Consider the following 60230-nt stretch of genomic DNA (forward strand, 5'->3'; position numbering starts at 1 on the left):
CAAATAAAGATAATCTAATTGAAGACCTTTATCCCTTGTTAGAGGGTTGAAAACTATTATAAGGGGAGGGATGAAATAGATTTAACCCCTAAAATGAGGATTTTTTTTTACACTTTCTACATACCTTTTGTCAATGTTCTTGTAATCATTTTAGGGAAAAGCATATGCTGCAACCAAAAAGAATTGAGTTATCTATTGAGTAAAAGAATCTTAGTGGGATATTGAGGAATAAGCATAACTTTTCTCTAATTTTCCATCTTGCAACCAAATCAGAGCCTAAGAAGATGGAGAAAAGACAATGTTTTGTGGGATCCCTTTTATTCCATAACATAATGCACTTTCACTTCTTCCTAATTATGATATTTGCCATTTTTTCCGGGGATTAAAATTGGCTCTAATAATTTGGATGCTAAATCATTTTGACTATTCATTACAAAATGAATATTTAGTTTTTATAAGATAATATATTAAATGGATTCTATGGAATCACAATAATAAAAGTCAAAAAGGTGCCCAGATTCTCTCGTATTAACTAAATTGCTTTACTTTTAAGAATAAAGAGAAATATAATACCCTTCAATATTGGTCACTGACTCTAAATTTTCATCCATCCTTGAGGCTTAAGCAATGTACCACTATTATCATCCAAAAAACTAAAACTTTAAAAATATATTGTAGATACACTCTTGTTCTCTTACGAGATAGAGATGGAGACACTTGGACACTCTTCACCTATCACTAATGTTAAACTTTTGAACTTGGACCATCAGTTCATGTAATTATATAAAAAGTAAGGACTCGAAGGTAGAGATAAGTGATAGGCTTTTCTATAACTTTTTCTTTTCTTTTTTTAGGGCATGAAGGGAGACTTGGAGAGGCAATGGAACAGTGGAATACGGATTTGCTCAAGGTAAAAAAAGAAGTAATATGCAATTCCAATCATCCCAATTAGTTGTTCTTTGGAAGAGGAACTCTACAGTCGAGAATTGACAACTATAGCAATTTCAAATTATTGCTTCTTTGTTTAAAATTATATAACAAATGTGTTTCAAAGGTGAAAGTCGGTCAAACTATTGAAGTCTATAATATATATTATCCATCCACTCAAAATATTAAAACTTAAAAGTAATTCATAATACATGCTAGATAAAATATTTCATTTGAGTTTTCAATTAATGAAAACTAAAGTTTGACCTCCTCGACCTTATTTGAGTTCTAGGCAGCGACCCTTAAATTGCACATTTATTTGCGTCCCTAAACTTACACATCAAATGATATGTGATTCCTTTGTCCGTCTCTATTAACTAGATGTTAACGGCTTGCATTACATGAACGCTATGTGTTAACTTAAACCTATTTTATAACTAAAATATGCTAGTAAAATTTAAATGACTTAGTGGATTGCAACCAATTTATATGAAACTTCAAGATATATAGGTTAGGAGAGACAATATAGAGACCCAAACTATAAAATAGATGCCACCAAAAAATTTAGGTCGAGCCTATTTCTATCTCTACTATTTTAATGGCAACTTTAGGGAAAACAAACCAATTTGAAAATTAGTTTCTAAGACAAAATTTACAAATGATTGAATATCTTACTATTTATAATGAGAAAGCCTTGGAGGTTGGTTTGATGCACTAGTCTCCGAGGCCTGAAATCAGGAAAAAAATCATACTTATTCACTCCTAAAAAAAGAGAGTGCAATTGTACTTTTTTTGAAACGAAATATGTTGCTTTTTATAGACACTTTGAATCCTAATTGAATTCTTTCTTGGTATGCTATCAATAGAAAATGCTAGCAAGGCAATTGTTACTTTTTTTAGCTTTTAAATAGCCTTTTATGTTTGATGGAAAGAAAAGATGAGAAATTCTAGCACATAATATTTCGGCTCAAAATTAAGTCCAAATGCTTTTAACTACTATCATGAAAATCATTTTTTGTAAAAATGTACATAAATTTAAAATCAATTTGAAAATCTAATTTAAAATTTATATTTCATTGATAATAGAACTTTTTTTATTAAACTGATTTTTTTTCTAGATTCAAGTTGATCTAATTTGATTCATTTTTTCTTCCACATAATTTTTTGTTTTCGATCAAAAAAGGAGAAAGAAAAATGCTAAGACCCGAGGATTGAACTCAAAATTTATTTTGGATACTTTTCAACATTAGTGTAAAATGTTGTTTGAAAAGTATAATTTAGTTCTAGAAACGGACATATATATATATATATATATATATATATATATATATATATATATATATATATATATATATATATATATATATATATATATATATATATATATATATATATATATATATGATGTTAAACCTCAGGATAAGCCCAAGATCACCCTTTGAATGCTAGCAAATAGAAATATTTCTTTTGAGGAACTATGGACTAGTTTTGTAGATAAAATTCTCCATGAAATATGTGTTGAGAATGGGTTTGAAGTATTTGAAGCTAATCTTTTAAATGCTAGCATAAAAAGACCTTCTTTAAAAATCTATATTTTAATTTGAAAAATGTAACTGTTGAGAGTGGGATTTGAACCCACGCCCTTTCGGACCAGAACCTTAATCTGGCGCCTTAGACCAACTCGGCCATCCCAACGTTTGTGGCAAGTTTTCAAATTTACATTATTTAATGTATAAGCTAATGCATAATCCAATTTACTACTCATCAATTATAATCAAGGCCCCAATAAATTACCAACAAAAGTTCCATAAAGTTCATGTGCAACTCATCTAAGGCTCCGGCCCAAAGAAGGCCCACTTTAGTAAGTTTGCTTTAGGCCGGCTCACTGCAGAAAATATCTCAATGACAAAACAGAAAGAAAAAAGATCTCTCTTAGTGAGTTCGCCTTAGGCCCCCCAAATGGATTGGGCTGCTCCTGCAATAAATTTTGGCAGGAACAAAGAAACAACATCAACTAGAACATGAAAAAGAAAAATTCTTAATGGATTCATGAAATGCCATAACATGAAAAGTAAGGCTTGGATGCACGAAACCATAGACTTTCTTAATGGAAAGTAATTCCATTGCATTCCCAATAGAACACATCAAAAGCAAGTATAGGAAAGAATGGAAAACATTTCAACAATAAGTGGCATCAGTGACTAAAAAATGAGACATTTTTATCAGGTTTAATATTATGCATCGGTTGAAAGGGTAATCACTTTGATTTACTCTTAGCGAAACAAAAAATGTCGGGGGAGTGGGATGGGTTGAGGCCGGTGTTTGGGGTGCATCTGGCTGAGTCGGTGCGACTCATTCCGGTGCCGGGGTGCGCTGGACCAAATGTCCGAGTTTGACGGTTCTCCTGTAGGACCAGGGTCAGCGTAGGGGACGCCGCCTAGGTCTTGGAGTTGGATCACGATACCGACCCAGATTGTGTTTGGGTTTGGCGGTTTGGGCTACACCTGAGATTGACCTTATTTCTTTGGAAGGTGGTTTACAACAGACTACCCACAAGAGTTATCCTGAGTAGAAGGGGGGAAGCATACCCCCACATTGTGCTTGGTGTGGGATGATGAGATTGTCGATCACGTGCTCTTTCGGTGTGGGTGGGCGAGGAAAATTAGCAGTTATCCGGGTTCCCACAAGAGGTCTGGGGCGAGAGGGACCAGTTCGTGCAGGCCATCCGGCGAGAGTCTAGTAGTCCCCAGTTGCATCATATGGCTTTCGGAGCGATCTGCATCGCCACCAGATTTGGTTGGCTAGAAATGCTCGGACCTTCGGTGAATGCAGCTTGTCTCCGCAGCTTGAGGTGGAGCAGGGCCGAGTACTGGCTGCGGAATTCTTTCGAGTTATCCCGGTAGGCGGGCCTTTGATAGCTCGGGATATCTGAAACTCTCATCATGCTCAGATAGCGCCACGGATGGTGTTTTTCACCTGGGAGCCCTCACCTCCGAGTTTTCTCAAAGTCAACTTCGATGGATCGGTACTGGACGGAGGGTACAGAGGGGGCGCAAGTTTTGTGGTTAGGGACTCGCGCTCGAGGGTGGTTGAGATAGGCAGTTGTCAGCCGTTGGATACCACGGTTCCTGGAGCTGATCTGTGTGCGGCTTGGGTGGGCATTCGCTTTGCTCATCGGGTATTGCAGGCCAGCTCCATCATTTTGAAGGGTGACTCAGTCACAGTGATAGGTTGGATCTAAAGGGTCCGAGTGGCCGGGATGGCGATCACCCCCTACTTCGGGACATTTGGTCGATGAGCGGGAAGGGGATGACCTTTTAGGCTAAGCATGTTTTCGGGAGGCCAACAGTGTTGCGGATTGGGTGGCTGCTTTTATGGCCAATCACTCTAGTAGTACCCTATGGACCCGGGAAGAGGAATTGCCTAGGGCATTTCATGATATTCTATTTTTTTATTTTATTGGGTGTGTTTGGACTTGGATAGTCTGACTTGCCCATCTTAGCAAAAAAAAAAAACGTGTCCAATCGAAAATCATGTAGCATCAAACTGAAATCATGAAACCTACCAAGAAAAAAGAGCAAGACATAGAAGTAGACAAGAGTTAATGATATTGGACATTTCATGAAGTCTAACATGATGGATCCATCACTAATAGCATTTAGGTATTATTTCAATAATAAAACATCAAGTATATAAGAAGGGAAAATGACAAAAGCCACAAAATATCATGTAGGATGGGTAACAAAATCATGAGACCTAACTTCAAATCATAGAATATCCAGTAGCAAGAAGAACATTAAGGCATCAAGTAGCTGGTGTACCAAAATATTAAGAGATGTGTAAATTCAAATCAAGGAATACCAATAAATTTCCATAAAAAAGAGTTTTTTTTTGAATGAATACCCTTCTAAATATCAAATTTTGCATGAATACCCTCCCAAAATTGATATTTGCATGTATACCTTCGTAAAAAACTTGTTTTGCTACTCTGCCCTTTTTTATCCTTATTTTTGTATATATATATATATATATATATATATATATATCCATGCTATCTAACACTATTAAAAAATTTAACGGTTTTAAATTAAAATGACTAAAATATTCTTATTTTTCAGCATGTAAAGTTTAGAGTAAGACGAAATAGCTTGGATTTGGTGTTTACTTTGGAGTAGGAGATGTGAGAGTTTTAAAGGAGAGAGGAAGTGCATCTAAGACATGCAAGTCTTTGGGTATTCTCACTTGGAGACAGCCTTTGGATTTGTGAGGAGGGCTCTAAACCTGGCATCTTTGAGCATGTGAGGGAAAGAGAATTTGTGGCGAGAAAGTTGAGTATCTTGGTCATGAAGAAGAGAGAATTGGGTTAGTTTCTAGCTATGAGTTTTGTTACTATTTATTAATAAAATATTATTTTCTCTCACAATTCTCTCTTCAATATTATTTTCTTCTCACAATTCTTTATTACAAATATATTATTGTATTTGGTGTTTGTTTTGGATTCTTGGCCAGTGCATTTGATTTATTCCAGGCATCAAAGCTCGGTTGAAATAAAGACAAGTAGTATGCAGCTTCAATTAGATTTGTTGGGAGTGCAATTTTCAGAGCAACCATTTGAATGTTCAACATGGTTCTAGAGATTCTAGTAATTTATTGTGCATGTGTGCAAATGTGGAGGAATGTGATTCAATATTCCCGTGGTTGTCCACTCAAGATGAGATATCTCAAACGAAAGTTATCTAAAACGTGGATTTTTGTTTTAGGCTTTCCGAAAGTCGAAAAGAAGAGCAGAATTGATTTAAAAATAAAGGTTTAAAGAAGGGAGACCTTAATCAGTTAGAGGATGGATCGAGTTTAGAAGATTCCAAGTATGACAAATTGATCAGCTCAAGAATCGATAAAGTTGGGAAGAAGATTCGGAACAAAAGAAGCTTGATTAGAATGGATGTTGTATCAAGTTCAGAAAAGATCGTGATTAAAGAACTAGTTGATTCTAAAATTGCTCAAGAAGAGCCAAAGAATACTACAATTGATTCAGTCATAGGAAATCCATATTGAGAAGTCAAATGATGTAAAAGAGTTTCATATGGAAGTTATCCAAGATGTGGACATTCCTTATAGAGATTTAGTCAGCAACGAGCAAGGATGCAAATGGGTTGGGTCTGATCGGGTTATGAGTGACCTCGATTCAACCTAGTTTTTCTTTTAGGTTCTAATGTTAGACCAAGACCTAACTCAATAGAAGATCAGCTTGGATTGGGTCGATGGCTAAAATTTCTGATCTAACAACTTATTCGAGTCAGATCACCATGTATAAATCTGATCCTAACCAAAAAAATTTAGGTCCGGATCAGCATTGGGTCGGATCCCTGTCAAAATATTATACACTCAACAGATTTATGAAAAGGAGCACTGCTTAAGCTCCCTATCAGATTATAAATCATCAAACTTCTCTTTGAAAAAAACAAAAAAAAGTTCGTACTGCTTATGACTTTACATGCTGTTGACAATTTATCCCAATCATCAGGCTTTAGGGCATCTGGGTCTGGAATCTTAGGCCTCTCTTAATTCCCAGTCCTCAGGCTTCTTATCATCTGGATTATGAAGAGTCTTTGCAGGGATAAGTGCCGGGTCAAAATCATCAGCAGACAAGAAGTCTGCTTTTTTTTTTTTTCCTTTTCTCACCATCAATCAAAATCCTTAACTTACTTTAAGGTTTCAAAATAGTAGTACAGACATGGGAGAGCTTGTCGGATGGGACAGATGGGGGATACCTGAGATGGTGCTCTTGGGATTCTTATGCTTAAGGATGAAAGGCACCCTTATTAATTTGTGGACCCACATTTGTGTGGTTCAAACAAAATGGTACAGAAAAATCTCATCGTCGAACTTGTGGATGAGGCAGAATTGCCTAGTGCTTTCCAAAATATTTTAGTTTTTAAATTTTTTTTGATATATTCGTACACGATTGGTATGATATTTTTGTTTTTAGCCAAAAAAAAAAAAAAAAGAAGATGTAGGTACTTCAGATACGCAGCAACACATTCAAGCACATTTTAAAGTTGAGTTACTTTCGAACAATGGTTCCATCCTTAAGTGTGATTGTTTCATCAAGTTCTTCAACTATTGCATACTTCCTGGCCTTCTCACTCACAAGAAGCGTCGTAGACTTCATGTCCCTTGCTCTTGGAATGTTTCCATACACCTGAAACCAGAAAACATCAATCATTGTAATGTAGAGGAGCTCGAGTACCACCAGATTGCCTTAGAAACATGACGGTCGGGCAGAAAAAAAAAGAGGTTAGGAAGATACATAGAGCAATATTCTACATACAATATTGGTTTCTTTTGCAACGAATAAAAACTACATAAAGCAGATTATATATGACTATATAAGTAAAAGTGCCTGAGCATTAAATATTGGTGTCACTACAAAATAATTTAATAAAGATAGGATCAATCTTGTTAATTACAAGAAATTTTTTTTGCTCATGTATGCAATACCTTTTTTAAAAAAGTAGAAAAAAATTACATCGATGCTAATTCCTTTTACTTAGTAGTGATATTTTTTGAATTTATTAGAATGCATCTATTATTATTTTTTCTAAATATACTACTAGAAAAGCATGCATGGGCCATGATGAGGAATCTAGTTTTGATAATGTCAAGTTCAACAACTGTAAAGAACTTATAGCAGAGTTTGCTCATCAGCATATGCAAAGGCAATATCCCAAAATCAACTGCATTTTTGTGGATGCATTATTCCTTGCCATATATGATGCAAAAGTCTGAGCATATCCTAAGGAGAAAAATGCCAAATTTAGAAAAGCAAAATAGTAGAATGATGATATTATTAATCTAAAAAGATCTACTAAGAATAATATTTTGATAATTTATAAATTGTCTTTACATTGTGCTCTAAATCAACTTTGTCTCAAAAATGGACCTCCTAGGTTGGAGCTTGTCCTCCAAACTCTGCAGAACAACCAAAAAAAAAATCAAGTTGCTCTCATTAAAGTACTCTGACAACTAACAAAACAAATTTAAAGGTCCCACAGATGCAAATATTATGACTGTATCATGCTGTAACAAATCCTAAATACAGAGACGACCAAAAAATGCTGCACATATATAATATAAGTTTTATAACTTAACCTATTATGATAATTATTGGACGCTTGACCAAGCCATCACACTAAATCATTACACTACATAAGAATACCTATGCCCATATCTTGTATCGTATCCCAAATCCAATAGAAGCATACAAATCAATCTCTATGAAGTCCATCTCAATCCTCGCATTGTAGGTCCTCAGAATTAGAGACAAATTCCTGCTATGCTATGTATACTTTCTAGAATTGGTTATGTCAAAATTCATTGATACCAGGATATATAAAGGATTAACACATAGTAGAACTATATAAACTACATACAGATCTCAAAATATCACTTGTTGCAGCATATATCTAATCCAGTTTTTGTTTTGATGATATATTTATGTAATATTTATTTCAAATTGGAACAAGTGTTGAAATTAGAAAACCAAGTGCCAAAAACTAGCTTACTCTTAATTCCTCCTGCATATTAGAAATCTCAGCATATTCTATCATGGATAACTGCTCTTGGCACTTCAATTTCTTGTTTTATCTTCTTAAGCTCTTCTTTGGCAGCAAAAATAACACTATTACCTACATAATTTTCAGAACTTTGCTCCACCAGTTTCCTAGCTTCTTTTAAAGTTCGCTCAAAATGTAAAGCTTTCATGACATCTGGTTCTTCTGGTTTACGAGTGAGTTTTACACCCTGTGAAAAGGAGAACAACACATTACATGCATAAAAGCATGAAGAATCAGTATACTTGTAGCAGGAAAATATAGATATTATCCATACAGCAATGAGATTCAAAACCACTCCATAGGAAGCGGTAAATTGTGAGACAAGAGGTTCAACCCTTGCAAAGAGAAGATCACAGTACTCTTCAGCTCCTCCATATGAAAAAGGGATGTTCATAATATGTTACATGAGCATTTTACTGCAATTGGCAGCAGATAAGGATTATCACCTTAGCAACTGATTTTTGCAAACAAAAAATGTAATATCATTCATATCCCTTTCACTTTACCAAAGAAACAACTATTATGTTACTGATTCACCTTCAAGTACCTAACAAAAGAACCTCCAGCCAACTAGTTACACTACCAAGAACTTTTAAGATAAAGTTACAAAAGAAAATAGCTCTAGATCAAAATTCAAAACAACCTTTAACAAAAGTAACTAATAAATCAGTCCCTAAATAAGCATATAACAATAAGGTCTACAGACGATCAAAATAATCATCAAGCATATATTGCAAGTCTTCAAAGTCTCAAAATTAGCAAAGTCGCACCACAACCCTGACTGCACTTGATAGAAAAATAGCTACAAAATAAAATTCCTTTTTTCACTTAGATATATAGTTAACTATGCATAAAAATTACAATATTCTTAGTAATGTAAACATAATAATGAAGATGATTGTTACCAGCATAAGCTAATCATCAGTATTATAAGGACGTTGGCCATCTACAAATGAAAAAAATTGAGAAATTAAAAATTGAAAAGTTTCAATACACAGTATATGATAAAGTTTATGGAAGTTATAGAAATTGAACTTATAAGATGAGGCAAGGTGCCTCAAACCCAATCTTGTGTGCATATCAATATCTCAACTGTATCTAGAGATAGGCTACTACAAAATCATCTAAACTCCTACTAGTAGCGCCAAAGGCAGACTCAGATGCAATGGTAGAAATATGAATTGCCAAGATACACGAACCATCCTAGACAATATTGGATATTTTGCTTCATTAAATCTCCAATAGTTTAAAATGCCAAAATTTTGATCCCTTAGTGGATGAACTTACTCAAAAAAAGTTCATTGCAAGACAACGATTTCACATGGTTGTTTGCATTATGGTTCAATTGCAATCACTCTCCCTCCGTTAACTTGGAAGGAAAAAAGGAAAAAAATATTCAAAATCTTGGCATTATGTAGCATCAAAATGAATTGATGAAACATATCCATAAAAGATAAAGAGTATGATAGAGAAGAGGAAAAGAGTTAACAATATTAGATATTTCATCAGGTCTAACATGATGCATCAATCAATAATAATAGTTAGGTATCACATATAATATTTTTCTTTGCTGGCATGATTATATATCAACCTATATTATTTTTCTTATATAACCCTGAAATGTATCTTATGATGGAACAGAGAAATAAAATCACTTTTCTCTCTCTTTTTCTTTCATTTTTTCTTCTTCTACAAATATTTTAACATGGTATCAAAGCCACTGATCATCTAACCTGCCGCCAGTATCTCGTCCATTTTTATTGTGGCCGTCGTTGTTATGTTTAGAAGCTTTAAAGAGCTCCATTGTCGATCTATTGATATTTGTTCTTGGGTGAATTAATACCTGAAGATTCTCTATATTTCGATGGATCCGCAGATCCTTTGTTTTTTCTGTATATCCTATATTTCTGCTAAATTAATATCCGAAGATCCTTTATTTTCTAAGAGATCTGTAGCTCATCTCTGCCACTTTTCTTCTCAGTTTCAGATCTTCGATCATTTCTCCTCACTATGGCTCGGTCCCTTTCTCTCCATCTCCGATTTTATTTATGGCTTTCAGATCCTTTACCCTCCGGTTCGAAGTCTCTTGCTCCTCTTCCAAGGTGCCTCCATCTATGAGAATTATCGACCTTCGATTATCTTCTCTCTAAGCTCTATCCTCACAGCAACTGTTATCATTTATGTATCTTCTCGCTGCTACATAATCAGACAAGTTAATCAACCAATGCTCCTCTTCCATGGTACCTCCGTCTACAAGGATCGTTGACCTTTGGTTGTCTTCTCTCTAAGCTTTGTCCTTGCTGCAACTGTCATCTTTTATATGTCTTCTCACTGCCACATCATCAGACAAGTCAATCAGCCACTTCGACAAACATGTCAGTTTGTCCCGTCAGTCAAACACATCAGTTTGCCATATCAGCTTCTGAGTTGTTAATTGTTATGCTAACTTTTAGTCAGTTACATTAGCTTCTGAGTTGCTATAACAGCCCGTGTTTTGCCACATCAGGTTCTATGCTACCATATCAGCTCTTAACATACCACTATGTCAATTTCTAAGCTGCTGCTTCAGCTCTTGATCTAGTATATCAGTTTCTGGATACATTTATGATCTAGTTTTCCAATTTATGTTGGCACCTATAGTACCATCTTGAGTTTAAGAAAGAATTTTAGTATAATTTTAAGGATCACATAACAACCCACATCACCTATAATATTTTTTTATTAGCATGATTCTATATCAACCTATATATATATTTTTTTGTAAGCATGATCTTATTAGAGCGATTTTAGGAATCACATTGCTACCTATAATATTTTTCTTTGTTAGCGTGATTATATATTAGCTTATATTATTTTTCTTATATGAAGTCTGTACATGAGTATATATAACTCTTGAGATGTACCGAATATGATGGAACAGAGAAATAAAATTACTTTCTCTCTCTTTTTCTCTTATTTCCCTCTTTTTCTACAAATATTTTAACAACAATCAAATATGCACTAGACGAATTGGAGGTTATTGTTATACATTAAACTAAAAGGGGAACCCCACCCTTTAAAGTTTTGAATTTTCCCTTAAATCTTGGGATCTAGACTTTGGCATAGTATTAAATGTCTAAAGCAATCTCTCAAATAAACTCTCTCAAAAATTCTAAATAGTTCAGAAAAATATATAATCTAGAAAGTTTGCTCTTTTTATCTAGAGGTGTAGATTACATGAACCATTACAAAAGTGCTAATCATTAAAAATATTATCAAAATAGTAAAGATTTAGATAGGGTTAATCAGTAAAAATATTATCAAAATAGTAAAGATTTAGATGGGGTCATTAATTGGCTGAGAAGATATAGTTTAGAAGATACTTTGAGAAGGACATATTCTATAATAAAGAGGTAACATAAAGGAGATGTATGATGGATGCCCAACCCTTATAGAAAAAATTCCCATGGACTTTCTAACAAAAGAACTTTTGGATTTATCTAAAAGGTTTTACGGAGATCATGCCAAACTTGCTGATCTGATAGAGATGGCAACTCTCTCTAGAATTGTAGTTCTTTGTTTTCATACACTCACACACAAATACGAAAAGAACTAAATTTTACATCGAAGTAGAGAGGAACCCACTCTTTAAAATTTTGAGCCTGTCTCATGAGGCTTGGGATCTAGTGTTCGATATAATATGAAATACCATAGTAATCTCTCAAAAGTATTCCCTTAAAAATTTTCAAAAAGCTTGAAAAATCTAGATATTCCAAAAAAAGTTTCTTGTTTTCTTATCTTGAAGTATAAATTACATAGTTCATACATCTACCATGTCATTGCAAAAGTGTTAATCCTTAAAATTGTCGTCGAAATAATAAAGGTTGGGATATAGCTATTACTTGGTTGAGAAAAAACTAGGTTAGATGATGGCTGTCATAAGGTAATAGTCCATAACAAAGAGGTAACATTAAACAAGATGTGTGATGTATATTTTATCCATGGAGAGAAAAAGTAATGAAAGACTGTCCGGCAAAATGATTTGGATTACTATGGATGCCAAACTTGTTGAGCTAATAGATGGCATCTCTCTTGTATAGTTTTTATTTAGTTTTTAAAACACACGCAAAGAGAACTAAGTTATATATACCACCAGAGAGGAACTTCTTCTCTTTAAAATTTTGAATCTTTCCATTGAGACTCTAGAATCGAGTATTTGGCATAAGATGAAAGCAAAATAATCTCTTAACTAAATTTTCTAAAAAAATAAAAAATTTCAGAAAAATATAAGCTTGAAAAAGTCTGCTCTTTTTATATTTAACATTTAATATATATATATACACACACACACATTGTGTAAACTGCTAATATGTCATTTCAAAAGTGCTACTACTTAAAATTGTTATCAAAATAATAAACAAGTAGATATGGTTACTAATTTGTTAACAAAGGATTAGTTTAAAGGATGGCTATCACATTGTGAGGACCCATACAAATATGTATTTAATTCCACATCAGCAATACAATAGGTAGTTTCTGGATATTTATACAGGATCAAGAGTCACAAATTATATCTTTTAATTATTTTTTTTTTATGATGTTATAGGTTGTTGCAAATGGTATCAAAACAAACCCCGTTTATGAATATATACACTAGTGGACACTACATAGATCCATTTATACTGACCATGCATCGATTATTATGTTCATGATTAGATTTATGGAATACTTATAATTGGATTTCAATGGATTTGGACCTATGCCAGATACTAGTACTTTTGGATGAGGTACTAAATTGTCACGTATAAGATGATATTTAAAAATAGGGAGATAAAATAAACAAGAGCCCAACACATATCTTGCAAATATAGAAACAGGTTTGAATAAACCATCCCGGTCTCTCTAGCAAAAACGAAGTTTTGGATTTATCTAAAAACTTTCCACGAAGATCATGTGCTAAAAGCGATGATATCTCTCTCGAGTTGCAATATAATTTTTCTCAGTTGTTACGTGCACGCATAAATAGCTTTAGATGAACAGTTTCCGTTAGCAGGTGGTTGAGACGATGATAATGAGATTTGGTTGGAGGGACGACGCGGCATCGCATAACGCGGTTGTACCATGGGAATATCCCTCCCCCATTCTATTTCATCCTCCGGGGGTCCGTACCAAAAACCTCGCCTCCTTCTCTCTCGTGATACACGCACGGTTCTCCTCTCCCTCTCTCTCTCTCTCTCTCTTCTCTTCTTCGTGCGGGGGATGTTACGATCGGGTACTACCGGTGCCCCAGAACGCACGCCCGTCCCGATTGCTCACCGCCAAACCTCCCACAACAGAACGGCTCACCGCTGTCCCTTGTCCTTATCACTCCTTCCGCCCCCCGTTCCATCGGTGCTCCCTCCTTTTTCCAACCCCCCACCCTTTACTCCCCCTGACCTTTAACTGACTGTCGTCTTCCCCTCCCCGCCTTCTTCCTTCCCTCCCTCCCTAAGAAAACCAACGCACACCATCCTCCATCCTGCCTCTCTTCCTCCGCCGTGCTTCCGCTCCTCTTCCTTTGATTGCTGCCTCTCCGCTGTGCTATTGCCTATCGATATTGGAAATCGGCGCAGGAATAGATTGAGGGGGGAGGAGAAAGAGACGTTGCGGGCTGGATTTCGGACTAGATTGAGACAGAGACCGATGGAGACGTCGTCGAACGCACCGCCATCCGCCGCGGCGGGCGCTACTGCCGCTTCGTTCGAGCCGGAGCACGTGATGAACTACAGGGGAGGGTCGGTTCTTGGCAAGAAAACCATCCTCAAGAGCGATCATTTTCCCGGCTGCCAGAACAAGCGTCTGACTCCCCAAATTGACGGTGCTCCCAATTATCGGCAGGTCCGACCCCTTCTCTCTCCTTCTTGTCACGGAAAATTGTCGGTATTTTGGGTACCTGCTGCCTCATTTTTCTTTTTTCCTTTCAATTTTCTCCTTTTATTTTTATTTTTGTTTTTGTTCAATTTGAATCTTTTGATGAAGCAAACTGCAACTAATGGGGATATCGAGCGGCATTTGCATTAGATGCACCGATTGCTAAGATAGTGCGCGCATCTTCGGTAGATCCGTCGCATTCTTGGGGACTGATTAGAGACCGATGCACAAGCTTCTTACAATGTTGTCATGCTTTTCTTTTAAGCGAGAGTACAACAGTTGCACCGATACACTGTGCATGTACATGACTTTTAATACTATGACAGCAAGCATCCGATTAGAGACTTGAGTAGCAGTCCTAAATGGTTCGGGTGAACAGGACATTTTAACCAACAAATATGTACCTCGCTTCATGCTTTGCATGAGCTCAAAAATTGTGAAATCGAATCTTGCTACTTCATTGATTTGTTAGTTATTTGTCTTAAGTGCACCGGCGAGATCAGGCTTTTTAGTAGTCAAATTTCATTATTCAAGAATGCGATGAAAGCATTACACTGGAAAGGACCTCAGGGATTTGAATCTTTTATGCTATCATTTTAATGGTCGGTAGTGATAATCTTTCCTTTTGGTCTCTTACTCTAGGGCATATTGTGTCTTGTAAGATATGCACTGGAATCATGCACGGCAACTTGTTGCGACCCATGTCATGGTTCTTGATCAGGATATTCAGGCATGTCGCACGAGTTCTCTTGTTTCGTAGCAGCAGCATAAACAAAGCCATCAACATATCATGTGCATCTTAAAATTACTTTCCTCACCTATTAGCACAGTTTATGGTCCATCAAAGTTATACAGAATAAATAGACTCACATAAGAAGTTTCTGTCTGGTTAAATGCAAGATTTCCGCATAGAGCATAAGCTATAACTTTAAGTACTTCCATGAATATCATTGCAGGTTTTTTGTTAAAATTTTATTTACTTTCTAGTATATCACTTGCTGTTTTCTTTATAGATAAGAAATATCATCTGGTAAACACATGGTACAATAAAACCTTTCCTGAATGAGACACATTATATCATGTCAACAACTCTATATAACAAACAGATACCAGTATAACAATTTTACGTATTGAAAAATCTTTAGATAAATGCACCTTAAAAAGTTTTGGCCTAATCAGTACATATTTTTATCAGTTGGTTTGTAAGATACTGTACCTGTACTGCAGATGGCATTGGCACAGCACAGTCAAAAACTTGTCAACAGGACACATGCCATCATTCTACCAATTAAAAAATGTATCAACAATTAATAGTTTGATACATCTAAATATATAGCTCTTCCTCATTATTTCCAATACTGTACAAAGTTTTGAATTCATGGCTGTACCTCCAAAAGTTGATATGTACTATCTCAAATTCCCAACCTTCCTCCCAAAATGTAAGTATCATCTTCGTGCCTGTAAGTCCAAAGAGAACTATATAACACAATATGGTATCCTAACTGTCAATACCTTATCATGATTCATCAATATCATGTTACTCGCAGTACTCCTAATCAACAAAGGAGTTAGTATAGTTTTCAATGGACTAGTCTATTAAAAGTTAAAACTTTCAAGTCTTCTGCATTTTATCTGTAATATTGGTTTGATTAATGAAAGCAAGATCCAAAGCATTCATTAGCTTTTGAATTTTACATTATTCTTCTTCTGCTTCTTCTTTGATTAATGAAATTAGTATCCAGCACATTCATTAGCTTTTTATATATAATTTTTTGAGGAGATACAAATATATTCCCACCTTTTTAGATGGGATTAAGCTCGCTGGTTTAGTTAAAGGTTCAAACCCAAGGTCTATAATCTTGGTACTGGATATCGTATCGGTACCTTGTCGATATGGTATGGTATAGTACGATACACACCTGTTTCAAAATAGTTTTCCAATGAATTTTCTTAATTTTTATCTTAGTACACCTTGATACAGGTCGGTACATCTCGGTACGGACCGCTACGCACCTCGGTACGTCTCACGTCTCGGTATAGGTCGATACTGCCGGTACGGGGCAATATGCCTCGATACTGACGGTACGGGGCTTGTACTGACTTGAAGTTAAGTTTCGTACTAGTTTTATTGCGGACAGTACGACACGCCCCATATCGGGCAGTGTGAGGCAGTACGACAAACCATGTTCAAACTATTATGTTATACAGCTAGATGTGTAAGTTTTTTGTATTTTCTTCCAGCTTGGAAATCATGATATAGTGCATAAACCAAGATTCATTTTACTTGAAGCCAAAAATCTGATTTAGGTCATCTAGAGAAAGAGAAGGTCTAGAGAATGATAGGGGTTTTGATAGAGTCCACATGTTAAAAGAAGAAAATCATTTCATGGATCCCACCACGTCTATCAACAAAATGAAAATAGAACTTGTTTTAAATACTTGGTATCTGAAAATTGCAAGAAAGTTATCAGGGTTAACCAACACCTTCAAGAAAGATCTATCTGTAAGCAGTGTTATTCGACTCGTAAATAGATATAAAATTAAAGAAAGGGGAAAATGAAGGCAAGCTTAAAGAGTTCAGACAAATTGAGAGAATGAAGACTTAGATGGTTTGGACATTTACGACATAGGTCGAGGAGTTTGCACATGTACAATGTAGGCTGAGGAATGCAACAGTATGAAAGAGTATTTTGATACATGTAAAACGAAAGAGACGTAGAGGTAGATTGAAAATCTCTTGGGATGAAGTAGTAAAGAAGAACTTAATATCTCTACATCATTTAGAATGTGACCCTAAATAGAGGAAAATGGAGGAAAAGGATTCATGTAGCCGACCCCACCTAGTTTGGGACTTAGTTGAGTTGAGTACAAATAGCCTTTTGAGCTTTTAATTTATGCTTAAACAACTAGTTTGTCTCTTTAGAACTTCATTGTAGATAACCTTAATTATAACTTTGAAAAAGTGAGTAACATCAAGCAACTAACTCTAGTACCTCCTACATTTAGTTAATCATTGTACCTCTATTTAGCATGCTTTGACCTTGGAATTGTTTAAAGCCATGGAGATGTTCTTTAGTACAAGGCAGAAGGATGACATGTTTAATATGTTGCTGCAAATCGAAAAAATAATTACAATTATGTTGCACCATGAAAATATTAAAGAATAAGTTATGTTGTACATGAGGAGGTATTATATCATATGCATCAATGCAGATAACGTCATGCATTCTAACAAAAGAAATATTAGGAAGCAATGTTTCACCTTTTTCTTTTTTGAATGTATATTAAGGCAACATATTCTACCTTTAGCCTTATAACCTTCTCTGTTATTTGACTTGTACAACATGACATTGCGTGCTATACATCTCTGCCTAATTGAGAAGTAACATTTTTATTTCGAGGCTTACTACTTTTTCATGCACATTTGTCCTATATGCTTTATTACTTATGATAAAGCACATTCTATATGCTTTATTTTATTACTTATGATTATTCAATTAGTTGTTTAAGGTCATCTCCACTTTGTTTAGGCTGGCTCCTTGCATGTTCATGGTGTCGCGATACCTACCATTGATGGTATAAGGAATGTACTAAATCACATTGGGGCAAAAAGGAATGGGAAGCAAAAAAGAGTGCTATGGCACAACCTCCGAGAAGAACCTGTAAGATTATTTTGTTATTGAAAACTAGTTATGTATGAAACAAAGAACATATATCTTTGGATCGAATAAATTGTACTTAGTCTGCTCGATTTTAGGAATGCTACCCAATCTTTATGTGTTCACACTAGTGGATAACTATTTGCTTTTTTTAAATTGTTGAATGCAGGTAGTTTACATCAACGGCCGTCCTTTTGTTCTACGAGATGTTGAAAGGCCCTTTTCCAATCTAGAGTATACGGTCTGTTGAGAGTAGATCTCATTTTAGCATCAACATAATTTTCATCTTTTGTAATGACTTCTTGTTTGTTATTATTATACTTCATTCAAGTAACTACCTGTTTGACTATTTTTCATGTACAATTAATGTTCTGCTTGTTCCATCAGCAGCTTGTGTAAGTAAATATTAAAAGAAAGCTAAGAATACATGCTTCTGGCGTTATACATCTGCCTTTTAGACTTATACTATCGGATGTTTCTTATACAAAGGTAGTGGAGTGAGTTAGTTATAGAAACTTGATATCTTGACAGTCTTGTTCAAATAATATTAAACCATATGGCAGTTTTAAAATTGCAATTCATTTTATAAATTGAGGATTACATCATGATATGAGAGCTAGGACTAATCCATATTTGTGGATAGTTGAAAATCTTAACGCTTTTTCTTTCTGAAATTATGTGTCACAATCTGCTTCCAGTATGTAAATAGACAACAAAGCAACACCATGCAAAGCTTCATTTGTTTCGTACTTTCGTCTAGAAACTTTGTATCTAGTTTGATTTTTTTTAGAGTGTACCAATAGTGATCCATCCATCCTTGAGTCATGTCAAGTAATAATTAAAAAAAATCATAGAGAGAAGGTAGAAAGAGACAGATGCAAAAATAGTATAAAGTGCAGAAGACCCTACATGGGCTCTGGTTCTTGCAATGCTCCATAATGAGTTAATATAGCCAACTAATATGCTACTAGAAGCTCACAATTGTCAGGATGAATCATATTAATGCAAAAAATAAGGTGTTATCCACCATATCAAGTTTACTGTAAACTATATTGTGAAGGCTGTAGGCATAATTTGAATTCTAGCTGGCCTTGGGGCATCAGTTAATATGATGTCAGGAAATACATGTCACTTTAACTATTCCAGGGCTTGGACTCAGCTGAAGCTAAAGCCATGAAAAGGTCTTGGACTTGTTTGAGATCATTTGACTTGACAAGGTAGTGAGTTGAGATAATCTTGCTAAACTTGTTGTAATCCCCTCTGTAGCCCATCTTAAACACAATGGAAGACATTAAAGCTTGGAAACAGAAATTCCATCGTCAGAGGATGGAGTTCATACCAAGAGCCTTCAACCAGACCCAGATGGGTTGGTTGGCTTCCCCTGGTCATTTCCAATAGAATGTGGTCTCTTGACCATGTTTTAAGGAATCACCCCTTCCCCAAAGGGATATGCTTAGGGATGATCATTTGTGTGTTTATGATAGAATGGTGAAATTAGCCTACAGGATTAATTCTACAGAATACATTTGAACATCTATGGTGAAAGATGATAAAGCATATGCGAGGGAACATGTTCCTTTAAATTGATGTCCCATCAAGTACATCAAGAAATTTAAGACACGAGCTAATAGGCACTAAGAATTGCTTTGTAACTCTGAGGAACATTTCTTATTAACATTAGCATCCTGAAATTTTGTACCAGGATATGGTGCTTTTGTATAGCTACACCATTCTTTTGTTGACAAGAGGGAAGAATGATCTGGCAAATCAGCGTATGCCGAACCGGCCCGTACCGGCCGGTACAAACCGGTCCGGCCAGCTACCGGTACGGCGGAGCCGTGGAAACCGGTACAGGCCGGTTTCTTGCCGGAGACGAAGAAGACGAGGAGAAAAAGAGGGAGCGCGGGGAAGAGAGGGAGGGAACCCACCTTCGGCCGCCATCGGACAACCGCGGAGGGGCGTCGGAGGCCGGTGGGGGGCGGCGGAGGCCGGCGGGGGGCGGGGGAGCCCGTGGGGGCGCTGCGGAGGCCGCGGCCGCGGCCGCATCCACTGTTTCGAAAGAAACAGGGGACGCGGCCGCGTTTTTTAATTTGGGGATTTTAAGTGAAGTCGGCAAATCGGAACAGTGACGCGGCCGCGGCCGCGGCCCCTGTTTCTTTCGAAACAGTGACGCGGCCGCGGCCGCGGCCTCCGCAGCGCCCCCGCGGGCTCCCCCGCCCCCCGCCGGCCTCCGCCGCCCCCCACCGGCCTCCGACGCCCCTCCGCGGCTCTCTGATGGCGGCCAAAGGTGGGCTCGCTCCCTCTCTTCCCCGCGCTCCCTCTGGTTCTCTTCTTCTTCCCCGGTTCCGGCGGGGAAGAGCTTCCCGGTTCGTACCGCCCGGAGCACGGTACGAACCGGCCCGTACCGGTCCGGTAGGCAACCGGTACGCCTACCGGACCCGGTACGGTGGACCTTGTGGCAAATAATACCAGAATATTTAAACATGGTTAAAAAGTAGAAGACATGTACTTTAGCACATTACTAGAGTTGAATTTTCATACTTTCAAGTTAAGTTAATGAAGGGAAAAAGGGTCTCAAAAAATAACTATCTTACAATAATTTCTCATACAAAATTATGTTAGCCTAGAAATTCACTAACAAAATATTTCATAATATATACCCAGGTCTTTGGAAGTTGGAACTCTAAGAGTTCCTTGTATATTAGAATGAAATAATAAAAAATGAGCATTACCAGGAATTTTCTAAGAGAAGATCTAGATCTATCATTCTTTTTGAATTGACAACCCTCTAGAATGACTAGGCTATTGAAGATGGAATTGATACAGAAGCATCAAGTTTCTAAACAATGGACTTTTTTATTTGAGAATGCCATGGTACTATACGATCACTGAATGGTTTCTTAAATATTTGCATAACGATAATCGGATAATATAACCTTTAAATTACATGCCCTCCATCAGCCATCTACACCTTTAAATGTTGTAAGAAAGAATTGGTAAAAGTTCTAAAGAGACTGGAAAGAGTTGTTTGCCTATTTACAGACTGGACTCCGAAGACTTGAGAATTGAGTGCATGTAAAGTGACGAGGACGAAGTTCTACAAGGAATAGAATTAGTAAGTGTTGCTCGGAGCAACAAATGTATCTACAAAATTAAGTATATGAAATAGAATATGTTGTTTCGAGGAAAATGCATGATACTGTTCATATATGATGCTTTAAAGTTAATAACTATCAGGATTGACCAATTGATAGATGACATAAAGAGTTAAGTTGAAGATGAATGGGCTTCAGCATGCCAAATACGAGATGAAGGTTTTTGGCCAGATGCATGATGAATGACAAGTGTTAGAAATGATCTAACATCAGGCAAAGCTATTTTGCGATCATATTTAACAACCCCAGGCATTCAATAATGTGTTTGCACAAATGAAAGTCTGAAAATATTGCAACCGAGGACACAATAGTCTCCTCAGTTTGGTATTGCAAAGATTCCATCCTCGGTGTGGCCATAAATAAATAAAAAAGAAAAATGAAAATAAATAAATATGAGCGGCAATCCTTCAGATCAAGAGATTGTAATGGAAGATGCATCAGATTTGGAGAAACCAGTTGAGAAGAGTGAATAATTTAAAGATGCAATGTTAAAACAATTTCCAATTGATGAATATTCCTTGGCAAACACTATTAACCAAGTTATCAAAAGCTTAATGGTTATTGGTTGGAGGCACCAGAACAACCAACTAGTGACAATATGAAAAATCCTACATGTGCCTCTGTCATCAGATCTTGAAGACTCAATTGTGGACCAAACTTCTTGGAGGAATCTAGATGATCTTGAGAATGAGATTTTTGCAATATAAGCGAATGATACGTCGGCATCCTTTGGGTTGATGTCCATGTCTTATGGCTGTATTTGAATACAATTTGGACTTGGAGGTCAATTTATCAACAAAAATCAAGCAGTCCAAACTTCTAGCCATTTTATTGGTTGAAGAAACATGGAGAAGAATCTTCTGCTCAGATATCAAATGCTGCTGACATTGGAGACATTGGCCTCTCAGAGTATTTTTTGAATTAGCAAAACCTGTTTGAGTGTGGTAATCGGGATGCAGCTTGTGGATATGTGGTGATTGATGAAGCGGTAAGGGACCAATATAAATAGTGCTATGGTGAGAAATTAATAGCTGAGACAGAAATTCTTGAGGTTGGCAGAAGAGATTTTGAGCATGCATTTCCTAGAAGACTACGTGGAGTTGCTGTTGGCATTAGTATGCTTAAAAACTTTTTGGGTTAGATGGTGAAATATGGAAAGTCTTTTCATTGAGACTTGTCTGAAGGGGTTTACCTGTTCATGGTTCAGAGGAAGAAAAAAACTCTTGATGGTGTTAAGTAAGACAACCATGTGCAATGGAAGTAGATGCACTCTCTGATACATATGACTGAAGGTCTGAGAGTACGAAACTTTTAATCCAAAAACAACTGACTTCAAGATAGCTCCAGTTTGGATAAGAATGTCGGTTCTTGATTCAAAGTAGTATAAGTGAAAATCCTTGTGGAGCTCTCCTCTTTTATGGGAAATCTTTGGATATTGATCCGTATAAGAGTTTCTAGGAGTATTGATTTCCATTTTGTGTTGAGGTGGCCAGCGCTATAAATTTGTTGCTGGTGAGGGACCAGGTTTCTTTCATCCCTTTGTTTCTCATTCTATTATTACCTACTTTTTATTTCATGGAATCCTTGTCAGTCCAAGAGTTGGTCTTAAAATATTTTCTAACTTTGTGAGATTATACCTTGATTCATGTAACTGACACAAATAAATCTAAGTAGGCTTGTTGGGTGAGTTTTATTATGCTTTACTTTCATGGGCATAACTTGTGGAAATTTCATCTTCATGCTATTCTTTTTTCTAATATTGATTTGTTTCCCTGTTTCAATTTGTCCAGGTGAAGAAAGTGACATTTTCTTAATTAAATTATAAGAAGCTTACAAATTTAAAACAACTCATCATGTATTGATGTCTTACCTGTATTCTTCATATTACTACGAGTTCCTTAATTTTTCATTTGATTCATATTTTTGAAATTACTTCTCCATGTCAATTTAGGGAATCAACAGGGCTAGAGTTGAACAAATGGAATTTCGCCTAAAAGAAGACATCCTACTGGAATCCACGCGGTATAATTACATATGTAACATTTATCTTTAACTGGCTATTAGAAAATGGTTGTAAGAGGCATTTCTTATTTGCTAATTTGACTTAGCAGGTATGGAAATAAAATCCTTGTAACTGATGAACTGCCAGATGGTCAGATGGTGGACCAGTGGGAACCTGTGATGCATGATTCTGTTAAAACACCACTGGAGGTATAACTGTTGATGCCAGTCCTTTTACCTGGAAGATGGCTATTAGAATGAGTCGTCACCTGCATATTTCTGAATACTCTAAGTTTACTGATCAGTATAAGTTCTGTTAGGTTTATGAAGAACTACAGGAAGAAGGATACCTTGTTGACTATGAGCGGGTTCCTATTACAGATGAGAAATCCCCGAAAGAAGGGGATTTTGATGATTTGGTTAGTTTGTTCATCTTTTTTTTTGGATATTTATTTTTTAACCCTCCAATTTGTGTTATAGAAATACGCAATTGTACAAGCTTGCGCACAATCAGAAAGAAAAGGATAGAGCGAAACTGTTGATGAACAGTTTAGTGACTTAGTCTCAGCTCAGCACCGCGCTCGTTTGAGTTTTTTCAACTAGGAAACTAGTCAAAATTTTAAACAGCTTTTAGAGCTTGGCTCAAAAGTTAGCTGAACCTGAACACCTTGGGTTTGCAAAAATAGATAGAGGCCTGGCTCAGCTTGATGAAAGTTTGTTGAAGCTTGTTTTCTTTAAACCTTATCTAAGTATATGTTCTCAACCTAGGCTCGAGTTTGATTACCACCTAATACAAGGACTTGAGAGCTGCTCAGTATTCAACTCAGCTTGGTTCATTTTGCAACCTTCTTTCTAATGGCATAAGTATGTTATACCACTCTAGAACACTCGAAAGAAGTCCAAATTAAAAGATGGACAAAACATGATCTCTTACTGATGTGTAAGGTCCAGGCCCATAATAGTAGTTCAAGACATGAAAATGATTCATTGTCCTTTATGATCATCTTATAGCTTTTAATGAAAACTCGAATGTTGGGATTTTATACTTCAGAAATTTGGTTAACTGGCATTAATCATCCAGCTTACAAGGTCTTGTCTTGCCAAACACTCGAAGACCCATACCCCTAATTTTTCAAATCTCTTGTATTTTATTGTACTTTTACATATTGTTAAAATCAAGGTCCGCCGTATCGGTACCGGTCGGCGTACCGGTGGCGGCTCGGATCGGTACGTACCGGTCCCGTACCGATCCATACCGCTCCTGTGCAGTCGTACCGGCCGGTTTTCCAATGAAAAGCTTCCGGTATCAGATCCCACGCTGATCTGGTACCGGTCCCAACCCGGACCGGTTCGTATCGGCCCGTACCGGCTGGTACGGGCCGGTATGGCATACTATGGTTAAAATTTTTTCTGTTTGTTTGTACGTCTCCTACTCTCTTTTTTTTTTTAACGATCATAAATATCTGTGGTTTATGTTTGTTTGAGTTGACATGAAACTTGCTCGCCTATGTCATGCCTTTGGTGATTTTGCAGTTTGCAATATGAACATGCTTATACAACTTGTTTATATGTTGATACTGCATATTGTATATATTTTAGTATAAGGAAAAAGTAAACAGGTTTTGGTTATATATTGTTGCTAGTGTTGATATCTTAGGATGGTTGAATGAGTGCCCAAAAGAATGCTCATAGATTGGATCAAGGTTCGCCGTACTAGCCCAAACCAGGCAGTACGGGATGTACCGTATCGGTTCGGTACCGGTATGGATGGCATACTGACATTCGGTACACCAAAAAATTTCGTACTGTACCGTACCGACACTGTGCTAATGTGGCATCGGTACGGGGTCTGGTATGGAGACGGCAAATGTTGGATTGAATTAAGTGAACATGTACCTGGTTGTTGTATGGTTGTTATATGTTAATGAGATAGAGGAGGCAATTTCCTATGGTTGTTGCATGTTAATGAGATAGAAGAGGCAATTTCCTAACATGAGTAGGGCCATTCAGTATTGGGCAGAGCATCAGGCTGTAGGAATTATAGCATGATAGGAATGTTGATGACTTGATAGACTGATTAAAACACCTCAATTACAGAAACTATCTCCTGTTTCTGGAGGCATACCATGATCTTGGACCCACTTTTTGTCCCTCTTCATATCCATATATTCTTTTCATCCTCCACACATTGCTTCCATATATCAATCTGTAGTTACATATATTTAGAAACTTTACATTTTTATCTTCATTGCCCATTTGATCGAAAGATTGTACCAATTTATTGTTTTGGTCAACTTTACAATGACTAGACCTGTAATATATATAACTTAAGAAATGCTGTTGTTTTGAATCACCACATCCACATATAAAAGCTCTATTTAGGAGCCAACTTGTGTCACCTTTGCCTGATTTTGCCAGATTTGTCAATGAACTCTTGTTCTCAACAATCATACTTGATCTGCAGCTTATAGCCTACAATAGTCAAAAAGTCTAAAAGGAAGCTTTCAAAAATGCCAGATAATAGTGATCAGATCACAACTCAAGTTCTTTGTAGATCTTGGAATTGAACTTCTTGGACTTATCTTAGTGATGTTGTTGCTTGTTATGACCGTTTACAATGGCATGAAGATAAATGTGTCCACTTTAATCATAAACTATCAAAGCTCGATTAGAACTTAGAATATCTGCTGTAGGGAGGTTAGAAGTAGAACTGACAAAAACATAAAAATTTCAGACGGTCTTGTGATGTGCAATGAAAGCTAGTCATTGCCTCATTAGAGAAAGTCTCAGTCTAGGACGAAGAATTGGTAAAGTGAAGTGAGAGCGAAGAAGACTCACATGAAAGTAAGAAAAAATATTGAAGGCACTATCCAATTCAGAGGGCTTGTCCTTGGACTAGATCTGGGCATAATGCAGGATCTAGAAAGCTTTCCCCATATTGATTTGATAAGGCATGGATCCTTAAGATTCCACAGAAAAGGAAGTGGAAAGAATAAAAGAATTATTCATAAAAGCATTCTCCAAATCATGGGGTTCTCCTAGGATATGAATTAGGGGAAAATTTGAACTCAAAAATCTTGCAATTAACATATGGGACAAGATTGTTTTTTATGTCCATGTTAGCTTTAATTCTGCACATGCAACATGTGGGAACACAGAAAAAAAGGATCACCAAACATTCATATCAATGCAAGCTTTTTAGGCCATTAGGCCTTGGTGATGCACATGAAAGTAAGCATGTATGGTTGGGACAACTGTCCGGCCTTTTTTCCAATATTTACTCGATACATACAACCTCTTTTGTTTCTCATAGAGAAAAAACAAAACCAAAAGATGGAAATGAATGATGCAGAGACTGACTTTAATATCAAAAATTAAAAATAGGTTTGCAGCAAGGCTGGCTGTATCGGATCTGTACCAGTTGCCCAGTGGAATGGTCTAGTACAGGTACCGGTACCATTTCGTTTTGGTCCATTTCAGACATTTTTTATTATTTTCAAATTTTGAAATGAAGCCGGCATATGTTTGCTGACTTCAATTTAAAATTCGAAAATAAAAAAAAAGGGGAGAGAGTTGGGGATTGGTTCGAAACAAAGATGTGCCAAGAACACCGCACTGTGAAAAGGGAGGGGTTTAGAGAGAGGGGGGGAGATGAAGGAGAGGGAGGTAGGGAGGGAGAGAGAGAGAGAGGAATTGGACGGCTGTAAGCTCTCACAGGTTGTAATGGATGGCCACAGTGGGTTATCGGAGCTTGAGCAGCAACATGTGGGTCTTCTCTTTTAAAGTCGTGGTGGTCTTGGCTGGCGTCCTAGTGATGTGATGCTCCGTCTCTTGGGACAATCAAGTTCCCTTAAAGTAGGGGTTAAAGAAAGAGGGAGAGGGAGGGAGATGGTCGGTGTACTAGGACGGTCATCAGTCGGCGAGATGGGGGAGGGCGATGGGAGCATGAGTGAATGGGTGAGGAAAGGAAGAAATGAAGCCCTAAACCTTAAACTGGTGCCCATTTTGAATTTGTAGCATGAACCATGCCAATAATTGACTGGTTCGATTTTGTATCAAGGAATGCTGAACCGACCCGTACCGGCTGATTCAGCTCGTACCGAACCGGTACTAGATCTGACCGGTATGGTTTGGTATTAAAAATCGGTACTGACCCGAACCGGCCAACCGTACTGGCTCGTACCGGTTCCAAATTTTTTTGGAGCTTTTGGATGTGTGGATCAAGCCGAATCTGTGATACCGATTCGGTACCGGTTCAAATTGGTACCGACATCCACCGGTACGTTGGTACGGTCGGTACGGCGGACCTTGGGGGAGGGCGATGGGAGCATGAGTGAATGGGTGCTCCGAACCAGCCTGCTCGGCATGGTTCAATATTCCTTGGTTTGTAGTTATGTTATATATTTTTAATTACTGATTTGAAGTATAGCACTCCTTAAGGTCTTGCTTATTAAAAGATTTCTTATATAAAGCACATACGTATATTTGTACTATGTGCATGCATACTCATTGTTGTGTTTATAACACACTATGCTTATCAAGGTTTTCCATCCCCTTACTTGGCTATGTCATAGGGATCAAGGTTTGCCATACCACCTCGAATTGTTTGATTCGGGGCATAATGAATCAAATCGACAGAAAACTAAAACAGTTCGTTTTGTTAAGAGGTTGAACCCATTAAAAGGCCCCCCACCCTCTTGTTTGAGATCTGCTTGATCCGCTCATGATCGCCTATGCTGCCCCTCCTCCCTCCCCCCCCCCCCCCTTCGGGTTGCAATTGCAGATTCCTCTTCCTTTGGCCCCTTTGCCTCCTGCAACGCTCAATTTGCTTGCGATTGCACCCCCCTTGCGTCCTTCGAAACCCTTCGAACCCCACATTATGGATCCTTCTTCCTCCAACCCCTTCTCCTCCAACCCCCCTCTCTTTCTCTCGCTGTCGATAAGAAATCGAGGATTTCTTCACCAAGAATCAATGGTTCTCCCTCCTCTTCTCTCCCTCAAGCCCTAGTCGAGAGTGCCAAGAATCCGAGGCTTTTGAACCCTCGCCTCTCTCCCTCCTCCAGTTGCTACCGTCGATGCTTGCTCCTCCCAGTTTTTTTTTTGATCCCCGTCCTTTCTGGTTATGATCTCCGTACTTGGGAGATACATTTATGAATCGATTCATACCTCCAGGCAAGGTTTGCCATATCGGTCGGTACTGTTTCATATGGGCATACCGTACCATATCGGTATCAAACTATTATGCACTCTCGTATCGTACTGACACTCGGTATGCCCCACCATCTCGTACCATACCGTGTACCAACACTGTAATAGGATGGTACTAGTATGGAGTCCGATACCGAGATGGCAAATCTTGTCTCTAGGTGAGGCGTCCCCTCTCTCTCCTTCCTCTTCAGCCCTCTTCCTCTCCTTCCTCTTCAGCCCTCTTCCTCTCCTTCATAGTGGTCCTGGTACACTACAGTTCGATATGGCACGGACTAGTAGTATATTGTATTGATTGTTGGCCAGCACAACTGTCGGTACTAGTTTTGCTATCCTTCATACTGATAACAGGAAAGACTTGAGGTCATATTTCCCTAGATTAGTAAAGAAAAGCAAAGCAATTGAGAACCAATTGGAATTTAGATTCCCTGCTAGCAAAGATTCAATATTGAGGAATATGGTATCAAAAAGTACAATTTCATTACAACCTCTTTTGGCTCTAAATTTGTTTAGTTTTTGAGCTTCTCTCTTTTGTATTATTTCAATGCTATATTTTAGTATAAATATGGTAGGTGTATTGATTTAAACACCATAACCATCTTAAACTATATGCTATTGTTTTTTGTTGCTAGTTTAATATATGGTTTCACATAACTCACAATTAAAACTCTATTGAAAAACTATAGTTGTGCGTTAACAATTGAAATGTAATTACTAGAAATGAGTAAATTTGATGTATGATACTAGATATGATCAACATTTTAGATGAAATAATCTACCATTAGCACTTGTTTTGACAAATGAATAAATAACAAATATATTTACCCCACTATTAAGGAGCAAGAACCATATTTTTGAGATTAGGAAGGTAGCCCCTCACCATATTGCCACATCAAGGACCTAATGGGTCAAATATATCTTCATCAGGTACTATCCTAATGTTGTGGACTTGGTAGAGGTGGTACTGTTGGAGTGTCGTACTTGTGGTATCACTTGTTATTGTCTCATTTGCTCCATATACTGCAGTAGGTCCTGGGCATGAGTGAGTTATAAATTCCACATGTCACGAACAATGGGTTTGAGTACTGCCTCATTTTGGTAGCATGTGCACATAGCTAGTGCAAACATGCTACTATATTTTCTTGAAAACTTAGCCATTTAAATTTCTAAAAAAGGTATGTCGTCTCGGTACTGGACTCTATATCTGTACCAATCTATTATTGTAGGTATGCTTGGTACAAAGGCCGATTGAGTGTACCGACACTTAGTATGCCCCTTATACTACATACCAGTTTAGTACTGGTACGCTACGGTCGGTATGCACAGGTACCGACCGATACGGCATTCCTTGTTCAAAATTATTATATACAAATATTAACTTTAAAAAAAGATCAAATTAAAAAAATTCTGCTAGGGTTGTAGATGGCATCTACTTGACAACATATTCGGTGATAAAACAAATAAACACAATTTGCTGGGGTTATTTTTTGATGTGCATGAAGTTTGGGGAAGATTTTGGTGCTCAACCCAGAACTCCCAATTTCTTTGCTTTTAATCTGGGATTCATGCTAAAGGGCATGAATCTGGTGCTCATACACTATCTATATAATATAATTCCTACCTAATTTCTTCAATTTTCCCTTTATTTATGGTTTTGTTTAAAAGAAAATGGAAAAAGGGGAGTGAGGCCACTTTCTAACTGGAAGCTTGTTTGTAGTCCAAAATCCTGCAATTAAAGCTCCAAATGTGTGATTTTTCATTTTTCTCACCTCCAATCCCTGTTGTTGTTTCCACCTCCAGTTGGTGGGAAAAAAGGCCCCTCTGAAGTGTCCAGCTGGGTACTGGTTGGTACCAACTGATTTGGGCTTAATTTGCAACAGACCTGTGCTGATCTGCTGCAGTTAGGGATGTTTGGGCCTTGTTTTCCCCATTTGGGGTGTGCTGGTACCTTTTTGACATGGAGCCAGCATGGCCTATCTCTTAAACCTTGCTTGATAGGCCATGTGACAAGTTGTATGCAATGAAAGCTAGAGAGGTCCTTTATAGACTAGACTTAAGCAGGCCTGGTACAAATAGCTGACCTGTACCATGTGGAAAAGATTTTACTTGGTTAGGATTGTGTCTTATGTTTCTTATCATTCTGATGTTATGTGCACTTATTGGATGATAAGCTGGCATTCAATCAGTTTTAGAAAAGATGTTATACACCCAAGGTCTTGTTTGGATGACATAATACTTTATTTGTTACAGGTACATAGAATCTCTCAGGTTGACCTAGATATCGAAATAGTTTTTAACTGTCAGATGGGTCGGGGAAGGACAACTACTGGAATGGTGATAGCTACTTTGGTTTATCTCAATCGCATAGGAGCTTCAGGTAATGCTTTTCACTTTCTAAATGACTTGTCAGCATTTCTGCTCCATGGGCACCTTAGCAGGTCATATGACCTTTGAGAGTTTATCATAACAGCCTAATGTTAAAACAAGTCACATGGCCAGATGTAAATCTGTGTCAAAGAGTTTTAACAGAAATTAATTATTATATGACCTTTTTTGAATCTCGGTGGATCAGAAATGATCCAGTTATTAGGGTAACTTGCTAAATATCCTATCTGATCATGGAAACCAATATTGTTTTTCTTTGATGCATGTTTTTTTTTTCAAAAGTTCTTATCTTGTTGGTGCAGAAATTAAACTTATATTATACTTGGGCCAAATAGGTATTCCAAGGACAAATTCAATTGGGAAGGTCTTTGGGGCTGGAAATGACGTTACTGATAATATACCAAACTCTGAGGAGGCAGTACGTAGGGGTGAATATGCTGTCATAAGAAGCTTAATTCGTGTCTTAGAGGTAAAACATCGTATTTATCTTCCTTTAGCTTCTCGAGCTTATCACTCAAGAATACAGAATTTAATATTTTTAGGCATCTTTCTTGCAGGGTGGAGTAGAGGGTAAAAAGCAAGTCGATAAAGTCATCGATCAATGTGACTCTATGCAGGTACCTGCTTGCCTATAATTTGCATTCACAAATAATTGTCTAATTTTTATTTAGTGCTTGTATCTGTAAATGGTCCCTAGGTTAGCATCTTCAATCTTGAGCTCTGATCGCAGCTTATTTACATAAAGAAGAATAAGAAATCTTCTGAAAAGCTTACTTTACATTCTGTTCAACAGAACTTGCGTGAAGCTATAGCTACTTATCGCAGTAGTATCCTTCGCCAACCAGATGAGATGAAGAGAGAGGCATCACTTTCGTTCTTTGTTGAGTATTTGGAACGTTACTACTTTCTCATCTGCTTTGCTGTTTATGTTCACTCTGAGAGAGCTGCTCTTCGCAACACGTCGTCGGACCGAATAAGTTTTTCTGATTGGATGAGAGCAAGGCCTGAACTTTATAGCATACTTCGCAGGTAAAATTCAGAGATATGTTTATAAGTTTCTTTTTAGGCTGCAAATTGCAAAACCTTCAAAACTAGAATAGTATATGCACATGATCCAACCTTACTAAATGGCCTCATTTAGTTTGCTCAGGCCTATTAAGTTCTGAAGTTTAAATCTGAAAGCAAAAGTGCTACAAAATGGCATGCTTGCAGATAGGGTATTTACTTTTTTCTAGTCCATTACAAATTTAATGTGTTGTATTATGTAACTACTTTTTCTTGGAACCCTTATTCTATCAATTGCATTTGGGTAGACCAGTTACGAGAATCATGTTTACACTTTCCAGTTCAGCTTGCGTTATATTCAATTTTCATCCGCCTATACCAGCGATTTATTTCTTCTATGATGGGACATTTTGTGTTTTGACTATGTAATGCTCATAATCTTCATCTAGGTTGCTGAGGAGAGACCCAATGGGTGCGCTTGGCTATTCAAGCTTGAAACCTTCTTTAATGAAAATTGCTGAATCTGCTGATGGCCGTCCATACGAAATGGGTGTGGTTGCTGCTATGAGGAATGGAGAAGTTCTTGGAAGTCAGACCGTCTTAAAAAGTGATCATTGTCCTGGCTGTCAGAATCTTAGTTTGCCAGAGAGAGTGGAGGGTGCTCCTAATTTTCGAGAAGTTCCTGGATTTCCAGTTTATGGTGTTGCAAACCCCACAATTGATGGTATTCGAGCTGTCATTCAGAATATAAGTCGTAAGAAGGGTCGACGTCCGGTTTTGTGGCACAATATGAGAGAAGAGCCAGTTATCTATATAAATGGTAAGCCGTTCGTACTGCGTGAGGTGGAAAGGCCATACAAGAACATGCTAGAGTATACGGTAATTTTTCTTAAACTCATTTCATGTTGTTTTATGTAAATTTCAATCTTTTTTTGCTTGTTTTATAGAAGAATACAAATTATATCCTTGAGCTTAAGGTTTGAGACAGCCTGATTTCTAGAATTGGAGAGGGCATCTGTCATATATTTTTTGATTTTCCCCTTTGAAAACCATCATCTCGTCATTCTGCAATTCTACTGCAATTATATGATATTATGTTTTGCTGAGACATGTATGCATTTGGTGATCTTCATCCATCAACAAACTATAAAGGGAAACTGATGATATGAAGGCATTGAGTGTTCAGGGAATTGATCGTGAGAGAGTGGAGAGAATGGAAGCTCGGTTAAAGGAGGACATTTTACGGGAGGCAGAGCGTTATAGTGGTGCCATCATGGTGATTCATGAAACTAATGATGGCCAAATATTTGATGCATGGGAACATGTGAATGCTGAATCTATCCAAACTCCTTTGGAGGTCTACAAATGTTTGGAGGCTGAAGGCCTCCCTGTTAAATATGCACGTGTGCCAATTACTGATGGTAAAGCTCCCAAAAGTTCAGATTTTGACACAATAGCACTAAAGATTGCCTTTGCTTCCAAGGATACAGCTTTTGTATTCAATTGCCAGGTATAATTCCTGTTATTATAGTTACTTGGATTTCTTTTGACGCTTGATGTAGGCACAGGACTATTAGTTGATTAAGTAAATGTATCACAATTAATATTGATTTTGATCATTTTATTCTTTTCAGATGGGTCGAGGCAGAACGACGACGGGCACTGTGATAGCCTGCCTCCTAAAGCTTAGAATTGATTATGGGAGACCTATCAGAATGCAGTTGGATGATGTTAGTAGTTACCATGAAGAGTTGGATATTGGCTCCTCAAGTGGTGAAGAAGCTGTATGCGATAATGGTTCCCCAAATTTAAATGTAGTTAAATCTGGAAGCTCTAAGGAGCCACAACATACTTTTGGAATCAATGACATCCTTCTGTTACGGAAGATAACGAGACTATTTGATAATGGGATTGAGTGCAGAGAGGTCCTGGATGCTATTATTAATAGATGTTCAGCTTTGCAGAACATACGTCAAGCAGTGCTGCATTACAGGAAGGTAATTAATCAGCAACATGTAGAACCGAGGGTGAGGAGGGTTGCCTTAAACCGTGGTGCTGAATACTTGGAGCGTTACTTCAAGTTAATTGCTTTCTCAGCATATCTTGGAAGCGAAGCATTTGATGGTTTCTGTGGTCAAGGTGAAACTAAGATCTCTTTTAAGACTTGGCTGCATAGGAGGCCAGAGATTCAGACAATGAAATGGAGCATAAGATTACGTCCTGGAAAATTTTTTACAATACCTGTAAGTTTCTTTCTCTGCTTTTGTAGTGTCTTTTATGTGTATGTTCATGTGATGGCATTGTTGGGTAATGAATTTCGAAAAATCTTGTTTCAAATCTTTGTCGTGTCTGATATTAATTTTTTTCTGTGGATATGAATATGGTTCTATTGTCTCCAGGAGGAACCTAAGTTATTATATGAATCTAAGCATGGCGATGTGGTAATGGAAGCAATAATCAAAGCCCGCCATGGTTCTGTTCTAGGAAAAGGATCTATACTTAAAATGTACTTCTTTCCTGGACAGCGAACCTCAAGCCGCATACGGTTCCAGGGTACGCCCCATGTTTACAAGGTATGTTTTATTGGTTGAATCTAATATGAGTATCATTATACAAGCTTAATATAATCACTACACCTCATAATTTACAATAACACATTTTGATTATCCTTTAAGGATTAAACATTCTAGAAATTGATCCAACACACATCTTGACAGCTTTAAAGCCTTTGAATTTACATGGTCATTTCTGCCAAAGTGGATTTATAGCTACATGAAACAAAATGAAGAAGCTGATGAATTTTTATTTGAAAGATCATCTAAATCATATGGAAAGAGAATTGCAGTAAATGTTGGTTCATTGAGATAAAGGAGTAAAGGACCATCAACACAAATGGGTTTTGTAAGGTTAAATATTATGGCCCTTAAATCAAGGCTTATCAGGCTTAAAAGAAGGGCGGCCTAGTGCATGAGGCTTCCGCCATTAGGGGTCCGGGGAGGGTCAAATGTACGCAGCCTTCCACTTACGTGCAAAGAGGCGAGGCTTTATCAAGCTTGGCTTGTATTAATCTCAACCTAATGTCAAATTTTCAAGATATGAAAACATGACCATGCCACCCTATATTGCATGCTTACCACCTTGTATCAACCCCGGGTATCATCTATGCTGGCTAACCATGAGTAGATGCAAGGTTGCACGGCATTGCTATGTGACAAATACAATATGCCTTTGTACCATTGTTTTTCAAAACCTTGGATCTTTTTCCTAACCTTTCAAATCCCAACCGTTACTAGCCTTTTCCCCTCCAGAAGCCCCCCTCCTTGCTCCTTCGTTGTTATTGTACCTTAACAAGGGCATATGGGGCCTCAATGTGGTAGCAGTTGTGGAAAACAAGTGTCATGGAATTAACTTGACCAATTAGTAATCTCTCTCACTCTTTCCCAATCCTCTCTTCCTCTCTTCCTAACTCTGCGGCTATCTAAGAGGCTTGAAGTTGTCAATTTGGCTCAAGCTTAGGTTAATTGCTGTCATATGTCAAATGCAGGATCCTTCAATTATCTAAGAGTTTCTTATGATAGCTTATACTAAAGTTTTATACCAACGTGCATGCTTTAGGTGTTGGTACTTAAGACTAAATGTGGACTGGGGTAAGATTGGGTCAACAAATGCTCAATTCTATCCTAACCTGTCTTGGATTTGAGAAGGTCAATAATATAAACCCATAGCCAACCTGGTCAAGCTTGGGTCAACCTAGTTAAATTTTAACAACTAGAAGACATCGATCTTCTGTTTATATATGAAAAGAAAGCAACTAATAAATAACAAGTAACAAGATAAAAATACGATACATTTGTATTCAAATAAATTTTATAATCTATTTCTATCTCGTTCTTTTTTTTTTTTGGCAAATCTCCTTTTCTTTTAGTTGATAGAATGCTTCTTTTGGTAGTTGGGAGCTGGAGAAAAGATATAATTCCTGTTTGTATATCAAAAGAAAGCAACTAATAAATAACAAATAACAAGATAAAATAAAGCAGCCATGAATAATACCTAAAATTATTATCTATTCAAAATTTCAAATGAAGTTGTCTTCATTTCTTTTCCTTTTCCTTTTTTGGGCAAATATCCTTTTATTTAGTTGAGAGTGCTTCTTTTTGGAGTTGGGAGCTGGACATGGGAGTTGCAATTGGAGAAAAGGGAGATGAGGACTCACAACATGGTTGTGGTATGAATCCCTCCCTTATTTTATTTTTAGGTCTCTTAGGTTTTTTGGCCATGAGATCAAAATAAAAAGCTTTCCTTTTGGTTGGTCATTTCGCTTATTGATTGTTGGACCATGCTAGTGGGTTTTGAAAAATTATGGGATAATGATGTCCAGATCGATAGACTTTGAAGACCTTTTCCTATATTTTTTGTACTATTTGGTTTGTTGGATGTGAGATTCTAGTACGCAATGAGTTCAAAATTTTCATATCCTGTTTCTCTTCCTTCAGGCAGTTGGCCAACATATTACCAAGTTCAGGTGCTCGATCCAAACCCAATCCATCGTTTCGCTAGGTCAAGTTAGCTAACCTCAATTTGATGGGGTCAATAATAGGTCAATTGTCTCAAACTCTCAATCAAGTATTCCTGACTTTCTATGATCAATTTTGAGCAAGGGTGGATTGTAGTGAATTTTCACTAGCTTGGTCCACAAGCTCCACATATTTTTGCTAGTACTGTGCTGGTAGAATGTTGATGGTCATTTCCTAGTATTGATGCTCAGTATATCTGCCATGGAGTGTCGGTTCCTTATGGCATCATATGGTGCACTTATTATTAGGCAATATGGTGTATGTGGCAAACCAATATATAACCTCCAGGAAGGGAAAAGTGGTCATTAAAGGCTAGGTAACAAAATTGCTCCTAAATTCTAATAATTTGACAAAACAATGTTGCAGCAACAAGATTTGAATTTGTGACCTCAAGTTTATAAGCCTTACGAGCTACCAAACTACGGTATTTCACACTGAAGAATTGAGATCTAATGGACAAGAAAAATTAGATGCACATGTCTATCATGTCTATACAAATAGAACATTCTATGTATATAGAACGGTAAAGAGGGCCCTTGTATGATCATAGATCATGGATATCAAAACAAATATCAAATGATATTTTTTCCCTCACCTACTTGAACCAGTTGCAACTAGTGGAAAACATGCATGAACTATTTCTTGAAGTGTGTGTCTAGATAGCCTAAAGTCTTGATAGCAAGTTTGAAGACCGACCTAACCCACCCGGTTTGGAACATACTGCACTGAACCGAGGTCGGAGAAACTGGTACTGGGCACCGTACCGGTTTCTTGGCAGCACGAGTTGGTACGGGCCGTGCCGAGCCTATACCGACGAGGGCATGGTTTTGTGGGAGAGAGAAAGAGAGAGAGAGAAGGGGGAGAGGGGGAGAGCCTGGTGGAGGGTGGCGGACGCCAGTGAAGGGCCGCGGGAGGCAAGGTCGCAGCCGGTTCTTCTGTTTCGAATGAAACAGGGGTCCGGCCGCGACTTTAAAAATTTTAAATTTTTTAAGTAAAGCCGGCCTCCGCCGGCCCTCCCTCTCCCTCCCTCCCCCGCTCGCTCTCCTTTTTCCTTCAATGATAAGCATTCTGAAATGAGTGAAATCCTTAGATTACCGAATCGGTATGGTACGGTACGCCTCGTACGACCCGATTCGGCCGATACGGTGTACCTTGCCCCCAACACTTGCTCACTCCCTGCCCCTCTTACGTGCACTCTCTCCATTGCTCTCTCTCATGATCGCTTGCTCGCTCCATCCATGGATGATCTTTGCCTTCGGCTTTGAAGCTCCTGTAGCCAACCGATGCGCTCCTTTATATGGGTTGCCGGTAGGATGTCGGCCTTCTCTTCCACTATGTTCACCATCACCATCTTCTCCGTCGCTTCGCTAGCTACCAGTAGGGCCTTTCTCCACTCTAAACCCTACTCAAAATCTAGGCCAAATCCTCCCTCTCTCTCTCTCTCGCTCTCCAAAATCTAGGGTTTAGACAACAAGGCCATACTGTACCGACTTAGTACCTAATTAGTAGATCACTGGTACTGCTTTACAAACCTTGCTTGATAGTTAGCTCTAGGTCTTCTAGTAAAAAAAAATTATTGATGAAGAGCCATAGATGCACTATTACGTGGTGTGAGTATTGCTTTCTCTCTCTATATATATGGCCTTCTTGTATGCATGCCCTGATAAATTATTTTTTTTGCATGTATACTCGTATAAAAATCTAAAATTTAATGTATAACCCTTCAAATTTATTACTTGCGTGTATACTCTTATAAACTATTTCTTTTTGCATGTATACCTTTGTAAATTTTTTTTTTACGTGTATACCCTTATAAATTGCTTCTTTTTGCATGCATATCCTTCTAAATTATTTTTTTTTGCTTGCACACATGCAAATAAAAGGGTAATTTATAAGGGTGTACATGCAAATAGTAGTTTTGTGAGGATATATACACAAAAAGGAATAATTTATAATGGTAAGTGTGTACAGTCTATAGTAAATTGTAAGGGTATGCATGATATTTCAAATTTATAAGGTTATACATGTAAAAAGAATATTTTATAAGAGTATATACACAAATTGTAATTTTTTGAGGGTATACTTGCAATTTCAGATATTTATAAAGTCATACATGCAAAAAATCCTGTATAAAATAAATCTAAATAATTTTCAGCCTAGTTAATTATATCAACAAGGAAAATGAGAATTAAATTTTAAAATATCAATTCATAGAAAAAATTTTAAATGTTCAAGTGAAATGTTGTGATTTTGGAATAGTATTAAGAAAAGATGCTAAATTGAGGGTTCGATCTTCTTTTAGATGATAAGTAATATGTTTGCTTTCAGCCACATAATATAAGGGGAAGGGGGTATACCATAAGGATCCCTAGGTATCTAACAAAGCCTAATATTTAGTTTGCATGAGTTACATGTGTCGCATAAGAACTTGATTTGGTATTCTACGAACTTGCAGTTTTATAGTTTCCATATTTAAGTATTTGATTTTAGGAATCTTGACTTTACTTTTGGATTCTGATTTTTTGATTCAATGCAAATAATGATGAAGTCCGGTTGGGTCTAAGTACCTGCAAAGTCTAAGTCCAATTTGATTTTGGTAATATGATGAAAATGTTTAGTTTCTACATTAGACCTGTTTTCCAGGCTTTAATGTGATGTTTGCTGATAGCCTGATTGGAATTGGTATTGGCATTGCTATTCCCTTGTTTGATATGAAATGGAGTGCAAGAAAAGAAAATGGTGATTCCAAGCCAGTTATATTCTGGAAATGGATCAATTTTATATTAGTTTTGGAGGATGTATCTTTGGCCAATAAATAGTTACAATGTTTAGTAATATTTTTTAATTTCAACTTAATCAAATCATTATTCGCATTTTATACAATAAATGCCGTTAGTATTTTTACAAAAGATATCATTTATTTCTTTTTAGATCATCAGTGCTGCTATTTGGTGCATTCCAACAGTATCAAATCACTCCCGAATGATTGGAAATGACCTTCCTTCCGTGTTGGAATGAAATTGCCATTCCTCTATCTGAGGAAATATTAATTCCAATAGGGATGCGATTTCTTTTGTGTGAACAAAATGACAGAATGGAGTGAAAAATGAAATTTTCATTCCGTCCCAGCCCTAATTCTGCAAGTGGATGCAATTTAAAGGTTAAATCAAATTAAGTTATAGAAATCTAAAGGGAACTTGATTCTGTCTTTGATTTGATTTATTGGGCTAAAGGACTAAGTGTTTACTTGTCCTATCCAATGATTGAATTTACGGGATGTAAATTGACTATCTTCTAAACTTTGAATGTTCTTGACGAGTTTGAAAATGCGAGGACTTTCAGATCCAATCTGACCTGATTTATGGATTCAGAGGACCAGTTGTTATAACAAATTCTTTGGTTTAAGTAAATAGAATGGTTAGGTTTTGAATTTGATTGACTTAAAGAGGGTTTAGAGGACAAGGTCCTACAGCAATTAAAGAATCTAAATGGACTTCAAGATTCCAAATTTAATTTGATTCAGTGGATTAAGAGGAAACATCTGATCTGATTTAGGTATCCAAAGAATTCCTTAGTGCACTTCGAGGCAATTTAAGAATACTTCACGTCTTCACCCTTTGTAGCCAAAACTTCTAGTTACGACAATGCACCTGCTTTGGAGTCTTCCTGGAATCATGAACCCACCCCTGCTTCCTGACCACTTTTTTACTAAAAGTGTTTCTAAAGAATTCACTTTCTTCCATCTGCACCTGCACCCATTCTCAGACTCTTGATTCTGGGCAACGAAGGCCTTCACTTGAGGCAGGAAATGATGCAAACATTGCTTAGGCCTTTTTCAATAAACATTTTTTTCTAAGAGATGCAAATGCTGCATTCATATGATTTTGTGTTCCGCTTTGCTGTGAAAATTTCATTCTGTATTAGATCATCTGTGTTCAATTATGTCTTTTAGATCATCTCTTTAAAATTCCCTCTCTTCTCTGATCATTTATAAAGAAAATTAGCATAATACTTTTTAATATGTAATTTTACTGAATATATTTCTGAGAATTTATGTGTTGATAATAAGTTTTCATCTTCCAGCATGGCCCTTAGTTCTTAAAACATTGCCTTTCAGGTTGATGCATACCCTGTATATAGCATGGCAACTCCAACAATTGATGGTGCTAGAGAAGTGCTCTCCTATTTAGGTGCTAAAGATACAACAAACACAAATATTGCTCGTAAAGTTATGGTAATAGATCTGAGAGAAGAAGCCGTTGTTTACATCAAGGGCACACCATTTGTTCTCAGAGAACTTGATCAACCTGTTGATACACTTAAACATGTTGGAATCACCGGCCCATTGGTGGGTAGATTGCTGAAACCCCTACCACAATAACCATTACCATACTCACAATTCCCATCTGGTGATTTATGCAGGTTGAACACATGGAAGCGAGGATGAAAGAGGATATATTTGCTGAGGTAACACAGTCAGGTGGCCGAATGCTTTTGCATCGAGAAGAATTTAATCTCACTACGAATCAATCAAGTGTGATTGGTTATTGGGAAAACATTACGCTGGATGATGTCCAGACACCTACTGAAGTATATGCAGCCTTGAAAGGTGGAGGCTACGATATCGAATACAAGAGGATACCATTTACAAGAGAAAGAGAAGCATTAGCTACAGATGTTGATGCAATCCAGTATTGTAGAGATGAGTATGTATCAAATTAATGATTGTCTTTGGAAAGTTGTCTCACCACTTTTTGTTATGGAATATAACGGAAGTTATTCTCTGCAGATCTGCTAGGTATTATCTTTTTGTTTCCCACACAGGATTTGGTGGTGTTGCATATGCGATGGCTATTACCTGTCTTGGGCTAAGTGCTGATTTGAAGTTTGCAACCGAGCAAACAGTGGAAACACATTTTGTATCAACATCACCTGCTGGGAGGTTTCCTTATCAAGCTTCTCATGAAGATGAAATCAGACAGGGTGATTACCGTGACATACTAAGCCTTACTAGAGTATTGGTCTATGGCCCCAAGAGCAAAGAAGAGGTTGACACTGTCATTGAAAGGTAATCAACCTGAAATACTAGCAAAATAACGTATTTCTATGGTTCTTTTCATGGATAACTTACAGATATGCTTAAAAGGCATTGAAGCGCTCGGTCTGGCCATCGGTAAAGTTTATAGCATATGCTATTAAACAAATTGTAGGTTAGAGATAATTAGAAATGAGAATTAACAGCTTAAATGATAAAAGGAACATCTTGAGAACTCTTTCAATTAAGGTTCTTAACGTCTGACTCTTGCCATACTCTGTTACTAGCAGCAGTAGCAGCAGCAGCAGCAGCAGCAGCGGCAAAGTAGCAGTAACAACAGTACTAGGAGTAGTAGCAGTAGTAGTATTATAGAAGTCGTAGTGGTAGTGATAGCAGTAGCAAGAGGAGGATGAGTCTGCGAAGGGGTAGGAATTGTAGCAGTATGAGGAGAACAAGGCATACAAAAGACAGCAAAGATGGAATTTGAAAGAGGAATAAGGCCAGGAAGAAAGGTTGTCCCTTCTCCACGCAAGAAGAATGGAACTATTTGTTTCTAAGAAGTGGTGGTGTTGGCAGTAAAGCAGAGCAGACAATTAAGGCAACAAAGTTGGAAAAAAGGAAAAGGAATAAGAGCAGGAAGAAAGAAAGAACTATTCATCTGTACTTAAGAAAGAGAGAAGCTATTTAGCAGACAGCTGACATATAAGGCAACAAAGATGGAAAAAGGAAGAGGAATGAGGAGGGCTGTTCAAGAAGAAGGAACTATTCATCTCACTTAGAAAAAAAAAAGAAGCTGTTCATCTATAAGATGAAAAAGAAACCTTCTTTGTATCTTACGAGTTCATTAACTTGGGGAGGGAGCTCAGTCAGAAAAAAACAAACTCTCTGCCCTCCTTGCTCATTCCTGCCATTCCCATTGGCTAGATAGGTGAGTAGTTGTGCTAAGTAGTCCAAATGCTGGAGTAGATATTGGGTGTCTCATGGTTGTGTTTGGCAGAAGGTGAGCCTTGGCTCAATGGTAAGGTTGTTCCGCTGTAATTTGGGTGTCACAAGTTCAAAACATAGAAACAACCTCTCCTGATATGAGGGTAAGACTGCATACATTTGACCCTTGTCTGACCCTATAGTGGCAGGAGCTTCGTACAATGGGCCACCCTTTTGTTAAGGGTGTGTTGGGCTTACAACAATTTTAGAAGATAAAAGAAATGTCAGCTCTGTAACAAAGTAGAGTCCAGAATTCACGAGGTATCTAACTTCTAATAGAAATTGCAAGCTTGGCATGCAAAAATAATTTGTCTACATTACAGAGGTAAAGATCTAAAATTTGGCAAAAATTGGAGAATTTGCCTAGAAAGTTCAGAACTTAGTTGCCAAAATTAGGAGTGGGTGTGGGAGGGGGTGCAGGGAGTTGGATAATTTGAAACCTTTTTAGTAAGAAAGCCCTTAACAAGCAGGTGCAGTTTTAAGGTTCTGGAAAGATTCTGAGGGTGGGTGACCCTAGGTAGAAGATTCCAGCTACTCAGGTTCAGGATGAAATACAAACACAATTAATATGGTTATAAATTTGCTCATGTAAAAAGAAGCCTGGTAGAGAGAATATTTATAGCAAGAATATCACCATCACAAGTTACACATAGCATCATCAATTTGTAATTCATAAGTTGTTCTTGAATTAATACTGGAATTTTTTGATAACTCATAGAAACCATTAACATTGATAAATTCTGATTAAATTTAAGGCTCGAAAATTGTTTGGAAAACTTTTGACTAAGGAAAGTGTGTAAAATAATTCAATAATTTTATGATTATTTTTAGAATTTTGCTGCAATGAAATAGTTTATATCTGAATTTCTAGCCCACTGTTCAAGAAGATGCATTTTACATGGGTCCACAGCATCTGACTAGACCAAATTTGTTTAGATTTTTATAGCTTGTACAATAATTAAACCCTCTTCTCAACAACAGTTATATTCTTTTTCGATTCCATCATGTGTTTAGTATTTCTTAAATGCATTTAAATGATGTTTTTGTTGGCCATGTACAGGATTTTTTTCATATAAGAAGATAAGCCATGGTCTGGCCTCCCATCCTCCATCACCAGTGCCACTCTCCTATCCTACTACCTACTGACTATCCACAGCCGTTTTTCCTCATGTCCTAGGGATGCTAGATATCCAATCTTCTCAACTATTTTATCACCTAAAGTTTCTTCTCTTCATTGACTAACATCCTTGTCTCTTTAACAATGTTCTGCCCTCATCATATCTACTTCTCTTGTCCAATGCATATTATTATTTCCTCACACACTCTATTTCAATTTTCACCTCCCAATAAAAAGCAAATTTTCAAGAGGTACTTGTACTTCCATATATTAGAAAATGATTGCCTATAATAAATTTAAACTTTAATAATTAGAAGAGTCATGATATAAAACTTGACATTTCATGGTTCATTTCATGATGAATTATGTTATTTGAGAAGCAAGCTATTCCTTACATTTTTTCCTTTTTTTTGTGTATGTGTTTGTATGCTTCATCTGACCAAACTGTCTATGTGTAAACCCTGTTTGCCTACATATATGAATAACCTTTCTGTGACTATGCTGTGCTTGTTTGCAAATTGCACTTACCATTTGAGAACCCATGCAATATTATGCATGTAGGATGGATAATTGACCGTCATCAATTTGCAAGAAACTGTACTTGTTAATTTTTCACTCCTTGGGTTATTATCCTTATCTGGTCATGTATTCTTATTTCTCATGTTCTCTGATAAGCTTTCCTTGTCCATGTTAAACAAAATTATTGCCATTTTGTGAAGTGTTGGACAATGATACAGTTTTGTCCACTTGGTTCTGCAGATCAAGAATGTATCAACTATACTTAGCAAGTTTAAACTTATATTAGGTTCAGTATTTTCACTCATTTTTGTTTAATATCCTCTCTTAGATGGTTGAAGTCTTACATGTCATATGTCATTCTTCCTTGCACACATGTTTACGTGTTTTTTTGTTTTTTCTTATCCATAGTTGAAAAGGGTCTTGTGCTTCCATTAATACTTTTTGCTTTTTATATTGATGTTTGATTTAAGTGACTCATTTAGCACCACTTTGATTTTGAAGCCCAATATATGTCTCTTCTATGTTATGCTTGTAAGGGTATTATATCCCATGCCTTTCATGCTCCTCCATATTTTGTCCGCTAGTTCTTACCTCAGATTTGCTCCAATTGTTCAAAAGGTGTGCAGGTGCTGGTCATTTACGAGATGATATTCTATATTATAGAAAGGAATTGGAGAAATGTCCAAGTGAAGATGATGAGAGATGGTCCTACCTCATGGATATGGGAATTAAAGCTCTAAGGTTAGTCTTACTTTGCAAATTCAAGGTTTCACTGTATCATCTTGCTGCTGGGTCATTCTTGTGCTCTACCAAATGGTCTAATCTTTGGAGCTTGAGATCTAGCTTAATATATTAGATTATTCCCCTTAGACCAAATGCTTGCATTTTGAGGTTCCTAACCAATCACTTGGAACCAATTCCATCATTTCAGGGAGTATTGACCCGATGCACCTTGGTTGAATTGACCCCTATTTAGAAAAATCCCATCCCATTCCCCATCCATCTTGATCCAACCTCCTTTTGCTCCTCACCTCTCTCTAGTTGCAGCCATGTTGGATGATCTCAAAGATGACCTCCAAAGCATGAGCTTCTAATCATCATATTGCTCTGCCTCCAAGATTATCTTCACCATGGTTGGCGGAACCATCCCAAACCACCCGGTTCCGGATGTACTGAGCCTTACCGGCGGTAGACCAAGATGGTTCCGGCAACCAAAATGAAACACTGGTGATGGAGGGGGAGAAGAAAAAAACAGAGGAAAAGAGAGAACGGAGAGGGAGGGAGAAGGAGAGGAAGGAAGAGAGAGGGAGGGTGGTGGTCGGCCGGCGGAGGTTGGGGAGGCACGTGGAGGGGCAGAGGATGGGCTCTGCCTCCGATTCTCCTGTTTCGCTCAAAATAGGGGTCTCGGAGGGCGTCCTTTTTATTTTCAAATTTTTCCGACTTCACTTAATTTTGAAAATAAAAGGGGTCTCCTTCGGAACCCTGTTTCGAACGAAATAGGAGAACCGAAGGCGGAACCCCTCCTCCGCCCCTTCACGCAGCTCCCCGACGACCTTCGCTGAATGCTGCCACCCTCCTCTCTCCTCCCTCTTTTCTCCTTCTCTTTTTCTCTCTCCCTTTCTCTCTTCTCTGCCTCCTCTATTGTGTCAGTGAGCCTAGCATGGAACGACACGGTGCATACCGACCCGTGCCGTTGGGCAACTGGTCCGGGCCTCGGTTCTGGCACAACAATCATTGGTCTCCACCACATCCATTGGCTGAACTCCCACTCCACTAGCAATCCTTATCTCAAGGCCCTCGATGTCATCTAACAGTTTAGATCCATGCCTACAGTAGGCCTGTGCCCTTGATTGCCTTGGTCTTGGTGCCAACCCTACCACTTACCTCCATTGTCACTGATCACACTCAACACCCTCGATCTCTATAGGCTCCACCACCTCCACCACCTTCTTTGATAGCCACTAGTAGAATGGTCGTCTCATGCTGGTAGAATGTTAGACTCGTGCCTCCACTCCCTCCCCTCTCTGTTTCTCTAGATTTGTTTATGAAATCCCTAGATTAGGTGAACCCAATACCTAACTAGTATACTGCTATATATAGTATGTTAATATAATAAAGCAAGGTTTTAAATACCGTGGGATGGGGCTATCCCAGTTTTTCGATAGAACGAGACATCCCGCATTCTAATACTTAGGATGGTGGATGTCCTGTCACATCCTTGTCTGTTTTCCAATTTCTCCCATCTCAACACTCAAGGGATGGTTCCCTATCTCGACCCTTGGCATGGTGGAAAGCCCCAGCGTCTCATTGGTATTTAAAACCCAGTGATATTGAACTATAGCACGGTACCTGGCCAGTACAAGTCATGGAACCGCTTCAGGTTTTAGCCAATCTTGCTTAAAACTCTCGAAGCTTTTGTAGTACTCTTGATTTTTGTTGTTAACTTCTTTTTTGTTAGGTTCTTTACTTCTTTAGAACATACTAAATGAGTGACGTGTATAAATATTGTTTAATAAATAACGCCTTGTTTATGGGGAATGGCTAAAATAGTCATATTGTAATGCATCCATGAGGATTATAAAGAAGGGCACGCATTTTATCAAATATTTGAGAAATACTAGTAAGATATATTAAAATGAATTGTTGCTTTTATTTTCGTGTTCTTAAAGCTTTTGGACCAACTAGTTAGCAAATCTATAATTGAGTATTCATGAGATAAAAACTATATGAAATGAAAATAGAATATATTAAAGCTATATAAAATTAAATTTTAGACCTCTTATAAAAGTAGAAATGTTGAAATGATTCAAACTATTTCAAAGACCGAACATACATTTTTAAAAATGGGACAAATGGATCAAACCCTATTGGGATTGGACAGGGCCTATCACCTTGTTAATATGTATGGGTTGGGTTAGATGTTGACCTAGAGTTTTTTAGAAATCCATGCTTAACCATTTAACCAAATGGTTCCACCACTTGAACCATTTGATCTAGTCTATTTTAATCTTCACATGGTTTACACATTTAGCTTAAAAAGGAGGAAAAGACATAAGCAAAGATCTTCGGTACTCCATCGGGCTTAAACTGCTATTTTTACCCTTTAAATTCCTCTACCACCATTGCTAGATCTCCCCTATCGTGGCTATAACAACTAGAGCACCAACATAGACACTTTTACTCTGGCTCCTTGGATGCTAAGAACTCTCTCCTTCCTACATTGCCCAACTTTAATCCCCAAAGATCTAATTAGGGGTGCACATGGGTCAAGTTGGTTCAGGTTAGAGGTTAAACTGGAATCAACCCAATCCCCTATTAGTTCTTGATTTTTGGAAATGGAACCAAATTGATGCATGTCGGAACCAACCCTACCCAACCCAATCAAAAGCCCCAATGGAGAGTGTCGAGGTGGAGTCTAGGAGCAGCAGCAATGACGGTTCTAGTGGTCATTGATCTGCTAGCCATAGAGGAAGTGGAGGACAGGAGACCACTATTTATGAGACAGTCGGAAGCTGGTCTTCGATATACCGGTGAGTCTCAGTTTATGCATGCTACACAAGATAGGGACCATGGTAGACGATCTGTTAGAGCCCGCAAGATACGATTGCATATAAGAGATGGGCTCCTCGAAGTCATTCAGGAGGATATGGTGCAACTGCAGAAAATCTTGCATGTGGAGTAGGATCCATAGACGTATCAGGTTTCGAGTCGTATACTGGGTCATATTATTCGCAGCCACAGGATCCATACGGATACGGATATGGATATGGTGCATATGAGGCATCTTCCGGTGGCTACTATCCTATGTAGCTCGGAGCATCTCACGGATTGAATTTTGCTGCCGGTATATTCGAATAGATCCCTCCACAGCCGTATTATCAGCTAGAAGACACTTCTCAGAGCCAGAGCTCCAGCGAGAAATCCGAGAGTGCTTATAGTCCAACGCAAGTTCCTCATGGGTTGAGCATACAAGACTACAACGCCGCTTGATTAGAGGAGTGGGTTGATCTGCCTCATTATGCTAATGATCTGGATATTTACGAGAAGCATCGCCACTCGATCCGATTTTAGATATTCGAGAGTGCTTTAAAAGTATGTAATTGATTATATCTTGATTTGATGATATTTTATGTTATTTATTTTATAATTTATATTATTTTAAATAAATAAGATGCATCATCTAGCTTGAATCGGAATCATAGAAACATCAGAAAACATCCAAAAAAATCACAAAAACATCAAAAAAAATCCAAATATACTTAAATTTATAGAAAAAGTTTGAAAAGAGAAAAAAATCTCAAAAAATTACAAAATAGGGGTCAAAAATTGCCGAACTGGGCAAACCGGTTCAATACCGGTTCGGTACCGGTCCGAACTGGTACCGACGCCGACCGGTATGCTAGTTGATCGGTACCGACGCCGACCGGTATGCCAATTGACTGGTACCGATGCCGACCGGTATGCCGACTGGTACCGACGCCGACTGGTATGCCGACTGGTACCGGTTCGGCGATCCTTGATCAAAGACCACCCTGCAGCTGTCTCATAAATAGTGGTCTCCTATCCTCTACTCCCTCTCTGACCGGCAAATCCATGACCACCAGAACTGTCATTGCTCCTACTCCTGGTCTCTGAATCTAAGTGTACTGACTCCTCAACACTCTTCATTGGGGCTACAGGTGTCTTTTATTTTTTTTTGGTATGCTGGGCAGCTGCCTTCTTATCCTTCTGCCCCTCTCTACGTGGCTATACTGGGAGGATGTATATCGTCCTCCTGACTAAGTCGATCGGATAGTGTAGTAGCCTCGTCTAAGCATCTCTCAATCATATCTCTAAGAGAATGTCTCGGACATGGAGTCATGTGATGACCGGCTTTTCTATGGTTGTGGCTGATCAGCTGGAAGAACGTGTGTAATATTGTGCTCAGCCTATTGCCCTACATCGACCCTAGCCTCGCTAGCTACGAAACTGGCCGGTCGTGGAGGCGATCCTCGCTCATCAAACTCTGGCTCCTACTATTGGCCCACAAGTCATCCGATCATAAGATCATCCTCATCATCAACAAAAGCACTATGGATCGGATCTATATACTTGAGTTTCATTTTCTCCTGAATGCACTCCAGCCTCAACCTCAGATTGTAGTAAACATGTATACAAGGTCGTTGAGGCGTTGCTGTGTCAAACGGTTTCTCTACTTGCTATGGATGAGGGCGAAGGTGGACTAGTTACGCTCGGCCATTTGAGGAGACTGTCTGGAAGAGGATCTGGATAGCTAGCCACTTAAGTGGCGAAGAGAGCCATCGCTTTCAAAATGCTGTTGGGCCTTCCCAACAAACGCCTGATAGTGTCAACTAGGTTCGGAACCGGGTTGACTCGGTGCGAACCGGCCAGTTTGCACCGAATCGACCGGTTTCGGCCGGTTTGGACATTTACCGGACGGTTCTGATTGGTAAAGGACCGGTTCTGGCCGGCTCTGTAGAGTGTAGAGGTTCCAGCCAGTACGGGGTCGGAACCGAATGTATTAGGGGAACCGACCCGGTTTCGCACCGGGCCGGTTTGGCACTGCCCGAACCAAGCAGTTCGGCCCTCGATTCGATATACCTTGCTTTTGATATTGAATTTGGCAATGCAAAATTGTAAATATTAAAAAGTTGAAATTTGTTATGCCAAGTAGGCACCCAAAGAAAAAGGCATTAGATGAAAAAGACAAAAATCAGGTAAGTGGAAGGACAAAAATAAATGTTTGCAAAAGGAATAAGAACAAAAGTCAAATAAAAAAGAGGAAGAACCTAAACAAATGAAAAAAGAAATTCCAAGTGTGGCTCTAGTAGTTCATTCATGAGATTTAGGTATTGTTGGTGGGGCCAAACCGTGGTCTTTTCCCTTCCTCGCATCCGATGTGAATTGTTGCTCCCTTGATTCTCCCTCTATTGTAAATACACACAAGGGATTGAATCTTTCGTCCCTATCCACCCAACTCTAACCATTTTCCTGAATAAAAACCTATACTGGATGACCTTAGTCCTCCAACAATCCCCAAGAGAAGAGAAAGAAAGTAAACATGGTAGATGTTTTTGGCATTGTGATAGATATCGCTCTATTTCATCAAGATAAACAAGATGTATTCTATCACAACTACTAAACATGGTAATTAATTTTGGCATTTGGATACATATCCTCCTTATTTTAGGTATTTGGGCCCAAAACTTACTTGGGTAGGTAGACAATTCCAAGAGGTGCGAACATGCCATCATAGCCTCTTAACTTGGTTGAAAGGTGTCTCCTCAATAAGGGGGTTGCAACAACCAAGTCCAGGTAAATGTTTACCACAAATAGAGAGTCTCCTCAAAGTTGTAAGGCCATACATGGGGGATCATGCCTGTCCGATATCTGAAGCCCAATGAAGTTGGTGGCTTGATGATAGGGGCTCGGCAAAGGAATCCCTAGTGGACAACTGTTGTAACTTGTAACTGTAATGGTTCTTAAGATAGCATAATTACTTCTCAAAAAACTCGAGATAATTTCAGATTTGGAGCACTTAAAGAAGTGAAAAATAAAATCAGTAATTCTTTGTTTACATTTTGCAATAACTCTTGTATCATTCTTTTTATCTTCATGGCCCGCTCACCCTTGACCCACATAAGTGAAGCTTGTCTTCACTAGATCTTAGCATTTACTATACTGAACAAAGATTAGGTATCAAGGCTAAATAGGCTGGCTTGATCTCATCCTGGCTCAAATATAGGCCTAACATCTGTAGCATGAACTAGACCCGGTTTTCAAATCCTGGGCCAAGGTCCAACCTAATTTGGCCTGATAAAAACCAAAATCCTAATTCTCCATTGATGAAGAAACATAGGGAATTAAGTGAGAAAGAGGAGTGTGGTGTCAATGAATGGTAAGGTGGCAGGAGAGAGAGGATGGATGGGGATTTGTCATTAGGTGTTGACTGATGGCAAGGTAAGAGGAGAGAGAGAAGGGCGTGAAGGGAATGATGATAGTGAGGTGATGATGAACAACAAGGTGAGAGGGTGCTGATGTCAATCTATGTTGAGGTAAGGCCAAAGAAGGTGGGAGGGATGTATAATGTTGGGACTTGGGACCATCTGCTAGTAGAGGTGGTCTGTTGTTTGGCTTTCAACAAAGAGGGGCAACGAAGAAGGGGTGATTAGGTCTAGTGCATGCCTGCCCTAGTGGGGATGTAGGGTAATGGCCATACTTTATATTGTAATAATTTATTAATTAATTTATGTTCAGGTCTGGCTAGTATAGTTTTGAGTTAGCTTGAGCTTGCTTGAAAATTAGGACCCAATATAGCTCAATGGGCTGAAAATCCTTGCCAAAAATCATGCCAGGCAAGTTGGTCTAGTTTTATTTAGGTCCAGTCTTGGACCATATTGAAATTTAATTTGGCATTTTGAGCATTAAGGAGGTGCCTAAAACGGATGTAGGCTCATTTTTACACACACTCAAGAATAAGCCATGGTATGAACCTAAAATGGTTTTTCACCACCTATGTAGAATAGGCCTGTGGCCCAAAACAAGAGGACAACAATGATGCTAATTCTTGGCAACATACCAGAAAACATGTTCTAGTCCCCAAACTTTGGAATATCTTGTATAAGTGATGTCCTCTACAACTTCAACTATGACACAATAACATGGAGTTAAATAAGCAAAGTGTCTTTACTCAATGCCCATCCCTATATGTGTTGTCTTCTCATTGTTACAACAATCTTCACATCATTTCTTCTAGTCAGTTATGACAAGAAATTCAATGGTGGATGCAAAGGTGACAACTTTCTCTGATATGTCATTTGGTCGACTAGAGAGATCATGTTTACGGAATTCAGAGGGTGAACATGGTTAACATGTTGGAGAGAATTTATTCTTTTGCGGATGTAGAAGTAATAGGTTGTGCAAATAATCAGAGATAAACATGTTCCGCATGTTGGGGAAAATATAAGCAACATTCATAGAAAACATTTATATTTAGAGATAGTGATTAAGGCAAAGATGTCTTGATTTAGTTTAAATATCAATCTAGGATATTTTCTGACCAAGTGATAGTTCAAAGAGTTTCAGTGTTTTTTGCATTTTCCTTTTCAACTCTTTTCTATTGAAGTAAGAGAAAACCAGCAAAAAAAGATTTCAAAGTTGATGTTAAATAACAAAATCAGAAAAGATAACTAAGACATGAAAAGTTCGAAAATTCAATGTAATGATTTTAGCACAATACATTTTTAGTGTGCCTGTGGTGTATGTTAGAACTTATTACTTTATCCCAGTAGCAAATGTATTCAAGATTAATATGTTAACATGCATTCTTTTGTGCATGCGTACATTCATATGTGTGTTAGTTCCATGGGATGTCGTACCAGCCCGAACCGAGCGGTACGGGGCATACCATACCGTACCGGTTTGGTATCGGTACCCAGTACGGTTGGCGTACCAACACTCGGTACACCAAAAAAAAACTCCGTACCGTACCGTACCGACATTGTGCTAGTATGGCACCGGTACGGGGTCCGGTATCGACACGGCGGACCTTGATTAGTTCACTCTTTCATGCATGCATTATTCTTCAAAGGAAATTAAAAACATATTAACTTAAAATGGAAAGATGGACAATGACATTAGTACTTACGTGCTATCCTATTTTACAATTTTCAAATGTAATCCAAAGTGAGCTTGTCAACAGCCATGTGTATCATTTGAATCCAATATTGTTTCAAATTAGTCCGAAATAGAGTTAAAACACGTAAATCAGTGATTTTGTATTGGTTTCTGTTCAGATGCTCCAAACACCCATATTTTTCATTTAGTGATTTTCCAATAACTTTGGTGAGTTCACAAGGTTTTGATATGGTAACAGTAAACTGGTCTGTGAGGGCTTGTTCCAAGAACACTTTAGGTACACAAATGTGGACAAAGAAGGCATTTTTGGATGGAGATATATGAAGAAACATATGGAGTTCTTTGTTATTAATTACTTTATTAGGTTGAGTATTTAATTGCATGGTTAAAGCTGGATATGTAAGTAATTTAAACATGATAACATCAGGCAACAGACAGTTCTTACTAGCTTGCTATGCTGATTGCTTTTGGGTCATATTTTCCTTGGAAAGTTTCCCAACTCTTTTTTTGACATCTTCATCCAATACTTCATTGGTTTCCATCCCACCCTTTTCTGTAGGCTTGGGGGACCAAGATTCATCTATTTAATATGCTTCTTACCATGAAACGAACATAGAAATTATGTAAATCACATATAATTACCATCTGAAACCATAGGTCAAACAATTGGTATGTACCATTTAGAGAAGTCCGTGTTTAATTCTCATAAGGAGCTCTGGGAGAAATGATGATTCAATATTTATGTAGGTGTACATGGGGTGATGGTTCAGCATGGTGCAATAAATAATTAGCACAAGGCTCATGTCTCTATTGATTGAGATGTATGATGCATGAACCTAGCGAAGGCAGGGCTGATGTATTTGTTTTATGGGGAATATGCAGCCTTTAATGCCTTGCTGTAGTTTATTGTTTTCAAATATCACCGAAATGCTGCTTTATCATTAAACACAAGATTTTATCTTCTTCAGCTGTAGTCCTGACTAAGACCACATATTAAAATATCTGGAATTTAAATTGATTTCGGCAGTTACCTATTTGAAGCTTCCACCATGTGTGTATCTTATGATAGCAATATTATGTTTATGTTGTTCAGTTGTATTCTTGTCAACTTGTATTCAGATGTCCCTTTAGAATGCCACCTTTTAACTGCTACTTTTTCTTTTTTGCATTTCAGGAGATACTTCTTTCTGATCACTTTCAGGTCTTACCTCTACTGCACTTGTCCAAGTGAAACAGGGTTTGCATCATGGATGGAGGCCAGGCCTGAACTTGGCCACCTCTGCGATAACCTGAGATTGGACAAATAACTGATCTTTTGGCTGTCATGTGGAATCTTTATATCAACATCTCGTGAAGTTGTTAAGAGGTAAAGAAAAGAAAGCGAGAAAAAGAAAGGTCTAGGTATAAAAGGAGATTTAATTTAGAACACTTAGAAAATTACCATGTCTGTCCCCAATGTATAGGTGTACAGTTTTCCAAGATGTAGCAACCTGTGCATCTTAGATTAGGCTATGATGTATCCATCTTTTTTGGAAATGATTGAGACCCAATAAAAGCATCTATACCTTTATTGATTATAGTTTCTTTTTTTCCCCAAAATTGATTGTGGTGAGTCATCTGAGAAGACCTTGCAAGGTTTCATAAGAACCATAACACTATGAACCTCGTGCATGTCTGTCCCCTTCCCTCTGCTTATCAATTGACAGTGCCAGCTCTTACACCCACCTCTCCAAGTCATTTATTCTGCTGATTTTTGCAGAATAGAATTTTATCTGGCAGTATTGATGTATTCTTTGTGCAATCTGATGTGAATGTTAGCTATCTTATGATTTCAGAGAGACAATATTGCACCATGACAGTCACGGTTCCTAAGCAGAATGAATCGTCAAGCAAAATAAAATGGCAAGGGCCGAATGATGCAAAAAGCATTCATGATAGTCCATATAACTGAAAATAGGGGTTTTATGAGAGAAAATCTTGAAGAGTGCGGATAGCTTGATGTCATTATTTATCTGCATTTTTGGCAATACCACTTGTTTTATTATATTGGCTGTATAATAGCAAGTTTTCCTGCACTATAAATTGTTATTGGCATCACCCTGCTTACATATCTTAAATAATCTTTGTGCATATATTCTGCAGGGCAGAAGGCCATTTATCATCCGGGTGTGCTTGGCATACAAGAGAGAGAGAGAGACATCTTAATAGGTGATGCAACACAGTGCTATCCACTGGCTTATTATAGCTTAGCTCTAGAAGGTTGATGGCACATCTAGTTGTGGCTAGCAGCCACAATCGCTATGGCTTCATTGTAACAAATGAAGGCGTCTGCAACGATCAGCTGGATCATCCGAAGGATTTTCTCCCCCAGAATTGAGACCAAACCAAGGGTATCGCTTTTGATGGTTAACTATTTTATATTATCCTTCTTAAGCTGCCTAAGCTTCAGCTGGGAAAGAATTCTTTGCTTCCAGCAATGCTCAACCCCTGCATGTACACAGAAACTCATTAGTTCTGATGGAAAAACCTGCTCTAGATAGCTTCATATTAGGATGATATGTTCCATCACATTAGCCTCGGCCTATTGAGATGGAGGTACACTGGTCCCATCTCTTATCTTTATGATGGTGTAAAATATAATGTGGATGTAAATACCAGCTTTAAATGATCTATTGTATGTCTAATAGCAAGAAGCTTTAATGGTGGGATCATATTGTCAACCGCTGAATATATTTTGTCGTATTGCTACTGATGAAGTTGAAGCATAAGCTTTCATGGTGAGGATCATATGTTGTGACAGAGAGATTTCTCATGTTATTTTAGAAGGGCATGCATTGTTTATTTTTCAGCTTTTATTGAAATGTTTTAATAACCCTTCTTGGTAAATAACTTACATCATTGCCAATTGCAAAAGCTCCCACCAAGATTTCCCTTTTCTCAAAAGAGGTAGCTTTTTTTTTTATAATTTTCTGACTGCAATTTTACCTTCTCTCTCTTCTGCCCATCATTTTTAGCTTCCGCCACCAGAGGAGAACTAAACTTATTGTAATGAGGGAACTAGTTGAATAAAGCTTGCCTAAGGGCTTTATACCATTAGGAAGAATTTGGAAATAGCTAAGGAAACTCTACCTCGGTTGAGCCTCTCTTAAGTTCTAACCAACTTCCTCACCACCATCCTTCTCTTCTTCATACCAAAACCCTAACCCTAATCCCATCCACTAGCCACTTGATAAAGAAGGAATACTAGGTGCTTACACCACTCTCATTGTCCTTTCGTTCTTTTGTAGCAGGGGTGACAGGGTCTGCTCATAAATTCTTTTCAATTATTAAACTAGATCCTTCCCCATAGGCTTTGTCCAATTATCTACGCTTCTAGTACCTTAGCTATGTAGCAACTCCAAAACAAATCTTAGATCCTAGGGGGGAGCCCCAAACAACTAGATAACCCTTCCATATAATGAGCAAAATTTCATAGTTGGATAGTCTTCTCCTTGTAACTAATACAACTCCATCTCTCCTCCAGTTTAATTATGTCTCCTTGTAAGATGTCCGAAGAGAAACATCACCATCATCCTTCACAAGAACACCTGCTTGTTATGGATATCCTTATTTGTTATTATTTCTTAATGATTATTCAAGATTCACTTGGATTTATGTTTTAAAAAAAATTGCTTTCTTCTCTAAATTGACAAATATATCTACTTACATACCTACATATATACTTACACAAAATTATATATGATAGATACACTATAAGTTAGATATAGTGTTCTCAATAAATCTCAATAAGTGTAGATGCTTTTCTTTTTTAAATGTAAATAGAGGCTCACAAGCAATGAGATACAAAGTAGATGGTACCACTTCTTTGAACACCCATAACCTCCAAACCATAATGAAGGTAGAATCTGACTCTGAAGTATATAACTAATAAGACATCACTAATATAAAAGGTGCACCTCTAAGAGAAGCTACAACTTTAGAGCAATTGATATGCATCCAAATTAGTGTCCATAAGATGGTAATCTTATAAAGTAATATGGCTTATTCACTTTAATGCATATTTGCAGTTGAAAATTTGGCGACTCCACTAGTAAATTATAATAAAAAAAGTTTTAATGCTATCTATACCTTAAATATGGGATATTTATGGCATTTATTGTTTATTGTTCACGCCATTATATGCAATTATGATGTGTAAAAATAGTCTTTATAATCAAACAGTTATAATATTCAAAAGTAAGAATTTGTCTTATAATGCTTAGGTGTTATAAAATGTACATCTCATAACAAATCACCAAAAGTATCTTATTTTCCAAATAGACTTCTTCTAATGTTTACTTGCACCTTTGCCTCCTATCATGAAAAAGATGATGTTCCCTTTTAACACATCTCATCTTTAAAATACCACTTTTTTAGTATATTTAAAAGTTTCCTTACTGAACTAGAGGGACGACAAGACATGAGAAAGAAGTGGGCTATGGAGCATGATGTCTAATTGCTAGCTGAACTAAAAGCATTACAAATAGATTCTAAAATAGCATTGGTGGAGACTCTGGCAGCTAATTATTTAAAGGGATGACCTAATTTCAACTAGCGTAAAATTATATCTGCCCATTAATTTAATCGAGGTGAGATAGTTTCCACTATCTAATATGCATACTTATATTTCATAAACTTCTCATAGGATCACATATTTTTTTGCCACGAGAGCTCTAGCAAATGATAGTGGGAGTTGTGATGGAGAAAAATCACCTTTTTTATTATATATTGGCTAAAAATACAAGTAAACATGAAAATGACTGATTGTTAGAGCTGGTCATTTGAATGATTTTTATTTTTCTAACATTGATAGGATACAAAAGGTCTTAATGTATTAGTGCTAATTTTGGAAATTTAGAATGACAAATAATGTTATGTGCTATTTATTGTAATTCAAAGATAGTTTCATTATAACATTTTGACTCTCTTATTGGTATTCTATCTTAGTTATCTACTACTGTAATGGCACCACTAAGATAATAATTTATTACTAAGGGTTTGCTTGGATTTTAGATAGATGGTAGCCTTAAGAATAATAAATCTGAAAAATAAATTACATGAAAGTACAAACAAGTAGAATAGCCTCATAACTTGAGTAAAGAAAGGAATTGAATATGCAAGATATAAAAAATAAAAAGTAATATTGAAGACCTAGTAAAAGTTTTACTCTAATGTTCCTTATAATAGAAAATAAAGACATTATTTTTAAGTAAAGGAAATAGGCGATTACCATATTTGTGGATTTTATATTTTTATTGATATTTGGAAATTTGTAAGAGGTTTCACTTCCTCTATTTCTAATATAATTTTAAAAGAAAACAAAAGTTTGATAATTCAATGCATTTAATATGAACTTGGGGCTTATGGGAGTTTCAATATTTTTGAGATTATTTATCATAAAAGGGGCTTTTATAGATGTTTTTAAAATATAAAGTAAATACTTATGTTTAAATCATTAAAATATTTGTACCATTAATATTTTATTTTGAAAAGCATTTAGCATGGATATTTTAGAGGCGGATGGAGTTTCAAAATTTTACTATAAGTACTAGAAATGTTCTTGTTAGGGCTTCCAAATCACTAAATAAATCCTTACTTTTAACATAGAACATGTCTGCATCATTTTGTTACATTAGAAAGTTTAATTATTGAATAATTAAAATATATTTTGATAATTTAAATTGTACAGCTAAATGGAGTGTCAAGAAACAACCAACTTTCAAATTTCTTTTATTTTAATGCAAACATGGCCCTTTTAACAGTAGTATTGATTTAGATGAACTTATAATTACTTTACTCTTCTTTTTCTTTTTTTTTTGTTGATCAAGCCAAGTATTTTTTAGCCTTGGATACAAGCTATTTCAATCATATGAACCAAATTTAAAGCTTGGTGAGTTTATTCCATGTTGAGCTTGACATCCCTACAACAAGGTCTAAATAGTGAGATTGGAAAATACTATCAACAACGTAGTGGAGTCAAAAAGCAATAATTGAAGTCAAAGTGGAGCATATTATTGAGAAGGCAGTGCATCGAAGTAATTGTTCGAATTGGCAGTGTAGAGAGGGGTCAGAGGAGGTTAACGTAAGAGAAAAGGAGAGTTTCAGGGAATAAAAAGATGCAATGACCAAGCTTATTTTCTGAGAGAAAAAGATAGGAGGTTAGATTGAGAAAAGAGCCAGAAGATTGAAAAAGTGAAGGGAGGACTCAAGCTTGGTCAATGGGCAAAGGTCACAGCGACAAAGATTAAAGCAAGCGGTATCAAAGGAGAAGAGAACTTGAGAATCCGGGAGAAAAGAAGGAGACTAGTGGTCATCTAAAGGTGATGAAAGCACCTCATCATTGTCCCTATTATTTTCTTTATTCCTTTCATAAATAGTTCTTGAACTATATTTTATGATCTGCACCTCAATTAATGTAGTTTATTATCATGGGCTCCCTATTTGATCCATTAAGGGTAAGTTTATATGTAATTTTTATTCTATTGTAAACATGATGGGCTTGGAAAATAACACTACTATCTACAAGATAAATTATTTATTTACTTCATCATATAAATAAGATATATATGATGCAGTTTATTAAAATCTCTTTCAAAAAGTTGTCATTTTGATGTTATAAGCTATAATAACAGCTAAAACGATCATTAGCGCAATGATGAAATAATTCAACAAAATTGGTTTTTGAATAATAACGCTTTGGCACTAGGGAACAACTTCATTAGAGGTGAAGATTCAAAACTCAGAGAAAATATAGAAAATTCACCAAAGTTTTGAGAAATTTTGAATAACTAAAATTACAATATGAAAAGTACATAACGAATATAAGATGAAACATCTGCTTGCTTATTCATATAAAATCAAATTTGAGAAAGGCAATAAGAATAACAAACAAACAAAACGTACACACTTCATAGAGATTTTCTGAGTTAGTCATAAATAATTCAAAAAATTAATTTTAAAAATTCTAAATTACAAAATAAAATTGAATATTTTGTATCAGCATATTTCTAGATGATAATCAAAAGACCAGATCAACCAAGGGAAATAAAAGGCAGAAGATGGAAATTACTAATATTTTATAAATACCAATACCATGTTTTAATTAATCCCATCCAGTTAATAAATAATTATAATACTGCAGCAACTCATAACAAATGAAACATTTGGCTTTTATCTAGATGCAACAAAATTACATTATCTTGCATTGGACTAACTATAAAAAAAGGATTAGACCACAATCCCATAGTCCACATTCAAAAAATAATTATGCCTAATTAACCAAATAAAGATACAAATTTTACGATGAACTTGGTTCCTCATCGATCATAACTAAACGCCAATGTTGCTACTTCATAGCCTGAAAAAATTATATTCTATATTGTATGCATTATTTAGCTATGTACACAATCAATCATAATCGTTTATTTTTATGAATTGCATATTAACTGCGTGCACCATGCAGGACTTTTATCTTCTATTCTAT

The 60230-nt window shown here is 37.3% G+C and overlaps 1 protein-coding gene and 1 non-coding gene across 2 annotated transcripts; one reads left to right on the plus strand and one right to left on the minus strand.

Moving 5' to 3' along the window:
* Positions 1–2541: 2541 nt before the first annotated feature.
* TRNAL-AAG lies at positions 2542–2622 on the minus strand. Its single transcript has one exon. It is a non-coding gene; the product is annotated as a tRNA-Leu (tRNA).
* Positions 2623–13708: 11086 nt separating this feature from the next.
* LOC103713385 (paladin) lies at positions 13709–55495 on the plus strand. The gene is made up of 20 exons (XM_008800291.4): positions 13709–14399; positions 17963–18094; positions 18261–18332; positions 23198–23268; positions 23358–23457; positions 23568–23666; positions 30703–30829; positions 31173–31306; positions 31395–31454; positions 31631–31866; positions 32292–32721; positions 33029–33352; positions 33477–34085; positions 34242–34415; positions 40534–40764; positions 40839–41122; positions 41206–41484; positions 44690–44812; positions 53883–54074; positions 54851–55495. The coding sequence occupies exons 1-19, from the start codon at positions 14205–14207 to the stop codon at positions 54013–54015; spliced, it is 3813 nt and encodes a 1270-aa protein (XP_008798513.2). The 5' UTR covers positions 13709–14204; the 3' UTR covers positions 54016–54074; positions 54851–55495.
* Positions 55496–60230: the final 4735 nt, after the last annotated feature.

Source organism: Phoenix dactylifera, unplaced genomic scaffold (genome assembly GCF_009389715.1).
Source record: "Phoenix dactylifera cultivar Barhee BC4 unplaced genomic scaffold, palm_55x_up_171113_PBpolish2nd_filt_p 000097F, whole genome shotgun sequence".
In the NCBI taxonomy this organism is placed as follows: domain Eukaryota; kingdom Viridiplantae; phylum Streptophyta; class Magnoliopsida; order Arecales; family Arecaceae; genus Phoenix; species Phoenix dactylifera.

Bases quoted from the DNA above. Each gene is read 5' to 3' on its own strand.
- LOC103713385 (XM_008800291.4), top strand. From the start codon at position 14,205: ATGGAGACGTCGTCGAACGCACCGCCATCCGCCGCGGCGGGCGCTACT. The intron at 23,269-23,357 runs GTATAATTACAT...TTGACTTAGCAG, and splicing joins ATCCTACTGGAATCCACGCG to GTATGGAAATAAAATCCTTG. The intron at 32,722-33,028 runs GTAATTTTTCTT...TTGAGTGTTCAG, and splicing joins AGAACATGCTAGAGTATACG to GGAATTGATCGTGAGAGAGT.